At 37.7% G+C, this 72089-nt stretch overlaps 2 protein-coding genes across 3 annotated transcripts; one reads left to right on the forward strand and one right to left on the reverse strand.

The window, feature by feature from the left end:
- Positions 1-27315: 27315 nt before the first annotated feature.
- On the forward strand, positions 27316-35445 carry LOC140961551 (uncharacterized). Of its 2 annotated transcripts, XM_073420146.1 has the most exons (9): positions 27316-28927; positions 29690-29722; positions 30423-30555; positions 30717-30799; positions 31220-31455; positions 32140-32226; positions 32898-32997; positions 33308-33500; positions 33658-35445. In XM_073420146.1, exons 1-9 carry the CDS (start codon positions 27734-27736, stop codon positions 34935-34937), a joined length of 3339 nt encoding a protein of 1112 aa, XP_073276247.1. In that variant the 5' UTR covers positions 27316-27733; the 3' UTR covers positions 34938-35445. The 2 variants fall into 2 exon arrangements, with proteins under 2 accessions (XP_073276247.1, XP_073276246.1); XM_073420145.1 differs by having other exon boundaries at positions 27316-29722.
- Positions 35446-37086: 1641 nt separating this feature from the next.
- Positions 37087-42186, reverse strand: LOC140961128 (tRNA-specific adenosine deaminase TAD3-like). The gene is made up of 5 exons (XM_073419423.1): positions 42074-42186; positions 41903-41998; positions 38252-38701; positions 37958-38070; positions 37087-37537 (listed from the first exon to the last, which is right to left on the reverse strand). The coding sequence occupies exons 2-5, from the start codon at positions 41939-41941 to the stop codon at positions 37384-37386; spliced, it is 756 nt and encodes a 251-aa protein (XP_073275524.1). The 5' UTR covers positions 41942-41998; positions 42074-42186; the 3' UTR covers positions 37087-37383.
- Between the last annotated feature and the right edge of the window lie 29903 nt (positions 42187-72089).

Consider the following 72089-nt stretch of genomic DNA (forward strand, 5'->3'; position numbering starts at 1 on the left):
GTCTCCCATTTCTGCACATTTCCTGCCTGACTTCTAATCCACCCTTCAAATCTTCCTTTCCTTCTCCAGAAACTCAGCGAGTTGTCCCCATATTGTCGTTTTCACCCGAACCAAATGCAATCTCTCTGGTCCCACCACCCTTGATAAAACAGTACTTCAGTGTTCCTGGCCAAGGATACCACCTATAGGCTTTATACTGTTTATCACATCACCATGCAATGCATCCTCAATCGAATATAGAGATCCGTGGATGGTTCGTTGTTAAAAAAACTAGATAACATGATTCTGGTAAGGTGTTCGTACAAGCCAGTCTCTGTTTTTTAATTTAAGCCTTTTCTCACTCGAAAATCTTTGATGCCATAAATGTAAAGTTTTTTTAAAAAAATAAAACCTTGAACTCGATATTTAAAAAAAAAAACCCAAATAAGTAAATAATTCATAGAAGATTTCTAATTGCTAGAAAATAGTCTTCTCCTTGAGTCTATGTGCAGATGTAATTAAATGATGACTCAAATAATTTATTTTATAGGTTCAATTTTTTTCTTAATTAATGATAACTGTTGGGTGCAATAATCGTTTCTGCGGAAGAACGATTGAATCGTGGTGGTTGAGCTGCTGTGCAGTTTATAAGATTTGAGTTGTACTATTATCACTAGCTATAGTTTTTGGTAAAGCGACAAACGCTTGGTCCTATAATTGGTATCATAACCAAAGTTACGGTTCGATTCCCATTGACTGCAAGGAGTGCAATTATTGGGAGGGAGATTGTTGGATGCAATAATTGTCATTGTTGGAAGAGCGAAACCATGTTGCTTGAGCTGTTGTGCGATTAAAAGATATGAATTGCACCATTACCACCAGCTATAATTTTTAGTAAAACGGCAAACGCTTGGTTCTACAATAACAAAATATAAATAAATTTTTATTTAATTTTTTTAATGTCAAAGTGTGCACACTATTTCTCTGTCCATTAAATATTATCTATTACTCTTAATCAACGAAGAATCATTTAGACTAGAGCATAGATATTTACGCTTCAAAATATGATAAATGCACTCCATTTTCATTCCCTCTTCAACGGACGATAATACCTTAATACATTTCATAAAATATAAGAAGATATGTACTGCTCTCAAAGTTAACCTATTTATTTTGTTGCATTTTGCTCCCAAAATATATATCTTATAAAATTTATGTAATATCATTTTATTAAAAACACATGAGTAGGTTATCCAAAGTCCAACCGAAGTTTGTGAACCAAAGTAGAATCAGTAGAGCACAAGTAGCGAATTCCTAATGTAAAACACAACTGAAAGTAAATAACACAGTGATTGTTTATGCAAGTTCGAAGGATAAATCTTTTTTACGTCTCCACTTCTTATGTTTCTAGAAGATATCTGCTAAAAGACTTTGGTTTTTACAATTTTAGTAAACACCTACTTCAATAGGACTTAAGCATTCTCTATTGAAACTCTTAGCAACAAATTTTCTTAACAAATAAAGATTATAGAAAGACTATTTTTGTCAATTATAAACTCACACAAAATACAAGATAAAATTTGAAACACTTGTCATTGATTGTTCAGCACAAATGATCTCTGATATAGATTGGATATATCTTTATATATGAGCTTGAAATATTTCAACAAAGCTTTGAATCCCAGATAGAATAGATAACATGTTGTAGAAATGTCAAAAGTGAGCTTGTTGAATATTAAGATGGCCTTTTATAGATAATCTGCAACGTTCGGATTTGAACGACAATAATTTAGTCGTACTAAGACCATAATATAAATAATGATGGATGCTACGTATCATTCGTCTTATTCCAAAAATAGTATGCAATAATAAATTGCCTGAAACACTGATATCCAATGACCATAAAGTTTTTTGTTTGTATACTCTTATGTTTGTACCAATTAAGGAAACAAATATGATATAATAGGGCCGAAAAAACAGATTAGTAGTCATTCGTAAATCAGTAGCAGCTGTCTTTTTGAATTTGGTAGACCTTAACAGATTTTCTAAAAAAAGTGCGATGGGTCTGCTGAAATACGGCTACTGAAATTGTTTGCTTGCTGAATTTGAAAGCTTCCAAATTTATGACTTAGGAATATTATCAAAACTTATAAATACTTGACATTTTTTGTGGTGATGCCAAAATTAAGCACAAAAGATAAATGCATAGAACTTTATAACTTAATAGAAATCAAATAGATCAGTACAATTAAATCGGAAAGAATTTATGCATTTGATTTTCTAGGTTTTTTCCTTTTTTTGGCATCAGCTTCCTTGGAAGGATAGACTCTGTTTCAGGCAAAGCTGCTTCTGCTCTCGCAAATCATTCCTGCATAGCCTGGATTCGAGCAGCTGTAGCTTCTGCAGTCTCGTTTGGATGAATAAATACAGGATCAGGATCAACAGAAGGGCTAACATCAATATCAATCATTGCAAATTCGATGTTAGGTCGGGAAACAACCAATGTCGTGTGTTGGGCATCCTCATCCATAACAGTATCAATGGCGGGCAATTTCTCAGAAGCAAGAAGGGGAGAAGAGATTGTAAAAACTGGCGCATCAACCATCTCCAGTATAGGTTCTTCTAAAATAATTAGAACCTCAAAATGAGAATAAGTCTAGAGTTGAGTCTCTAGAGGAGATGGTGGAGCTGATACTCGATCTTCAATAGCATGATCCTGCGAAGGATCAACCATCAGAACATTAACAGATAAGGCCACTTGGGTGGTCGAATTGACAACGTCATTCACGGTGGATAATGCTAGATCTTTGGCATAGACGAGAACTATTGAGGTTGAGCACTGCAATTCCAGGTGAAGGTGCAGGAGTACTGGGTGGTATCTCTTGGCGGTGAGTTTGCAACTTCCTCTACTGACTTAACTTGAATGTGCGTTGGAGCTTGTGCCTTGGAAGCAGCTTTGGCAGCAAACTTTGTTGTTTATGGATTCAAATTTGATAGGAGAAACAAGAAGAAAACAAAGAAAATGGCTTTGTAGAGGTAAGTGTTGAACACTTTCTCCTTAAGAAGAATTTGCTTCTCACAATGTGCTAGAGGTTTGTGGCAATATTTTCCCAAGATACAACTACAACTCTTGAATAATGAGCACTCAAATATTCAAGTTCTAGCACAAAGAAATGAATGAACTCTCTCTTGTTGAAGAAGGAAGAAGAACAATATGCAAATGAGTATGTTATGTGTTATATGTTTTTGAATTTCAATAAATCAATATTTAATGTTTTTCATATGAAAAGACATGATTTTCATTCCATTTCCATTTTGTTTTATCGGTTGTGTCCGTTTTGGCCATGGAACACATCTTGGCTTCATACATGTTTCATCGAGGCGGCTCATCCTCACACGTACATAGGTGATCTCCTTGTAAAAGGGTATCCTACTTACCCCGCTTTTGCAAGCTACGGAATCATTAAAAGTACTATACTTATCCTCACTACCTTTGTAGGCAACTTCACTCATCGTCTTAGAAATGAGGAGTGATTCCTCAAGTTCTCATAATTTAGTTGTCCAATTGAACCAAGATCTTGGGATCTCCAATCAACAAGGTTGGGTTGCCACTATGAAAACTTTATTTGGTAGGTTTTAAACACATTCCTTTTGACAGACAATACATTTTATCTCTATTTAATGCTTTTGTAAGCGGATCTTCTAAGTTATCCTTTGATTTAATATAATCAACGGATATAACTCTATTAGAGATCAACTGTCGCACAGTATTATGTCTTCGACGAATGTGTCGAGACTTGCCATTGTACATACTGTTTTGTGCCCTTGCAATTGCCGACTGACGTCGCAATGTATCAAGATAGCTGGCACTGGACTTGTCCAACATGGAATGTCCTCTAGAAAGTTGCGAAGCCATTCAGCTTCTTCTACAACTTTATCTAGTGCTATGAATTCCGATTCCGTAGTAGATCTAGTAATGCAAGTTTGTTTCGATGACCTCCAAGAGACTGCTCCTCCACCAATGCTAAATACATAGCCGCTGGTGGATTTGGAGTCCTTGGTGTCAGAACTCCAATTTGCATCACAGTATCCTTCAAGTATTGCAGGATACCTTGTGTAATTTAGTCCATATTCTGAGGTATGCTTTAAATATCTAAGCACCCTTGTCAACGCCTTCCAGTGTGCATCACTAGGATTACTTGTAAACCGACTTAACTTGTTAACCGCACAAGCGATGTCATGTCTAGTATTGTTAGTGATGTACATAAGATTTCCAATAATTCTGGAGTATTCCAGTTGAGAAAATGGTTCTCCACGATTCTTCGCCAAATGGACATTCACGTCTAAAGGCGTTTTTACTGGGGTAGAGTCGTAAGCGTTAAAATTCTTCAATACTTTTTCTACATAATGAGACTGAGACTATCGCTTATGGAATTCTAAAGATTTTAATCTCCAGAATTGCATCAGCAATACCCATATCTTTCATATCAAAATATTTTGTCAACATTTTTTTTGTACCCTTAATCAACTCTTTGTTATTCCCCATTATTAGTAGTCATCCACATATAAACATACTATCACATAAGATTCTCGAGTGCCTTTAATGTAAACACATTTGTCACACTCATTAATCTTAAATCCATTTGACAATACTACCTTGTCAAATTTTTCGTGCCACTGCTTGGGCGCTTTTTTAAGTCCGTATAGTGACTTAATTAAACGACGGACCTTTCTTTCTTGTCCTTTAACAATGAAGCCTTCAGGTTGCTCCATATATATTTCTTCTTCAAGTTCACCATTTAAAAATGCCGTTTTGACATCCATTTGATGTATCTCAAGGTTATGCAAAGCTGCAATGGCAATGAGCACACGAATGTATGTTATTCTTGAAACTGGTGAATACGTGTCGAAGAAATCATGACCTTCTCTTTGTCTATAGCCTTTGGCCACAAGCCTGGCTTTGTATGTTTCAATACTTCCATCAATTCTAGTTTTCTTTTTCAATATCCATTTGCATCCTAATTGCTTGGTACCTGGTAGAAGATCCACTAGTTCCCAAGTATGGTTTTGCAGAATAGAATCCATTTCAACGTTGATGGCTTCTTTCCAATAAGAAGCTTCATGGCTAGCCAGAGCATCTTGTATGTCCTTTGGTTCATTCTCCAACATAAAATTATGAAAGTTTGGACCAAAGGACTTCGAGATTCTAGCCCTTTTGCTTCTTCTTGGCTCTTGCTCCTTTGAAGAGCCTTCCAATGGTATAGCATTTTCATTTAAAGTTGGGTCATGTGTAGGTACTTGACCTGCATGCTTCGTCTCAAGTTTTCGTTTGCTAGAACAATTTTCTTTCCTTTCTTTACAAGGAAATATATTTTCAAAAAATACTGCATTTCTTGACTCAATTTTCATGCCCGTATTCATTTCTGCATTTTCAGATTTGTGCACTATAAACCTATAGACACTACTATTATGCGCATATCCGATGAATATGCAGTCGACCATCTTTGGTCCAATTCGCTCTTGTTTGGGCTTTGGTATTTCAACCTTAGCTAGACACCCCCACACTTTGAGGTACTTGTAGGAAGGCTTATGACCTTTCCACAATTCGTGAGGTGACTTGTCATTTTTCTTGTGGGGTATCTTGTTCAGGATGTGATTAGCCGATAGTATTGCTTCTCCCCACAAGTTTTGGGGTAGTCCTGAATTTATTAACATAGCATTCATCATATCTTTCAGAGTTCGATTCTTTCTTTCGGCAATGCCATTCGATATTGGTGAATAAGGAGCAGTCGTTTCATGAATTATACCCACAAATGTGCAGAATTCATCACTCCGTATTCGCCCCCTCTATCGCTTCGAACCCTCTTTATTTGTTTGCCTAGTTGATTCTCAACTTCGGTCTTATAACCTTTGAATGCTTCAAGAGCTTCATATTTCAACCTCAAAAGATATACGTAGCAGTACCTTGTATTATCATCAATGAATGTCACGTAATATCTTTTTCCTCCTCTAGTTTGTACAAACTTTAAATCACCAAGATCGGTGTGTATTAGTTCTAGAGGAGTTGTGCATCTTTCAATCGAGTGGTAAGGCGCTTTGGTCATTTTTGCTTCAACACATATCTCGCATTTATGTGTTGGATCGACGTTGTGTTTAGGCAATAATTCCAGTTTTTTACGTGTTCTAAACGAACATGTCATAGATGAGAACACTCAAGCAAGTAAATAGAATTTTTGTCTTTATTACTTTCAACAACATTTTGGCCTATAGCCATTACATTCAACTTGAAAAGGTTCTCATCGAGATATCTTTTTCCAATAAAATGACCATTCTTGGTCAATACAACCTTGTTAGACTCAAATACTAGTCTAAACTCGTGTTTGACCAACAGAGACCCTGACACGAGGTTCTTTCTTATGTCCCGTACATGAAGTACATCAACAAGAGTTACTTCCAAACCCGATGTCATCTTCAGTACTACATTTTCGGTGCCCACCATCTCAGATGTAGCGGAGTTCCCCATGTATAGTTTTCTCCTGATTGATGAAGTGTATGTGGAGAACATCCCCTTGTTGGAACATATGTGTCGAGTTGCTCCAGTATTAACCCACCACTCGTTGGGGTTTTCCACAAAATTTGCTTCCAAAATAACTGCAGATAAATCAAGTTCAGAAAAATCAAATGGTACCGACCTTTCTTGAACTACGTTGGATTGAGGATTTCCCTTCTTTGGCTTCCTACAATCCTTAGCCATGTGATTCGGTTTTCCGCAGTTATAACAAGTGCCTTTGAACTTCTTCTTATTTGGTGGTTGTTGGCCTTGTTGTTGTTGCTTCTCAAACTTCCTTTTCTTCCTTTTATAACTCGATCCAACAATGTTCACCCTTGATGCCATTTTACTTGCCTTAGGCCTCAGTGCTCTTGTTGTCCTTTTCTATCCTCAATCTCACAATGAGATCCTCCAATCTCATCTCCTTTCTTTTATGCTTCAAATAATTCTTGAAATCCTTCCACAACGGAGGGAGTTTCTCGATCAAAGCAGCGACTTGGAAAGACTCGCTTAGACTCATTCTTTCCGCATGAATCTCGTGCAAGAGAAGTTGTAGTTCTTGCACTTGACTCATCACGGATTTTGTGTCCACCATCTTTTAGTCCAAAAATCTCCCAACAATAAACTTCTTCAAACCCGCATCCTCTGCCATGTATTTTTTATCAAGCATATCCCAAAGTTCCTTGGCGGTCTTGACTTGACAATGCATTGTACAATGTGTATTGTCAAGTCCATTGAGGATGTAGTTCGTGCATAGGAAATCACTTTGGTTCCATGCATCCAAAGCGGCCCTCATGTTGGTGTCTGTTTTGTCTTCAGCAACGGTGCGATGATCCTCCTTCAAGAACCTTGACAAACTCAAGGTTGTGAGATAGAAGAACATCTTTTGTTGCCATCTTTTGAAATCCGCACCGGAAAACTTTTTCGATTTCTCTCATGGTGCAACGGTTGCATGTGGTGTTGTAGATGATGATGCCATTGAGATTCTTCTCGCAAATGATTAAAAATCCAACAAATTTTTCTTAAGATTGTTGTTTATGGATTCAAATGTGATAGGAGAAACAAGAAGAAAACAAAGAAAATGGCTTTGTAGATGCAAGTGTTGAACACTTTCTCCTTAAGAAGAATTTGCCCCTCACAATGTGCTAGAGGTTTGTGGCAATCTTCTCTCAAGATACAACTACAACTCTTGAATAATGAGCACTCAACTATTCAAGTTCTATCACAAGGAAATGAATGAACTCTCTCTTGTTGAAGAAGAAAGAAGAACAATATGCAAATGAGTATGTTATGTGTTATATATTTTTGATTTTCAATAAATCAATATTTAATGTTTTTCATGTGAAAAGACATGATCTTTCATTCATAGTGGTGTCCCTTGGCCATTGTAACTGACCACAATATCAAAAAATGCCAAGGAAATGAAAAAATACCAGAAAAATCCGAAGGGACACGAAAAACCACGAAGGGACGCGTGCATGCGCCCCTCCGCGCGCACTGCCGAGTGCTCTCTGCAGGCACGTGCGCTCTCGGCAGGCGCGCAGACCCGCGCGCAGACCCGCGCGCTTGCGCGCAGATCCACGTGCAGGGGCGCACCTGCTACTGTTCACGTCTGATTTTTTTTTTTCGTTTCCGTCTCTTACATGTTCCGACTACTCGTTTGAAGCTCTTTCAACATTCGATGAACTTGTTTCGAGTTTAATTCAAAACCACCGAACTTAATATTCGTTCATTAGGCTTCGTTCTTCGTTTCAACTTTTTCCAATCAAATACATTGATTAATTTGCTTAATTTTCATTCATTAAGCATCAAAATTATCCAACAAACTTGAGTTACATTACAGAGATGCCCATCACCAGAGTTGAATGTTGCTAAGTTGTTGGTTAACTACAGCATCATGATAAGCAACAGGACTTTGGTGATCGTAATTTGTCATTAATGCATTGAGGGCTTCACCGAGCTTTGAAACTTTTAGCTTGAACAAAATGTAAGCTCTTCTGATCATTGTCGTGGCCACAATTTTAAGCCTTGCCAAGTAAAGACCTTGGCCTTCAGCATTACTGATTTTCAAAGTTACTTTTTGTTCTTCTCAAACGTAGCAAACCAAGTGACGGTTCGCATCTTCATCTATTCATTAAAATTCAATCTCCTGATCAGAAAATGCGTCGATTTTTTCCATGTGCAAATCTATTTGTGGCTGCACAAATGATTTCGGAGATTCATCTTCATCAATTGGTTCAACCACCATTTATTTTTCCATTTCCAGTAGCATCAGAGCGAAGCAACCAAGATCGGGTAGTTTCTTGCAAAGGGTATATGATGATAACTCTTTTTAGTCTAGGAATAAGGAGATTGTGTGAGGAAGAACCGGCTCTAGAGGAAACATCATTTAGATGTTGTGCTGCAATGAGTTGTGCTGGTTGAGATTCAATATACATAAACACTTAACCAATTGGGACAACATCAGTAGGGGATGAAGAGACTTGTGATTTAGAATAAATATCAGCAACAAAAATAGTCTTCTTGGGAGCCTTGACCTTAATGGTTCTTGGTTTCTTCTTGGTTGTCAGTGTAATCGGCATAGCAGCAGAGCCCTCAAAAGTTTTCTTCTCAAAATCACTATGTAGAATCAGTTTGCTCTTGGGCTTTTTCTTTGTAAAAGTCGCTTGGGATACACCAAGCTCTTTCTTTACTATGGCACTTGGAATAGCAGAAACTTTGGAACAAAGTTCCAAAACATTTGTATCATCTAACACTTTCGTCTTGCTCAAGTCTTGAGCAACAGAGACAAAAACTCCCAAAACAACAAATAATTTGCTAAGATGAACAACAAAATCAGTAGAGCGCTTCCCAATCATGTCCACAAGAACATTGAACACCATAGAAGACCAATTAACCTTAACACCCGCAATGATAACAGCCATCACCAATTTTTTTTCTTAGAAATGGCATCACACAATCTAGCTTTGACCAGCAGTGCCTCTGAAATAAGATCCATCAGCACTAGGAATTCTGTCTTCATCTCTTTCTTTTGCTTGAAACTGAGATGGCATTGTCAGTAGTAGGGAACTTACGTTTCATCCGAGAAATAACGGACTGAAGCAATTGCAAACAGTAGCTTCCAAGGTCTTGAACATGGATACCATGGAAGCATCTTCGATGAAATACACATATTCAAAGTTCATTGGGTAAGCGTTCATCTTGTAGGCGGTCATTTATGATGTTACAATATTTAATCGAAGTACAAGTATTCGAGAATGCAAAAATTGCAGAGAGAATCCTAAAGGAAAGAATGCGAAAGGATTGATGAGAAATGTGGTAAAAATGAGGCGATGAAAGAGTATGTGAACAACCATATGAGACAAAATTTGGTGCCACACCTCAACATGTTAGTGTTATTTTCAAATTTTTAAAAAATAACTGACTATATATAATAAGGAATTTTGAATTTTAAAAGTTCAAGAGTTTAAAAAAATTGTATTAAATTGTCTTTGAAAGGTTAATAAATAGAAAAAAAATCATATTAATTACAATATGTGATAATGCTTATATTGGAACTTTTCAAGTTCGCAATCTTGATTTTGATGTTAACAAAACTTGTTAATTTGTGTTACTAATAATCTACCTTAGTGTGCAGAAGCTAGGATCAGTCACGAGCTGTTTACATCGCAAACTGAACACCTAACTGATCGCACAAATTGAATCAGTCTAACTGTTACGTCAATTGAGCTGTCCAGTTGATTGTCCAGTTGATAGGTGGTTCAGCAGGAGAACCTCAGTAGCCTGGCCAGCCGAAGGAGTGTTCAATTGATGAAGAAACCCAACTAATCAATTCAACTGAACGAGAGTGAAATCAGTTCAGCTGACCAGTCCGAAGCATCAGTCAGAATCTTTTAGTTGTAGATGAAGACAAACTCTTTCAGTGGATTCCAGCTATGCGTGAAGGTACAAAGCCTTTGTCCAGTCAAAAGACAATAACGGACGTTGCATCAGAGCATTAAAGACAAAACGTTTCAGAAGGGAAGTCGAAAAGTCGAGACACAAAGTCCAAGAAACGAATTCAAGATGCAACGGATACAATAAATGAGTCTCACTGTACGATCAGTTTTTCCCGCCTATATAAAGAGAAGATCAGTGAAGACTCAACAACAACAAGATACAGAGAGAAAAAGCTTAAACGAAAAAAAGAGAGAAAAGAAAGGGCATGCACATTGCAAATCACCTTTCAGAAGCAATCAGCCCAGAGAGACACTTCAACGTGTTATCAGCTTAGTATAGAAGCTTTTATCCCTCAGTGTGTGAAAACATCCTTGTTCAGTTCTCACACATAAACACTCTCAACCACTCAAATACCGTCTTGCACAAAGACGTTAAACTTTTGAATATAGTCTTTGACACATAGACGTTAAAGAAGTGTTGGCTGGAAGGTGCTGCATTCAGTCGTAGCTAGGAGTTCAGTTTAGGCAGTAGTGTAAGTCCTAACTAAGTGGGTTTGTACAAAAATTTGTATAAATCAAAGTCTTCTAGTGGATCTTACCTGTGGTAGTAGAAGGGGTGACGTAGAAGCAATTGAATTCTCCGAACATCCATAAACATATCTTGTGTATTTAACTGACTAACAGCTGTTTTCAAATTGTTTTGATCAGTTAGAGTATCCGTCAGTTCAGTTGTCACCATAACTGAACTGATTAATGCAAAAACTAATCTATCTTTTTTCAGTTTTTCAGTTTACATAAGTTGAAATATTTTCTAATAATAGTCTTCTTCACGAAGGATTACTTCGAATTTCTTCCACTTGCTTTTAAACCAAACTCGATTTAATTCATCGGTGTTAACATTCTTAGAACACGAGCTATTGCAGCTCATTGGAGAATACAGTGTGTGTTCGAAATACCTTCGAAGGCACTAGCACACTCAATCCTCCAGCTTACTAAATAAAGAGTTGCTGAAATCAGCAAAGGTCTTAATTTATTAAAACTCTTATGTTTTTTATCAGTGTAATCAGTGGAACGATGTTTCAGCAAAACTGTGCTGAAATACACAAATGTGAAATCCCCTAAAAGCATGCATTTAAAAAATAATCAAGATAAATCAATTAATCTTTCTTCCTGACGTGATATTTGATTAAGTGATGTTTGATATTTATATGTTTGGTTATTGAGCGTAACACTGGATTATATGCGGCAACTATAGTGCTTGTGTTGTCAAAAAATATAGGTGATTCAGAAGCATGGATTCCTTAATTTCGTAGTTGCTGCTGAATCCAGATAAACTGTTAAATGCAACTTCTAGCAGCCAAATATTCAGTCTTGGTTGTTGATGTTGCAATGCAAGTCTATTTCTTATTGAACCAGGATATTAGTTTAGAGTAGGTCTCTTGTGAGACGGTCTCACGAATCTTTATCTATGAAACGGGTCAAACCTACCGATATTCACAATAAAAAGTAATACTTTTAGCATAAAAAGTAATATTTTTCATGGATGACCCAAATAAGAGATCCGTCTCACAAAATACGACCCGTGAGACCGTCTCTGTAGAACCCGTAAATTTGACTACGTATAAGTCATGCATAATTCTTAGTATTTAAATTAAAATGATTTTTATTGCATGAATATTTAAATTCTTTTCTTTAAATTTAATTATTTTATGCAGTAGTTTAATTACTACCTTTTCAGTTAAATAAGTGAGACCGGACCGGAGTTGGAGTAAAGAGATAAATTTTAATATTAAGAAAATATTCTTAGAATTTATTTAAGATAAATAATAAGTCATTTTAAAATAAAAGAAGGTTTATGGATTTATTTAATTAACTTGAGATAAGTATCAAATAAATTCTTTATGTCCAATAATTTAATTAATAGCATAAATTAAAATATGTGACCAATTGAGATAAGTTAATCTAGACTTATTTTAATTAAGAAATTATTATTTAACATGATAGTAAATTTACCTTTAAGATTTAAATATTTAGCCATGCATGCAAAATAATTACTAAACTAAACCAATTAATTAATTCACTAAAATACTTAATGGGTAGATAAAACTTTAAGACTGCGTTTGGTTTGTAGGATAAAATAAACTAATGATTAGTAAGTAAATGATGAAGAAAATGATTGTCGTAGAAATGTAATATATGATGTTATGTTTGATAAGATTTTTAAGTGTAGGATAATTTTGAATTTTTTGATGAAAGGACGAAATTGCCCTTTCTTTTTTTTTTCTTTCACTCCGGTGGCGGCGGCGACGTCGGTGCGGTCCGCAGTCAGTGACGTCGACGACTGCCGGCTGCCGGCCGCCGGCCGGAAGTTATCGGTCGGCGGCGACGGTCGGTGGTCCGGCGTAGACTGGTTCTCAGTGGCTGCCGGCGGCTATCGGCCGGAGGCGGAGGCGGCGGTCGTCGGCCGGCGGTTGAGGCGGCGGTCGGTGGTCGGTGGCGGCGGTCGTGGCGGGAAGTGGTGGTGAGTGTGGATATAGGAGAAGCGTAAAATTGGAAAAAAAATAGGAAGGATTAAAAGTTGGATAAATAATCCCAGGGGGTGAGGAGATATTATTTTAACCCACCTAATATAACCTAATCATTCATAAGAGGTATTGACTTGGTTAAATAATCACGCGTACCAAACGAGTGATAAGGTGGGTTAAAAAAAATAAACCCACCTTATCACCCCGACCAAACACCCCCTAAAAGATTTAAAATACAATATTTAAGAAATATTTTCCCTCCCCTTTATCCAAATTTTCGGCCACCCCATTTTCAAAGGATTTAGTTTTGATTTACAACTCAACTTTGATTCCTTTCCATATCCATTTCATGGTAGATAATCTCTTAATTTTAAATCCTCACTTAATTAGTAAGTAAGCAATTTCCTACCCTACTTTATCTAATAAAATCGGCCACTCCTTTATTTTTAAAAGATTTTTATTAGTTGGACAATGCAATTCTTTATTATCTTCCCCTTAATCTTTTCTAGATAGATATCCTCCCAACTCTTAAATCACCAACAAATAATTTATTTAAGCAATTTTCCCTCCATCTAATAACAAGAAAAATCGGCCACCTCATTGAAGATTTGATATGGATTGACAACTCACCACCTTGATTCAATTATTTTATCTTTTTCTTGATATGATAATCCCTTCTTTTAATCACCAAATAAATAAACAAATAAGCAATATTTCCACCACATTTGAATTCAAAAAAAAAAAAATCGGCCCCTTGATATCATTCCCCAATCAAATCAAATCATCCCACCATATCATATCATTCCTACCTAGCAAGCAACAAGGATAGAAAGATTTTTAAGTGCCATTCAAACTCTCCAATTAATTAGTAGACTTCCCTCATTTCCCTAGCCATTTCTCTCTCACCATTTTCGAAAAATTCAGAGCAAATTTCAGAGAGAAAAATCGTGTAAGGCTATAGAGAGAACAAGAAAGAAAAACAAGAAGAAAAGAAACTCCGTCTACTCCGCGCCGTGTCGTCGTAATCGATTTGTTTTCATTTCAAACAAATCTATGGCATGTTTATATCTTTCTTTGACTCTTCAATCAAGTCATATACATGTTTTTAAACCATATTTGTTCATGATTTTTAAGAGCAAAACCGAAATATTGTAGCAACTACACAACAAAATTCTGCACAGATTTTTCTACTTCCTTCATGCTTCACGGTTGGTAGTGCTTTTGTGGTTTCAGGAGGTTGGCTAGTTCCAGGGGCTTGAGGCTGTATATAGACATGTACTAGGACATGTTAGGGTCTTGAAAGAACGTTGGTTCCAGCCCCACGCACGCTGGAAATTCAGTTGGACAGCAACTCACTCATGATGCCATATGGTGCATCGATTTTTCTTGTTACTTGCTGTCAAGGGAGAGTTCTTGATCTTGGCTGCCCTAGGGGCCTATAGCCATGGTTTAGAACACTCCCCTATCATGTCTAAGACGTGACCAAGTTGCCCTTTTGAGGCTTGGTCCATGGCGGAATCGGTTTTTAAAACAAAAAGAAAGAACAGCCCCTCCCCTTCGACCCCTTTAAAAATTCTGCATGTGTCTTTCAAGTTTGGCGGCATGGTGTGGATCTTGGTTGGCCTCCGGCCCTTAGCCACGGTTCATACCATACCCCTAGATGTCTAGATCGTGCCATGGTCAATCAAATGGCCACTGGAACGACACGAGACAGCAAACGAAGCAAAACACCACACGCGCACGCAAGGGTGCTCTCGGTTGGGACTTTTCAGTTTGCTGCTGGTGTGATGGGAATTGTGGCTGGCCTAGGGCCCTTAGCCATGGTTCAAATCATTTCTTGGGATGTTGGTAAGAGCCTCCGGTTGGTGGTTCAAGCCCCAATGGCCGGTAGTCTCGAAAACGACACAAGAAAAGCGAAGGCACTGCTGCTGTAATTTTGACAGCAAGCGTGCTGTTGTTCACAGGCGTGTTTCGAGTTCTCGGTTGGCTTTTAGCCTATGGACTTGGACTGGACAGTTCCTCATCAAGTTAGGAAGGTCATGTTTTTGGCCGTTTGTGATTCGGAACATTTTAAAGGTCGTACGAGAATTTACGGTGCGATGTGCCAAATTGACTCTCGAAAGAGCGTTTCAGGTTTTGGCCTCCATTCACCAACATTTCGGCCCTCACTATTTTAGGAGCATTATTTCATCATTTTAAGTGTATTTTAATCATGAATAAATGATGGCTCGGTGTTGGTTCGGGTTGGCACGGAGTCAAAATTAAATACGAAGTCGTTGGGCATAATTGTCTCGTTTTCGGATTCAATTACAAAGTTTGGTCAAGAAAATCATTTGCATATATTTCATGTTAAATTTAGGTCGCATCGAGCCTGAGAACGATCCAATCCATGTGGTAAAATAATACAGGATATTTAATTGCCATTTAATTATATTACGTGCATAAAAATATAAAATATTCATTTTTTTGAGATTTATGTGATATTGCTTGTGGCCATTTCACTATCATTGGAGCATTGTATTATCCGGTCGCCAGTTACCGGTTAGTTCAGTTCAGTTTTACCCAGTATACGGTGGCATTAGTCTGATCAGACAAACATTACTTCACCCGGTCGGCAGTTACCGTTCCGGTCGCCAGTTACCGTTCAGCCAGTTCAGTTAAGTGCAGGGGCCACTTGCGTAGAACATAATCTCAACAGAAAATTTATGACATGTTATTTTATGACATGGCTCGATTGAGCAAGCATTTCACTTATGATTTTTAGTCAGTTGTGCACGTATTATAATTGCTCATGACAAGTTATTTTCACATTATGCCTCATGACATGATATTTTTATTCCCATGCAACTTTATTGTATTATTTACTCGTTATTTACGATATATGCATGCTGAGTCTTTAGACTCACTAGACTTGATTGTTGTAGGTACTGATGATGTCGGGATAGAGGGCGGGGACCAGTGAGCGAGCTCGAGTCGGCAGTAGAGGAACCCGAGGAACTCATTTACAGCACTTGCCATTTTTATGTTCAAACATTTTTATCAGTTATTGGATTACTTTACTTGTTATTTTGTGAGAAATAATTTCTTCCGCTGCTATTTTTAAACATTAAACTTGATTTATCAGATTATTTGGTGAATGAGGCATTTTAATTATTTTAAAAAAAAAATTTTTAATTTTTCCGCAAATTTTCAAACACGAATTTTCGGGAGCATTATAGCGGGTATCAGAGTAATGATTCTGTAAAGGGCTGCACTACTACTGACCTCGAGAAGCTCACGAAGTCACGTCTTCGGTCTGTAAGTTTTACATTCATGCATTTTATTTAAAGCCGGAATTATTTTAACTGCATGTTCTCATGAAGTATTTTTACGTTCAGATTTTAAAAGGTCAGTATTTATTTACATTTAAATAAATTATGGAATTATGCATGTTGGTTACGTATGGGTTATATATGGAACAGTATGCCTCCTAGACGCCAAGTTGGACGCCCGAGAAGTGATGATGAGCCTCGTCATGAGGACAGGGAGGAGCAGAGACAGGAGGGGAACGGACCTCCACCCCCTCCACCAAATATGAATGCCCAGATGCTAGCTGGTATGACTCAGTTTTTCGCACAGTTTGCGGGGAACAATGCTGTGGCGACCAGGCCGACGGGGCCTGAGGCTGTCTACGAGAGATTCATGAAGATACGTCCTAAGGAGTTTTCAGGGATGACGGACCCCGTGATTGCCGAGGACTGGATCAAGTCCCTCGAGGTTATCTACGAGTTCATGGAGCTTGGAGATGCAGACAGAGTCCGATGTGCCACCTACTTATTCGAAGGAGATGCCCGCTTATGGTGGGAAGGAGCATCAGTAGCCCTGAACTTGGCTACGCTGAGTTGGGCGCGCTTCACGGAGGTATTCTACTCCACATATTTTACTGAGGAAGTGCGCACCAGGTTGACCACTGAGTTCATGAGCCTAAGATATGTAGACCTGAGTGTTACGGAGTTCATCCGTAAGTTTGAGAGGGGTTGTCATTTTGTACCTCTGATCGTGAATGATGCTAAAGCTAAGTTGATGTATTTCCTGGTGGGTTTACGGCCGATCTTGCGTCGTGATGTTAGGGTATCTGACCCTACTACTTGTGAGGTCACTGTCTCCGGAGCTCTAGCCGCAGAGCAGGATCAGCGTGATATCGAGAGAGATCGTCAAGGCAAGCGCCCAGTCCAGGTACCACACCGCCCTCCTCCTCAGCAGCATCAGCAGCAGAACAAGAGGCCTTTTCATGGGCCGCCTAGAAACAGAGGCCAGCAGCAGCGGGGACGCCCAGCCCCGAGGACTGTTGAGCACCCAGTTTGTCCTAAATGCTCACGCCGCCATCTTGGAGCATGTATGTTTGGCTCAGGGAAGTGTTATAAGTGTGGTAGTCCAGACCACTTACTTCTGCAGTTCCCTCAGAGGAATCTGCCTACCCAAGGCAGAGTTTTCACTCTCCATGCTACGGAGACGAACCCAGAAACCATGCTTATGACAGGTACCTTAACGCTTTGAGTTATATTTGAAATTCGATGTTTTGGGGATCTAGGTTAATATTTTTGAACTTAGAATTGCGATAGGATTGCATGCTCTACTCAGTATTATTTTCGAGAATTAGGGTAGAAGAACTCTGGCCTTTGCATGTCTATAAGTTTAGTTCTTGTAACTATTGGGTTCAACTTAGAGTTCCGATCTTTCAGGGAGAATTTTTATATCTGGTTCCGCTACGAAGGCCTTGATAGATTCAGGGGCCACCCACTCATTTATTTCGGAGGTCTTTGCTAATTTCCTCAAGGTCCAGACCGTTGGGCTAGATGTAGCCTATTCAGTAGTATTGCCTTCTGGTGAGGAGATGACAGCTACCAATGTGATCCGAGACATAGATCTTGAGCTCCATAGCAACCTCGTTTATGCGGATCTGATCATGTTGCCGATGCCAGAGTTTGACATCATACTAGGGATGGATTGGCTATTGCGGAACAGAGTTTTGATTGACTTCCAGCGGAGATCTGTTCTAGTCCGACCGCCTGGAATGACGCAGTTCTTATTCAAGCTGGACAGGTACTTTCCCTTACCGCGCATTATTCCTTATGTACAGGCTAGGAAGCTCATGCATAGAGGGTGTCGGGCATTTTTAGAAACTTTTATATCTGTCCCCGAGGAACCCAGTCAGTCAGCCGTAGATGTTCCGATCGTTAGAGACTTCTTAGACGTTTTTCCTGAGGATGTCTCTGGTATGCCACCCGAGAGAAAGGTGGAGTTTGCTATCGAGCTTATGCCAGGTACGACTCCGATCTCCAAAGCACCGTACCGACTAGCGCTGATAGAGATGGCAGAACTTAAGAAGCAGATTCAGGAACTTCTTGACAAGGAGTTCATTCGCCCGAGCTTTTCACCATGGGGCGCGCCAGTCTTGTTTGTGAAGAAGAAGGATGGCTCTATGAGACTTTGCATCGATTACCGGGAGTTGAACAGGGTTACAGTGAAGAATAAATACCCACTTCCGAGGATCGAAGACCTATTCTATCAGTTGCAGGGAGCTTCGGTATTCTCCAAGATTGATCTGCGGTCAGGTTATCACCAGTTGAGGGTGAGAGATGCTGATGTTTCCAAGACTGCTTTCAGGACTCGTTATGGCCACTACGAGTTCCTTGTGATGCCGTTTGGTTTGACGAATGCGCCAGCGATCTTCATGGATCTCATGAATTGCGTATTTCAGCCGTACCTTGATCAGTTTGTGATAGTATTCATAGACGACATTCTCTTCTACTCGAAGAATCAGGAGGATCACGGCAGACATCTGACCACAGTGTTGCAGACCTTGCAGAAGCACAAATTATTCGCAAAGTTCAGTAAATGCGAATTTTGGTTGGAGAAGGTGGCGTTCTTAGGCTACATTGTTTCTAGCAGTGGTATTGAGGTAGACCCAGTGAAAGTTGCCACAGTCAGAGATTGGGTTGTGCCGCAGAATACATCAGAGATCCGCAATTTTCTTGGGCTAGCAGGATATTATCGGAAGTTCATTAAGGGATTCTCCTCTATTGCCGTTCCACTCACATCATTGACCAAGAAGAATGATAAATTTGTGTGGAGCGAGGAGTGTCAGAAGAGCTTCGATACTTTGAAGCAAGCTCTTACCTCATCACCAGTTTTGGTCATGCCATCAGGGCCCGGTGAGTTTGTTCTATATACCGATGCTTCAAAGCTCGGTCTTGGCGCAATATTGATGCAGCATGGGAAGGTGATAGCATAAGCTTCTCGACAGTTGAAGACTCATGAGAAGAATTACCCTACCCATGATCTAGAGTTGGCAGCAGTTGTATTTGCTTTGAAGATTTGGAGGCATTATTTGTATGGAGAGAAGTGTCAGATCTTTACCGACCATAAGAGCCTCAAGTACTTCTTTATGCAGAAAGAGCTGAATATGCGTCAGAGGCGTTGCTTGGAGCTTGTGAAAGACTATGATTGTGACATTAGCTACCACCCATGTAAAGCTAATGTAGTTGCGGATGCACTGAGCAGGAAAGTTGCAGTGATGGCCCATTTGACGATTCAGAGACCTCTTCAGTCTGAGATGCAGAGATTTGATCTAGAGACATATCCTCGAGGTAGAGTTCCCCGTCTATCCACCTTGACGATCCAATCTTCCCTCATTGACCGTATTCGCAGTGGTTAGCCAGCAGATGAGCAGTTGGCAAAGTGGAAGCAGCGAGATGAGGCCAAGGGCAGTGTCTTGTATACAGTTAGTGACGGCATTGTCAGATATCGAGACAGGATATGGGTTCCTAGCAGTGATTCTATCCGAGCAGATATTCTATCAGAGGCCCATATGTCGCCGTACTCGATTCATCCAGGGAGTACGAAGATGTACAAAGACCTGCAGTTATTGTACTGGTGGCCAGGAATGAAGAAGGATATCAAACGTTTTGTATCCGAGTGTCTGACTTGTCAGTTAGTGAAGGCAGAGCATCAGAGACCAGCAGGTTTGCTCAAGCCTCTTCCTATTCCTGAGTGGAAGTGAGAGAATGTTACCATGGACTTCGTGACCGGTTTACCGAAGTCAGTCAGAGGATCAAATGCTATCTGGGTGATTGTTGATCGTCTTACCAAATCAGCGCACTTCTTGCCTATTAAGACGACTTTCACCATGGTTCAGTATGCAGAGTTGTATATCCGGGAGATAGTCCGACTTCATGGTATTCCAGTTTCTATCGTGTCTGACAGAGACCCCAGATTCACTTCCTCATTTTGGAAGAGTTTGCATTCGATGATAGGTACGAAGTTTCTGTTCAGCACAGCTTTCCACCCTCAGACAGATGGGCAGTCAGAACGAGTCATTCAGATTTTGGAGGATCTTCTCCGTGCTTGTGTTATCGATTTCTCCGGGAGTTGGGAGTCGAACTTGCCATTAGTGGAGTTCATCTATAACAACAGCTTTCAGTCGTCTATAGGAATGGCTCCGTATGAAGCATTGTATGGTCGCAAGTGTAGATCTCTTGTTCATTGGGATGAGGTAAGAGAGAGAGCCGAGTTGGGTCCAGAGATTATTCAGCAGACTGTCGATATAGTAGCCCAGATCCGTGATAGGATGAGGACTGCTCAGAGTCGACAGAAGAGTTATGCGGACCAGCGGAGGAGAGATTTAGAGTTCGCCGTGGGCGACCATGTCTTTGTGAAAGTGGCACCTATGAAGGGTGTCATGCGATTTGGGAAGAAAGAGAAGCTCAGTCCGATATTCATTGGACCATTTGAGATCCTCGACAGGGTTGAGACGCTAGCTTATCGTGTTGCTCTTCCGTCGAATCTGGCCGGAGTACACAATGTGTTCCACGTCTCCATGCTGAGGAAGTATATGGCAAATCCTTCGCATGTCTTGAATTTTTAGTCGTTGCAGCTTACTCCGAACCTGTCTTATGAAGAGAGACCAGTGCAGATCCTAGACAGACAAGAGAAGAAACTTCGGAACAAGCTGGTTAAGCGAGTTAAAGTCAAGTGGCTTAACCATTCAGAGGAGGAAGTTACGTGGGATTCTGAGCCAGAGATGAGGAGCCAGTACCCAGCGTTATTCGGTGAGTTTTAATTTCGAGGACGAAATTTCTTTTAAGGGGGGAATGATTGTAGAACCCGTAAATTTGACTACGTATAAGTCATGCATAATTCCTAGTATTTAAATTAAAATGATTTTTATTGCATGAGTATTTAAATTCTTTTCTTTAAATTTAATTATTTTACGCATTAGTTTAATTACTACCTTTTCAGTTAAATAAGTGAGGCCGGACCGGAGTTGGAGTAAAAAGATAAATTTTAATATTAAGAAAATATTCTTAGAATTTATTTAAGATAAATAATAAGTCATTTTAAAATAAAAGAAGGTTTAGGGATTTATTTAATTAACTTGAGATAAGTAGCAAATAAATTCTTTATGTCCAATAATTTAATTAATTGCCTAAATTAAAATATGTGACCAATTGAGATAAGTTAATCTAGACTTATTTTAATTAAGAAATTATAATTTAACATGATAGTAAATTTACCTTTAAGATTTAAATATTTAGCCATGCATGCAAAATAATTACTAAACTAAACCAATTAATTAATTCACTAAAATACTTAATGGGTAGATAAAACTTTAAAAGATTTAAAATACAATATTTAAGAAATATTTTCCTTCCCCTTTATCCAAATTTTCGGCCACCCCATTTCCAAAGGATTTAGTTTTGATTTACAACTCAACTTTGATTCCTTTCCATATCCATTCATGGTAGATAATCTCTTGATTTTAAATCCTCATTTAATTAATAATTAAGCAATTTCCTACCCTATTTTATCTAATAAAATCGGTCCCTCCTTTATTTTTAAAAGATTTTTATTAGTTGGACAACGCAATTCTTTATTATCTTCCCCTTAATCTTTTCTAGGTAGATATCCTCCCAACTCTTAAATCACCAACAAATAATTTATTTAAGCAATTTTCCCTCCATCTAATAACAAGAAAAATCGGCCACCTCATTGAAGATTTGATATGGATTGACAACTCATCACCTTGATTCAATTCTTTTATCTTTTTCTTGATATGATACTCTCTTCTTTTAATCACCAAATAAATAAACAAATAAGCAATATTTCCACCACATTTGAATTCAAAAAAAAAATCGGCCCCTTGATAACATTCCCCAATCAAATCAAATCATCCCACCATATCATATCATTCCTACCTAGCAAGCAACAAGGATAGAAAGATTTTTAATTGTCATTCAAACTCTCCAATTAATTAGTAGACTTCCCTCATTTCCCTAGCCATTTCTCCCTCACCATTTTCGAAAAATTCAGAGCAAATTTCAAAGAGAAAAATCGTGTAAGGCTAGGGAGAGAACAAGAAAGAAAAACAAGAAGAAAAGAAACTTCGTCTCCTCCTCGCCGTGTCATCGTAATCGATTTGTTTTCATTTCAAACAAATCTATGGCATGTTTATATCTTTCTTTGACTCTTCAATCAAGTCATATACATGTTTTTAAACCATATTTGTTCATGATTTTTAAGAGCAAAACCGAAATATTGTAGCAACTACACAACAAAATTCTGCACAGATTTTTCTACTTCCTTTATGCTTCACGGTTGGTAGTGCTTTTGTGGTTTCAAGAGGTTGGCTCGTTCCAGGGGCTTGAGACTGCATATAGACATGTACTAGGACATGTTAAGGTCATGAAAGAACGTTTGTTCCAGTCCCACGCACGCTGGAAATTCAGTTGGACAGCAACTCACTCATGATGCCATATGGTGCATCGATTTTTCTTGTTACTTGCTGTCAAGGGAGAGTTCTTGATCTTGGCTGCCCTAGGGGCCTATAGCCATGGTTAGAACACTCCCCTATCATGTCTAAGACGTGACCAAGTCGTCCCTTTGAGGCTTGGTCCAAGTCGGAATCGGTTTTTAAAACAAAAAGAAAGAACAGCCCCTCCCCTTCGACCCTTTTAAAAATTCTGCACGTGTCTTTCGAGTTTGGCGGCATGGTGTGAATCTTGGTTGGCCTACGGCCCTTAGCCACGGTTCATACCATACCCCTATATGTCTAGATTGTGCCATGGTCAATCAAATGGCCACTGGAACGACACGAGACAGCAAACGAGGCAAAACACCACACGCGCACGCAAGGGTGCTCTCGGTTGGGACTTTTCGGATTGTTGCTGGTGTGATGCGAATTGTGGCTGGCCTAGGGCCCTTAGCCATGGTTCAAATCATTCCTTGGGATGTTGGTAAGAGCCTCCGGTCGGTGGTTCAAGCCCCAATGGCCGGTAGTCTCGAAAACGACACAAGAAGAGCGAAGGCACTGCTGCTGTGATTTTGCCAGCAAGCGTGCTGTTGTTCACAGGCGTGTTTCGAGTTCTTGGTTGGCTTTTAGCCTATGGCCTTGGACTGGACAGTGCCTCATCAAGTTAGGAAGGTTATGTTTTTGGCCGTTTGTGGTTCGGATCATTTTAAAGGTCGTACGAGAGTTTACGGTGCGATGTGCCAAACTGACTCTCGAAAGAGCGTTTCAGGTTTTGGTCTCCATTCACCAACATTTCGGCCCTCACTATTTTAGGAGCATTATTTCATCATTTTAAGTGTATTTTAATCATGAATAAATGATGGTTCGGTGTTGGTTCGGGTTGGCACAGAGTCAAAATTAAATACGAAGTCGTTGGGCTTAATTGTCTCGTTTTCGGATTCAATTACAAAGTTTGGTCAAGAAAATCATATGCATATATTTCATGTTAAATTTAGGTCGCAGCGAGCCTGGGAACGATCCAATCCATGTGGTAAAATAATACAGGATATTTAATTATGCCATTTAATTTTATTACGTGCATAAAAATATAAAATATTCCTTTTTTTGAGATTTATGTGATATTGCTTGTGGCCATTTCACTATCATGGGAGCATTGTATTATCCAGTCGCCAGTTACCGGTCAGTTCAGTTCAGTTTCACCCAGTATACTGTGGCATTAGTCTGATCAGACAAACATTACTTCACCCGGTCGCCAGTTACCGGTCAGTCAGTTCAGTTCAGTGCAGAGGCCACTTGCGTAGAACATAATCTCAACAGAAAATTTATGACATGTTATTTTATGACAGAGCTCGATTGAGCAAGCATTTCACTTATAATTTTTAGTCAGTTGTGCACGTATTATAATTGCTCATGACAAGTTATTTTCACATTATGCCTCATGACATGATATTTTTATTCCCATGCAACTTTATTGTATTATTTACTCGTTATTTACGATATATGCATGCTGAGTCTTTAGACTCACTAGACTTGATTGTTGTAGGTACTGATGATGTCGGGATCGAGGGCGGGGACCAGTGAGCCAGCTCGAGTCGGCAGTAGTGGAACCCGAGGACCTCATTTACAGCACTTGCCATTTTTATGCTCAAACATTTTTATCAGTTGTTGGATTACTTTACTTGTTATTTTGTGAGCAATAATTTCTTCCGCTGCTATTTTTAAACATTAAACTTGATTTATCAGATTATTTGGTGAATGAGGCATTTTAATTATTTTAAAAAGAAAATTTTTAATTTTTACGCAAATTTTCAAACACGAATTTTCGGGAGCATTATAGTCTCACACAAGTTTTTGCTATTAGTTTATCACCGAGAAATTGGACACCTAAGATAATCAGCATCCGAATACCCAAACAAGTTAAATGTGAAATCTTTTGGATACCACAATTTGACATTTTGAGTTCATTTAATATATTTCAGGATATGTTTAACAACACGATAATGATATTGATTAGGATCAGCTTGAAATCTTGCGCAAATCAAGTTGTGAGCGTTGTTCGACACATATGATATTTGATGTAGATCAGATACATTTTTATGCGTGTACTTGAATGTTTTCAACGAAGCTTTGAATATCAGATAAAATAGATAACATGTCGTAAAAGTGTCGAGAGAGAGCTTGTGGAATCTGAAGATGACCTTTTATAGATGATCTACAATGTTCGGATTTAAACGACTATAATTCAGCCGTACTAAGACTATAACAAATAATACTGGATGTCACATATCATTCGTCTGATTCTGAAAAATAATATTCAACTATAAACGCACTGAAAACACTGACATCCAACATCCAGAATGTTTTTTGTTTACACACTTTGAACATTCTTGGATATTTAGATTTGTTGATAATATAACTTCACCAGTTAAGAAACAAATATGATATAACATGACTAACAAAACAGATCAGCAGTCATTGGTGAATCAATAGCATTTGTCTTTCTGAATTAGGTAGACAATAACAAATCTTTTGAAAAAGGTGTGATGGATCTGCTGAAATGCAGACTACTAGAATTGGTTATTTGTTGAATTTTAAAGCTTTCAAATTCATGACTTAGACATATCACAAAGACTTATAAGTAATTAAAATAGTTTTGTTAGAAAATCTAATTATAATTATCAAATATATAATTACAACTAAAAATCATATACACACACTATCCAAGTCATTGTAAACTGTGCAAATATGAATTTTTGATCTTATATTAATTAAATTAAATTCTCGAAGTTTTTAATTGCTTTTTCTATGTTATTTCTTTTCTATCGTCATCAATAGTAAAATCCACTAAGCGAATTGATATCGGCACTATTTTTTTAATGATATTATAAATACGTACATATTTAATATTAAAACTTCATTAAAAATATGTACAATATTATTATTTTTAATGGTTGGTATATTATTTTCCAATTAATTGTAAACGAATAGAAGCAAAGACAATTAATTAAGGGCAATATTGTCCAGTAAAAAGGGATAAACTTGAAATGAAGTCTATTTATATTTTTTGGAGTGCAAATATCATTATCTTTTAGATTAATTGGTATGAATAGTGAAACTTTTTATGTTTTATCCTATGTTTTTGGAACTCGATCGGACCGAATTATTGACCTGATTAGTCCGGATATGTGTTAAAACCCAGAAAAGCGATTGAATCATTTAAAACCATAGAGAACCAGTAAAACCAGAAAATCAGTATGTTATTACTAATTTACTGGGTCTTTAATTTCATTAAAAAAATTCAATTTCACCGATATTTTAAAATTTTATGTGTAATTCGAAATTTGGAATGTTATGTTTATGTGGATACTTGTTGTATTTTCAGTTTCAAAATTTACTATAAATAATAAATTTATTGCTATTTTATTTTATATTATTTACAATATAAAATAAATATAATATTATTTTTTATTAATCCGGTTTGACCAACCAATGGAATCGGTTGAACCATTTTTCAAGGATTAACAAATTCGATTATCAGTCTAGTTATAAAATCATTAGTTTTTACATAAAATGACCTTATTATTTTTAAACTTTCTCTTTTTTAACATATTTTAAAAGAGTAAAAATTATTAATTTTTTAAAATTTATTTAAAATAATACATGAATTATAAGTTTATTTTATTTCTTTCTATAAAAATATTTTAGTAATAATTTTTGAAATATAGTTTATATTGTAAAATATGAAATAAAGTATATAAATTTATATTGTATTCATTATTTTACACACACAACTTTCCCAGACTTTATAATCCGACACAAATCAAAAGAAAATTATATTTTTGTTATCATATGTATTTGTTTCTTTTTGTTTTGGTCTTCTATGTTATCGAATTTCAGTTTCAATGATGTATCTTTTGATTTTTGCCAAGTTTATTTTTTTTAACAAAAAATGCTGATGTGACACTTCAGCATCACGTCATAAAAAATGACTAAAATTGACTCAAAAAACATAAAAGACCAAAATCGTGCAAACATACTTGACCAAATATGCAATTTTTTCTTACAAAAATTAATCTATATTTTTTAACATCTTACTATATAATTAAAGTTGAGACTCCTAAATTGATTAACTGTTAATTAATCTAGTGAAACATTATTTAAAATTATAATAATACATTTATTATTTAACTTTATTGATATAATGTTTTAACTTTTCTAAATAATATTTATTTTAAATATTTCAATCTTATTTTTATCTATGTTTTTTTTATTTTTAAATCACCCCTAATAAAATTTATGAAAAAATCATCAATTTAAAAATAAAAAAATCGTGTTTAGATAATAATTTCATCATATAAACACACAAATGTATGTATAAAGTGTTCATCTTATATTTAGCATTTTAGTTTAATTAAAAAATTTAAAAAAAACTACTCAATATATATATATATATATATATATATTTTTTTTTTTGAAATTGGATTTATTCAATATTTTTAAAGTTTGTTTGTATGAATGTATTCATATTGGCACCAGCACCCACCCCCAAAAGCACTCTTGAATCCTTTTTTTGAGTAATAAATAAATAAAATACATACATATGTATACACGCAAGAAGCCCTTTCCCAGAAATCTCCCCTCTTGGTGAAGAATTGCGTCTCCAGATAACGAATCCTTTGCTGTTTCATCTTCGATTCGACGGTGACAACAAGGATTTCCGTTGAGGCAATTTTTTTTAATTTAAAAAAGACTCTTTACGGCCAGATTTACCCACTTTGAAATTATATTTGGTGGGCTTTACGCGTTGATTCAGATCTGTTGATGTTAGACTACAGGATTGAGGATTCATGTTTGAGAATGAATTTTCTTGTTAACTAAGAGTGCTATGGGATTGAATTTCATGTGAAATTAATTGGGATTTAAGGGTTTCTTATGTAGCTTGTGAACGAAGATGGATGAGTGTGTGAGATCAGGAGTCATAAAGAAGAAAAGTTCATCAGGGTGTTTAATTATCAAAAAGAAAGATGGAAGTAAGAATTCTGGGGCTTCGGAGGGTTTTAGTAGTGGTAAGGAAAAGAAGAGGCCTAGATTGGCTGCGAGTTACTCGGGTTCAAGTGATGAGGACGAGTCATTGGAGTTCATGAAAAGGAAAGTTATAGACAAAAGGATTAGCGGTGGTTCAATGGGGTATGGTGGGATAGAGATTACCGGTCAGAAGAAAAATAATCGGCTGGATTTATTTGAATTCGATGAATACGATGAGTTTGATGGGGAGAAGATGAGGAATGATCATTATTCAGAGAATAGGTTCAAGATGGTTGCACACAGTGGCAGTGGGAATTTTAAGAAATTCGGGGTTGGACCATCAAATAGAAATGAGGGGATCGAGAAACGGAAGCATGGACAGTATTTTGATGGTTCTAGTGCTGGAAGGAGTAAGGGACGTGTAGGTGATCAAGGTCTTCAACTGGAGGATGATGAGACTCACATGCCCATCTCATTGCTCAAGTTGAAGTATCAGGAGACCGCTAATGAGCCAGTTAGGTTTCAGGGAAAGAATGGGGTTTTGAAGGTTATGGTAAATAAGAAGAAAAAGATAGATTTGACTTCTCATCATAAGAGTTATGATCATAGGACAGTTGAAGAAAGAAAGGGCTACAGGTCTGAAAATGCTGTCAAGAAGGATGAATTGGTGAGGTTGCCATTGTATTCTGATCCAAAGCTGCCTGAAAAACAAGGTTTATTTGAAAATAGTAGAAGTGCTAAGAAAGACAAAAAGGGAGCAATATTTAAAAGGGCAAAACCATCTGTGACTGAAGGCAGCAAGGCTAGAGATTTAGCAATCGATGGGACTGATACGACATTAAAGCTGGCACCACCAGGTTCACAAGCTAGTAGCTCAAAGAAAGGAGGTTCAAAAAAGGAGGAAGAAAGGTTTTCCTCTCCTGTTAAGGTCACTCCAGTGAGAGGCAAAGAAGCAAAAGGAGAGAAATCTAAGCGAGGTGGAAGCACAGAAAAGCAAATGCTGCGTGAGAAAATAAGGAAAATGTTAGTTGACGCCGGTTGGATTATAGATTATAGACCAAGACGGAACAGAGATTACTTAGATGCTGTGTATATCAGTCCTAGTGGAACAGCTTATTGGTCAATTATTAAGGCATATGATGCATTTCGGAAACAGTTAGAGGAAGATGGTGATAAAAGTAAGGTGGATGTTGGTTCTCCCTCATTTACTCCGCTCTCTGAAGATTTACTGAATAAACTTACTAGACAAACTAAAAAGAGGATAAAGGAAGAAATGAAAAAGAAGAGAAAAGTAGACCAAGAAAGTGGGGACGATCTAAGTGACGAATCTCTCAAACGAAAGCCCAGAAAAATACGAAGTGAACAATCCTCCCTTATTTTCGGCTCCAGTGTCGTACAGGGAAGAACAAGCAAAATAATAGGGAGATGCACCCTTCTCGCCCGTGGTTCTGATAAAGGGGAAAGTTCTTATTCTGATGGATATGTACCATACAAGGGAAAAAGAACTGTATTGTCCTGGCTGATTGACTCTGGTGCTGCAAAATTAAGTGAAAAAGTACAGTATATGAATCGCAGACGGAATCGTGTAATGTTAGAAGGTTGGATCACAAAAGATGGGATCCACTGTGGTTGCTGCAGCAAAATTCTCACAGTTTCAAAGTTTGAGTTGCATGCTGGCAGCAAGCTACGCCAACCATTCCAAAATATAATTTTGGAGTCTGGAGTCTCTCTTTTACAGTGCCAAATAGATGCCTGGAACAAGCAGGAGGATTCTGTGCGTCAGGATTTCTACAGCATAGATGTTGATGGTGGTGATCCGGACGATGACACCTGTAGTATTTGCGGTGATGGAGGTGATTTGATCTGTTGTGATAGTTGTCCATCAACTTTCCACCAAGTCTGTTTAGAAATACAGGTACTTATATGGCTTAAGTGATTTTTATTTGCTTTTATAATGGAACACAAAATTGTTGTTCGTGTTTATTAGTGTCAAATTGAAACTAATGATGAGGCATTTATTGATTCTCTTGTATTTTGCGAATTAATATATATTTATAAATAAATAAACCTATGGCATGATTCTTCATAGCTGTTTGTGCAATTTAATATTTTCTTTGTATGTACCACTTTACTATATGCTATGCACATGAATACCCTGAATATTTGAAATGCCGGCCCACCCACAGAACGAACTTGTAAGGGTGACCGCGTCTGGTGCTAGTAGCATAACTAAACTGTAAATTAACATAATTCTGCTCCTAAATGTTTCATATAAGATGCTGCCGTTCCTCTTAGGAAGAAGAGAGGCTTTGCTTCTGAATTTTTTCCATCGATAACCTCGCAGAATATTTGTTTTGAAACGGATCTTTTCTTCACCTCTATATTATCATCCGGTTCTCTCTTCATCGTTAAATCTCTTTCTGTTAAGGAGAGTCTAGGAAATGATACTGTGTGTGTCAGATGAAAGAATATTGAAACTGGTAATACTATTTTAGTGACACATGATTTGTTAGATTACATTATTTCATGCTTAGTTTGGCGTTTTTTATATTAGTAGCATGCCACTTTTCTTTTTCTTTCTTTTTGACATTCTCACATCTTTTCTATATTTGCAGATTCTTCCTTCAGGTGATTGGCACTGCCCAAATTGTACGTGCAAATATTGTGGGGATACAAGGGGAAATGTTACTCTGGATAGTGATAAAGCTACTGATGAACCTATCAAATGCAGCTTCTGTGAGAAGAAATGTATATTTTTAGTGTGTTATTCTTCACCCACTGCTTCATCTCTCATTACTATCCTTTTCTGTCTCTTATTTGTTTTCATATGTTTCGTATTTCTTCTCTCTGCCCCGTCTTTGTCATGTTTTGTTTATAACGTATTTGAGTGTGAATCCTATGTTTTGCAGATCATAGATCATGCAGGGAGAAAGTGTTTGCTGCTTCTTTGAGTTCTAACAATGCATCTATTTGTGGACCTAATTGCCAAGAGGTAATAACAGTGAAGTTTCAGTTTACCGTTCTGCTTACATACTCGATTTCAGTTTTTGCTTCTGTGCTTTCGTAAGCTTGCTGCCTCTTAACTGGTCGACGGGTCGTTGCCTAGGAAGTTGGTTTTTCTACAATTTTGCGAAGTTGCTGTTTTAGCTCTCTAATCTCTATTTTCTGCGGAAAGTTTGACTTCTGTAAATCACTAAATTGATATAATTCAGCCCTCATATTGATTTCTCTATGCTTGTTTTACACAAGATGATAAAAGTTTTACTGCATTGGATAATATATAAATGTTAAAAAAATTGTCATTTAGTTTATTGATCCCTTATTCAATTATATCAGCAGTGTTACTGTCCTTTGCTATTAGAATTTATTGTACTTCTTGAGAGAGTACGTCTTTCTCATTTTGTTGGTGCAGATCTATGATCACTTACAGAAATTGCTTGGAGTCAAACATGAACTGGAAGCAGGATTCTCATGGTCTCTTATTCAAAGAATGGACGTATCTGATACATCGCATCGTAATTTTCCTCAAAGGGTGGAATGCAACTCTAAGCTAGCGGTTGCATTATCTGTGATGAATGAGTGTTTTTTACCAATCTTTGATCGGAGGAGTGGGATTAATATGATGCACAATGTTGTATATAACTGTGGGTAAGCAGTTAATTACCAAGCTAAAGCTTATTTTTGGGTAATGTGATTCCAGGTCAGGGTCTGTTGTCTTTATTTATATTTACACTTTAATCTTAGATCTCTCTGGTTGCTTAAAATTGTGTTTTTTCTAAAGTGAGTTTATATCTTCTTGTGTGTTTCCAATATTTGATAGGTGGTTCTAAATTCCTTATGTATTCGCTAGTTTTGAAGTGAAAATTTATTTGCTTAGCTACCATTCCTGCTGAAAGTATTTTGAAGCTTACAATGTAAGCAAAACTTGTGCTTTTGTGGAATTACCGTTTCCTAGCACAACATGCGTGAGCATTTTTGCTCACCACTAAAACGTTTTTATATGAAATTTTCCTTAATGGACCTACTCATTTTTTATCTTCATTTATTTGTTTTGTTTCTTATGTAATTTAGTAGTTCGTATATCTGTTACACACTTTTGCCTCATTCCGTGTTTTTACTTGTTTATGTGTTTGCTTGTTTTTATTTTCTTCACTATTCTGTTCTCTCTATCCATCTTTTTCTTGCTTTCTAATGCGCGACACAAACTACACACATATTCTGTTCTCTCTGTCTCATATCCTTGTGACACAAACTCAAACCCTATACCTTTTTAGAACAAATGATGGGAAGTCTGCAACTGCTGGTACTGAACGTTTGTCTCTAATCTTGTAGATCAAATTTCAATCGGTTGAATTATCGTGGCTTTTATACAGCAATTCTGGAAAGGGGCGATGAATTAATTTCTGCAGCATCAATCAGGTAATAGAATTTGAAATTGAAGTTGTAGCTGGTGAAGCAATAGTCTGATATGGAGCAACTAATTAATTTTGGGAGAATATTTTACTGTCACAAGTTCTGAGAATAACATTTTCATCATCTAGCATTTGGTGACTACCGAATTGAGTGCCCGCTTCTAAATAATCAGACTTTCAAACTGAGAAGGAAATCAACTGTTGTAAATCCATAATGGAAGTTGGATTGCCATCATTTCTGTATTTTAACGTGTATATATTGTGCATTGAACTATAATCTCACTAAGTGTTATCTTTACTAGCATTTATGCTTTTATATTCACCTTTGCAATGTCTAATACTCGAGATCAAATTCCCCTCAACCATGGGATGTTTCAAGGGATTACAATAATTTTTTCATTTGCCTGTTGATTTCTTTTCTGTAACCTGTAAAACTGCAGTTTAGTTTTTAGTCCCATTTTTGTTGTTTGTCTGTTTGTTTGAAATCTTACGAGTATGATGGTTGTTTATGGCCAAATGTAAGTCGTAAAATTGCAATTCTGTATTTTAGCCCTATTTTTGTTTGATTATTTGGAGTATTACTTGTATGATTTTGTTGTTTATGGTGGTCTGCTTCATAAATTGGATTAACCACCAATGAAAGCAAATCTAATTGTTTTTTTTATGTTTCCTGGTTAGGATCCATGGAACCCGTTTAGCTGAGATGCCATTTATTGGGACACGCGAGATCTATAGGCGTCAAGGGATGTGCCGACGGCTTTTGTCTGCTATTGAGACAGTAAGAATTTGACATGCTATTTTTATATGTTATTGATGACCGTAAGAGTTCGACACGCTAGTACAATTTGACCTTATCAAATATTCGTACTTTATACATTTTTTGTAAACCAGCGGAATGCTTATACATCACATGAGACTTCCTGGTCATGATAATCTATGAGTTCTTGAAAATAATCATCTTGGAAATTTAAAATATACCTTGTCATGAACGGTAGCCTGCTTACTCCTTTTGGATCTTCTTGACAGAAAAGTGCACCCTGCCCCAGTCCCTTTTTTAGTGACTTAACATCCAGTTTTTATGATTTTAGGCACTTGTCTCTCTCGGAGTTGAGAAGTTGATTATTCCTGCCATATCAGAGCATATGAACACCTGGATGACAGTTTTTTCCTTCCATCTACTTGAAGATACACTCAAGAAGGAAATAAAGTCTATGAACATGTTGGTGTTTCCAGGGACAGATATGCTGCAGAAGCAGTTAATAAAGAAAGAGATTTCTGAAGGTGAACAATTACTTGCTAAATGATAATAATTGTATTTGATCTTGCACATTATTTTCAAACATAGGAAACTTGAACTTTTAAAGTTTCCTAGGAATTTGTTCTTTTCTAATTAATCCATTTATGTTATCTTTTTCCTTTCCCCTTTTTTTAATGGTAGGCGTGACAGGTCCTGAATTGAATAAGAATCGAATTCAGCATCCTGTTTTGTTGGAAAATCCTCTTGCTGATTCATCATTGGAGGACTCTGAAAGGGCGGAGGATGATTCTGGAGCATGCCACGAGACCAATCTTGATGAAAATGTTGGTGCACTGGATTCTGATTCTCCAGCATCAGCCTTTCCTTGCAGCGATCCTGCATCAACTAGTGCGCCTGATGCTCTTTGTGAACCTGATAAGAGGCTTGCCTGCAAAGGAACTACTGTGACCTTGTCTGACTCTGAGATATCAAAGGGGCAAATAGAATCCTCAACTGGCTTGAAGTGTAACATCTCTTGCTCAGAAAATCCTTCTACCCCTGTGGATAATGCCAACTCTTCTATCAATGATTCTTTAGATGAATCTCTAGACAAAGCTGAGGTTAACGGAAATCTGAAACCTATCAATTCTAGCGGCGAAGAAGTTGCGGAAGTTGAGGATAGTGTCGATTCCTCGGTGAAGATTTCTGAGGATTCCTTCCCTGAAACCATAGTGACGGATTGCTCTATTAAATCTTTGCCTGCTGCGAAAGTTGAGGATAGTGTTGATTCCTCGGTGAAGATTTCTGAGGATGCCGCCCCTGGAACCATAGTGACAGATTGTTTTGTTAAATCTTTGCCTGCTTCAACCTTGGAACCTTCAATAAAGAATACTACAGTTAATGCCAACGGGGAATCAAATTCTGCCTCAGCAGTTGTAAATCATGATCCCTCAGTTCAGTCTGACGCATGCTTGAATCAACCGACCCTGCCTATCATGAAAAATGTCCCTAATTTATTTATAGAAGCTTCAACTGGTGCTATTGCTGCCACTAATGCTAAAATTGATGTGATCAGAGGTGTTGTGGATTCCTCAACAATCACTGATACCAGTGATGATAAAATTAATGATCTTTCACCTGCTTGCACCAAAGAGGACAAAGAGAACGTGAGAGTGAGTGGTGTTCGAATTGCTTCTGCTGAAGAAATTAATGAGAATCAAAATCCCGCCCCAAATTCTACAGTTCTTGATAGTGGAGAAAGTGAGGTAAAAAACAATATGGTTTCAGGTATAGCTCAGAAGGAAGTTGCTACTTGTTCTGAAACTGATAAATCGAATGGCGAAATTGAAAGTCCTCATGCTGTCAATGTGGAAGTTTTCTGTCCCATTACTTCGCACGAACATTTGGCTCTGAATACAGCAACCACCGAGAATATGCCCGAATCCAGTGGAATCTCAGATAGCAACCATTTGCAACCTTGAACGGTTTGTGTTTTGCTATGATTGTAAATTGTCTAGTGGTTGACTAATGTTTATTCTGAAGATATAATGCAGCGTGCAAAGAGAGACAGACGGGGTTTCCTGCTATCTAGAGCTATCAGACACCAGTACTTGATATGTATCGACTTTCTCTGTTCTCTGAGGTCTGGTGCGTACAATTTTACGTTCTTTGATATTCCAACAGGTTGTCTGCCCGCTGGATGACCAAACTGTATCAAATAAGATACAAAAAAAGCCTGAATATTAGCATCCTTATGGACTGAGTTAAGAAAAACAACGGATGTAGGTAGGAATTTGTGTTGCTTTTTTATGGCGTATGCGACTAAATAATATTTTTGGGATATTTGATTTTAATCTTTTGTTCCAATTGATAGTCTAACTGCAAATACTGTCTGTAGAAGCAGGTAATTTTTGGATGTGTTTTAATCTGCTTGATCCTCTAGTGGTCAGCTTTCTTTAGTGAAGAAATCTCTCTACTCGGTTATATTTATCACTGACAAGAAAAAATCTAACTACCATAGATGCAACCACGAAAGACGACCATGAGAACGTCGTTACACTCCGGTTCGAGCACTAGGGTGCAAAGGACCTGTGTGTAATACTAGTAAACATACATATTTTAGCCGTGGATGGACCCGTGCTAGAGGCAAAACGAGTTCATGTGATATGGACGGTCAAATTGACCAACAATAATGGTTGATATAGTTGTCCAGCAGAGAAAAAAATGGCACAAATACAAAACTGAACATACACCAAAAAAAAAAAAAAAATAAAGGAGCAGTGCTAATGTGACAATTTATCTGGTGTTTGATTCGAGATATACAACAATTGGGGTTAAAAATAATAGTGTTTTCCCGAGACTTCAATACACTTGTGTTTCATTTATTCATGTTTTCTTATAAACTTTCTATAAATTTATTGAGTGAGTGATACAAATTGCAGAACATTTAACTCTATTCCCGCAAGTAATTTGATCGTAGTATCAGAATTTTTGTCAGGTAAATGCATATTAATGAACTTCTAAATTTTTTGAACAAAATTTGTCAAATGACGTGTATTAAGATCAAGCGTTTACCACTAGGTCAAAAACTATATTTGTTAGTTAATGTACAATTTTATTTTCTTATACTCGTGACTTTGACTATATCTGTTAGTCAATGCACAATTTTATTTCATTATACTCGTGACAGCGTAGAATGCACCCATTTGAGTGCTAATGGTCGGGTGTTCGGTTCATGAGTTCGGAGATATGCGTGTCTATCTATCGGTGCTGTCTTATATCCCTTAAAGATCAATCTTACTTTCCCTACCGCTAATGCAACATTCCTTCCAAAAAGTATATAAATATGCTTCTTGAGAGACTTGAACACATGGCATCTCTTCGATACCAATTGTTAGGATTAAACGTTTACCACCAGATCAAAAGTAATAGCAATTAGTCAAGGCACAACTTTATTTCTTTATACTCGTGGCAAGACAGAGTGCGCCTACTTGAGTGTTAATGAGTTGGGTTGTTAGGCTCATGAGTTCGAAGAGGCGTGTGTGTATCTCTATCTGCTGGTGCTGTCTCATTTCCCTTAAAGATCTATTTTACTTTTTGTCTATCGTCGATCATGTCCTCAACAGAGACACTATTACATGTTATGATCTGACTCTACTTTTTTGAGACCCACTTAATCAATGAGATCAAACGACACAATATCAACAGCTTAACACACCTGAACTTCTAATTTATTCTTATTTAAACTTAATTCAAATCAGTTCGGCAAACAGGGATCACTATTGAATTTTTAAATTATTTCACTAAGCACCTATTAATTTTTATTTTAAAAGGTGCGACCAAAATTAGATTGTTATTATAGCTTTTTTTAATAGCATTGTACATAATTTTTTATTACGATAAAACTCACCATCATTATTTTTTGATATACGATGGATAAACTTCTAAACTAATGCAGTAGGTTCCAAACCACATCAGGAAAATAAATCGTACTAGACAATTCTTGTGCAACGGACTTACATCAAAAAATGTTGACAAAGAGAATCGAACTTTTGGTGGTCAAAGGTTCCTTACTCCAATTGACACGATCTTCGTGAACACATTGTACATAATTTTTAATAGATGTAAACGTCGATGAAAAATAACTCTATTCGGGCCAATTTCAAAACTATACGCAATTCAAGTAATTTTACATCAGAATGAGGCAACAACCCCTGCATGGTCCTCCTTTTTACTCCCAAATAACCCCAACAACCAATGCGATACACTTTGAACCAAGAAATCTTAATTTTCGAAATATAAATTATACATTTTGATGTCCTGGGATCAATTATATAATATCTTCTAAAACTATAATATTACTTGAGTAGAAGTAGATTGATGTAGTGGAGATTTTGTTAATGCCGCATCTGTATCGTCTTTAAGGATCTATTCAGGTAGCAAGACTCTGGAAACCTCATAGTGGTGATTCGAGCTTTTCTCCCCTTGCAACCTGTGTACGCTGCCCAGAGCACCCTCCTTTGGATTCGGGAACGCATAAAATACACGTTTGATTCTTTGACGGACAACGGCCATCGCGCACCTAAATCACAGAGTCAAGGAGATGATTATGTCACTCGAAGGAATGTAAATTTGAGATGTAGTTCATGACCGAGGTAAGATTTCCGGGAAATACATGGGAAAATATGTTAGTTAAACTCCCTTTTATAGTGCTTGTAGATTGAAATGATAAAATTTATTGTTTTACGATATGTAAGCGTGCAATTTTCATAAAAAATTTGCATTGCAGGCCTGCATTCATGAATTTGGTAGGATCTTGCGACACTCATTTTGAACCCTGGATGATCATTGAAAACGATCCTACCTAGGATCCTAACACCCTGACAACTTTATTTAACACTCGTTAAAGCTCCATTTGCAAGCACTCAAGACATGAGGAGGGAGAGAGGAGGGAGAGAGGAGGTGCATACACGGTGCCAGTAATCTAGATAAAGTAACTTACATGATGCATGGTTCCCACACAAAATATATGTCATAGCCGGTGCATAAATAAGGTCTCGTCGCATCACAATGAAACCCATCGGCGTGCTCATTCATGTCCACCTCATCCTTAACCTGAATGATATATTGTAGCACAATCATATTCAACAAATTAGATGGAAAGATTCTACACACAAGCGTATTGAAGTTACTACAGTTAAGCTTTCAGGACAATAAAGATCAGCTCACATTACAGACAGACTGTCAAATGCCACAAAGCTAATGCTTGTCACCAATGAGAAATTCAGGATCTTACATGTGTATTCGTCTTCGATCTTTTCAAAGGAGACCCTATCGGAGAACACACCTCATGATCCTTGCTACTGAAATATGCAGAATGTCCATTTAAAGGAAAAAGATGCACATCCCTTGCAGCAGCTTTCTCAATTGCCACAAGGGCAGCATGATGTAAAGGGTGACAAGAATCAGAACTTGAATGAAATTGGGGCTCAATCCAAACCATAGGATTTAAACAAGAAACATTGTCATATTTTAGGTTTAATTCATCATATGAGCATTTGACAAGAAATAATGGATCATTTTTTATTTCAGCGGTCTCATGCATGGTAGCTACTTCAAGCTGTTCTGCAGTGCTGGTTTTCTTGCTAGTGAAGTTTAAAGCAGCATTGCGAGATTGGACCTGGTCACATGCGGAAGCAATAACCTGGCAAGTTGAAGGATCCACTATAACAGCAGCATTGACAACCTGCCAAAAAGAGTTGGCTGATAAATAAAATAATAACAAACACAAATTGCAGCAATCAATAAAAAAAATAAAAACAAATATTAACAAAAAACCAATGGAGAAATGGTGATGCACATACAGAGTTGCACCTAAATAAAGATCAACTGAGTTTAGCTAAGAAAAATTTAACATTCTGAGTAGTAGTCTTAAAAGTGAAACCGCAGCAACTCAAGGTAAGTTAGAACATGAAGTACGTAAAAGAGTAATTTTGAGCCGCAGAAACTCACAATGAAATTACTTGAAGGTTAAAGGTAAGACAAGAGTCTTCGTCACATAGTACAAAATCTATCGGACTGATATTAGTGTAACGTCCAAAAATCAGCCCACGTAAACCACATGCATGCAAATTAGTTAAATTGCTTAAATTCTTTATTTAATTGATTTTAAATGCTTAAATGATACATAGTATATGATTGAAGGTCTAAGTGCATGATTTCATGAAAATTAAAGATTTTATCCGAACATTCGATAATAGGCTAGGGAAAAGAGACCTGAGACGACCAAGATAAAAATATTTTTGTTAAATGTTTTTGAGGCTTGATAAAATGATTAAATATGATTAAAATTTTCTAAAAATGTTGGAGCCCAAATTATTCTACGAGACGAGCTCGATTTTATCCGGGAAGCCGTTTTGGTCAAACGAAGGACTTTTAAATGCTCAAAATTATTATTTTTTAAAACAAATTTTGTAAACTTTTATTTTTCAATTAAATAGGTCTTAATGAGCCTAATTTACCTAAGATTAGTGGGCCTAATTACTCCTAAACTAAAAAGCCTAAAACCCTAAGCCATTAACACCCAAATTTCGAAAATTATAAAATAGAAAACTAGGGTTCTTGAGAGGCATACCAGCCGCACACCTTCACACAAAACACACACAAGATTTCGAATATTTGAGAGCAAGAATTCAAGGATTTTCGTCGTCCGTTCGTCCCTCTTCGCAACCCACACCAACGATCGAATATTCGAGCGTTTTAAATGCAAAGGCACACTACTAAACCTTCTTTTGCACCATTCAAATCGTATTATGAATGTTTTATGTATTTTAGCATGAAAAATATTTGAATACAAATCGTTTAACATTTGGATGATTTTTTTCATAGTTTTGATGATTTTACGATTTATTTGAGAACTTTATGAATTCTAAGGGATATGCTGCCAATATAAGACGTTAAAGGGCTAGGAAAAGAGTCGTTAGGGGATTACACGAAAGCCGGAACCGGGCTGGCTAAGGAAGGAGGGTGAACCTAGGGTTGCTAGGGTTTCCTTGGGACATAAGGACTCGGCTAAGAGGGAGGCTGCACCAGGGGTCGACCAGGCATGGTCACGGTCATGTGCTGGCTGCGTGTAAGGGCTAGAACGAGTCTTAGCACGGCTGGAATCTTGGACGTGCATGGAAGAGGAGCCGCGGCCAACTTGGGGAACTAGGGTTGTGCACGTGTTTCAGAAGGAGAGGGGTGCGGCTCGGTTAGGGCTGTCCAGCAGGGTTTAGTAGAGTCCTAGTTGGGTTCCTAGGGGGCTAAGATAAGTTGGCTCGAAGATAGGATGCCGCGATCAAAGAGTTTACACGCATGGGTGCGCGCGGCTTGGCTTAGGGCTGGGGGCTGATGTGCTAGTCTAGGCTAGGTCAGGAAGGGTCCAAGAGGGTCTGGTCAGGGTTAGGTCCAGGGTGGCTCGAAGGTGGTTCGAGAAAGTGGGAAGAAACGTGACTAGTTTAAGATTAGGGCTCGGGTGAGGCTTAGGAAATAGGAAGGGTTCGAACCATGGTTCACGGGTATGGTTCATGGCTCACGAGGGTAGTTTAGGTATTAAAAGCTTATGTTTAAAATTTGGGAAGAAAATATTAAGTTTGGAATTTATTCGGGATTAAAACGCTTCACGGTCTAGTTATTAAGTCAATAAATCAAAAAGTTCGGATTTACGTCTATGTAAAATATTAGAAGTCAATTTTAAGCTTATATGATGATATGTGATAGGCTCGAGTCAATAAAAGTAAGAAAAGTCAAAATTGGTAATTTTTTAGTCCAAGGGTAAAATGATCATTTTATGTCCCTGGTAGTACGAAAGGTCTGATAGTGTCCCGAAGAATCATAATACAAGAAAAATGATATTTTAAAATGTTTATGATGAAAATATGAAATTTTATGATATATGCTAAAGCCGTACGATCTTTCCTGGAAAAATGCTATTTTACGAATTTTTAAGGACACGATATTTTATGAATAAAAAGGAAAGAAAATATTTTAAAGGATGTGAATTGACTGTGACAAATATGATATGATATGATTGGGAATATTATGAGAGAAAAAGCCCCAGAGGGAGCCCGTTTATGGGAGAAGGGCCCAGAGAGAGCCCGACGATCGTATTTCCACTTACGACGAGGCCTAGTGCCCGTCCCCATGCGCAATGGTGAGCTAAGACTGATTAGTCGACCACATGATGATACGATTACAGCTAGTCACTTTCAAGGATCAAACTTCACTCAAAAATGGCATACGATGATGGAAAGCTTTACAGTTTAATGATTTATGATTTATTTATGCTTACAAATTTATGCTAGCTATTTTAAATAAAAGTATGATTTTTATGCATGTGCACATATAGATATTATTTATTAATCATGGTTAGAACGTGCTGGGTCATTAGATTCACTAAGTTTGGATGGTTGCAGGTGAGGATGAGATTGAGGAAGGCGCTGACGCTTGAGTGGATCGAGTTCGGTAGTACACTCCCGAGGGACATTTATTTTTCTGCACTTATTAGTATTTATTATTTAAAGTTTTTACGAAAAGATTTTGAGGATTTTCTATTTAGAATTTCATGCTTTATTTTGAAGTTTAATTTTGGATTATTTTTAGATGTTGACGTATGATATCATTGCACACTACAACAAAAATGGCTTTTCGCAGCGCGCAAATTCGCTTTATTTTGAAGTTTAATTTTTGGATCGATTTTGGTGGTTGACGATTTATGGATTTTTATGCATTTAGGATTTTGAAATGTTGAGTTATTTTGGAATGGATGTTTCAAATTTCAAAAAAAAAAAAATTAGTAAGATTTTAAAGTTAAAAAGTAGTAGACGTTTTAATTAGACACTCTGAGAGCAGCCCAAGCAGAAAGCTTATTTAAGGATGCAGCATGCAAAAAGAAAATATTACTCACTCCAACACCAGATTTTGCCAAAGAAACTGCAAACTTCATGAAGTTGAAGAATGTGATCGAATCATCTTCACTAAATCCAGTTATGCCATCAATATTGCTGCAATTAGAAATGGGTGATAAGAAAATGAAAATTAGATTAGGTTGCCTCGAAACGTCATCACCACGAACTTAGTAGGTAGGTGGATGGAAGGAAGTTGGCCACAACTTGCATTGCTCCTCCCATTCTTCTTTGGTTAATGCAGCATATTTGCATACCTAAATCATATTACATAGAGTAACTTAATCATGGCACCAATTCTCTCTCCATTTACACAAATCAAAATCGATCGACGGACGGCCGAAGGCGGGATAAGAATCAAAATAAAGTCACAAACGCAGTTGCAAAGAGTAAAGACGAACCGAAATAAGCCACAAACACAGTTATTACGTCTAAAGAGTAAGTTCTCGGCCTTTATGGGTTTATATTTCTCGCTGAATTGTTTAACATAGCAAGATTGATTCAAAAATTTTATTTTACTTTTTTTTAAGGAAAATTGAAATCTATGGTTTCTTTCAATAAATTCAATTTCGTATATTAATTCTAGGATGGGTTCTATTTGGGAAGTTGGTTGCTTGTTATGATTCGTAAGTACAATATTTTTTTAGTTTGTGTTGGTGCTGTAGTTAGTATGATCAATTATGATGAGGCGTTGGATATCAGAAGGGTATTGTTCTAATATTTTCGATTGAAATTGTTTATCCTTATCGATCAAGTATGCACTGTAGCAAGATCATTTGATGTCTTCCATTTCAAAAATTCATTTTTTTCCCACTTGAAATTGGCTTAGTTTTCCTCTTTTAAGAAAAACAGTAATTGGCTGTTAATTTTTTGTGACAAAAGGTGCATAATTTTCTTTTTCTTTTTTTTTTTGTTTCCCCTGATCCCATGACATGAGTACAGCTGATTTATTTTACTTACGTGATTATATAAGTATAGACTTTCTAGTTTCACTAATTATTCTATGTTTCGGTCACAGATTTCTTTGACGTGATATTTCGCGATTCTAGTTGTGATATCACCATGATTTCGGTTCATTTTTAGACGAACTAATACTCGTTGTCACCATCTCAATTTCTGGACATAAAGTTTGAATCTGGTTCGAGTTTTAGAATGTTTGTGCAACGTCAGAAAAGGAGACGAGCAAACTGCTGAATTTGAGGAAATCGAGTGATGAAGCACGTCATTATGTCTAAAAGAGTAAGATCTCATTTTCCTCAGCCATATACAATTTTTACGGCATTTGTGCCACTGTAAGTTTATTGTTGGTTAGAGAATAAAAAGAACAACCAGTTGAAATTGAAGAAATCATTGTCTTTTGTTGAAAGAAGAAGGCTGAATGGAATTGATTTTTTATTGCTAGGTTTGATTTTTAGGGCATTTTTGCTATTGCAGTTCTTTTATTGATTTATCTTTTATATCAATACTGTTTGCACAATATTTGATTTGCGGGCGTGCCAGGTGCGAAGTTGCACCAACTTGTGTAAAAAACAATAAAATCTAACTTCTAAAAATTAAAACGACGTGAATTCTAAATTCGACCGTCAGTTCTAGTCTCCTAAAACAAATGCAATGCCAAAATAAAAAAACTATTGGAAATTGATGCAAATAAACCCCTGACATGATTTTGAATTCATCAAAACTTGAAAAATATAATAACTAGTTGCTGAAATCTAAAAACGAGAACACGTAGAGTGCTAAAAATATACTGGAAAAAACTTGAAGACTATTGCTTGAAGATTGGAAATTTAGCAGAGAGCTTTTTGCAGATTTTGTCTGTGTAGAGAGTTGTGTGTCTGGAGTTTGTAACTGATGTCCTTTTTTTCTTCTCAGCGCCTATACGGTTTCTCTCCACTCCCCCATGAACCCATGATCTTTCCCACTACTCTCTCACGATCTGTTCCTATCTTCCCACGATCTTTTCCATCATCAGCGCTTTGTGGTTGGTTGGTCTTGATAAAAATTAAGCCGCTTATTTGACGGGCCATAATTTAATTGGGCTTCCATAATTAATTATTTTTAGCCCAAACAATTGCCCCCTGCAAGCATTGGCCCATTAGGCCAAAATGCTTGTATGTAAACCGGTTCCAACTTGTTTGTTTGGAGTGGCCCGTAAGCATTTATCTGTGAAGTGATTTTGTAATTTTGGGCTTCTTTGTTGGTTTTTTCACTATCCTTTGGACTTTGATTTCGTAATTTTGCGCTTGTGCCAAGCCCAATTCTTTGTTGGTTTTTTCACTATCCTTTGGACTTCCCTCCCACAGATTCAAACGCAAGACTCATGGCTCTCTTTCTTCTTCTCCTTCGCGTTCAAATTCTGCAGCCCGCTCTCTTCTCTTCTTCCCCGCCTCTTCGTCAGATCTCTCTCTGCTGCTAGTGTGGACGCACGCTGCTTCGCTAACCCCACTCTTCAACCGCGGCGATTCTCAAGTTCTTTTGCTCTTTCCTTCGGACGCTCGCTTGCCCTTTTCCACTGTCATTTCCTCCACGCCGTTGTCGCCCGAACTCCTTGTATGGCTCGAGAACCTGCTCCAACGCCTCCATTTGAATCGAGCGCGGCGGACGCTGTTTCTTCCCAAGTGTACATTCCTGCCCTTGCCGCTAGTTTCAGCCCGTTTTCCTCCGCTTCCGGGTTATCCATGGGTGTCCACTCGAGTTTTGGCCAACCTTCTACTGCTATGCTATGGGTAATCCCTTCTTTCTTCTTGAATTGCACTCCGTATTTCTTGGCTCTTTGTTTATCTGATAATTTTCTTATTACCCCGGTTGGAGTTGCATTCCATTCTTCTTGCTTTCCATGATTAATTTTGAGATATGCGAAGTTTTGAGGTGTGCAGGGGATTAATGAAGGGTCTTGTATTGCCTTGACTCTTTTCTGAGAATTGTAGGATATATGGTTGTGCTTATTTGGACAGTATGTTTGAGTTGTCCTCTTTTACTCAGTTGCGTGGTATTCTTGGGGGAGTTACGGGTCTGAGGAATGCTTGGCCACATATTAGCCTTTGTTCTGTAGGTGCGGTAGAGTGGCCATTGTTTGGCCCTGTAGTATACATCAGTAGCAATTGGTTTTCTGAATATTTCTTGCGTGCATGCAGTGGTCTTTGACCCCAAGCAATCTACTGATTCTGATTCTATATTGGCTGCTATTCCCATGTATCTTCTTTTGCTGGTTCATTCTTTTCGTGTACATTGGCATGTTTATTCTTAGCAGGTAGCATGGATTGGCCATGAGTTGGCCTCAGTTTTCTGGTGTATTGGACACCTAAGCCTTGGTGTCATTTGAGGCTTTTTGAAACACAGGTAAGACTTAACCCTTACGTGGTCTTATGTGCTCTTATGTGCTGCATCCACTCAAGACGATTCCCTCGCCCCAAACATCATGCATTGCACTTCAGTCGGATCCCTTTCTCGCATACACGTATATGCATTTGCACTTCAGTCGGACCCCTTTCCCGCATACACGTATATGCATTTGCACTTCAGTCGGGCCCCTTTACCGCATACACGTTTACTTACTGTTCTTGCATGCGGTGACTCCGCTTTTGATTTGTTGACTGCTGGTTTGGTGTTGTGGTTGTTGGGTGATGAATGTGGAATGAAGGTGGGTTTGTATGTGATGTTGTGTATTGGATGTTGGGAAGAATTTTCTATTCGTTCTTAATCCACTTAACCCAACTCATTTCAATAGCTTCAATCAAAATCATATGTTGGCTTAAAACTCCCCACTCGAGATTATTTCGTCTCTTTATTCTCTATCGAAACACAATTGATCCAATATGATAAAAGTGGCCTACTAGCCAACTTTAATTGATCTTTCTCAGTTTTTGCATCATAACCAACAAATATTTACATTAGTGGCCCGTACGTAAAACAAAATTTTACAACATGAAGCTAAAAACCGTACAAAAATGGCTGGATAGCCAATTTCTATATCAAAGTCCACTTCTGGGTCCTCTTGGGGTTCGCATAACGCCCTTGTTCTCTTCTGTTCTTAATTATTACTCGTTGTTCTGTTCGGTGAGCCCAACTCCCCGCCCGATATGTTTCTTTCTTGCCCCATTCTAAGTGGCCTGAAGGCCTACTTCATGGGCCTGTCACTGCACACACAAACAACCAATTTATAATGGCGGTACAGTCTATTTCACCATGATTTCTCGTACTATAAAAACATTAGAAATATCGACCGAATTCATATATAATAAGTGGTCATAAAGCTGACTCCCTAGTGAAACAAATGGCCTTCAAAATAATGAAAGTGGCTTATTGTCCCACTTTCTCCGATCAACCTTATTGTTGAATCATAAACAACAGATATTTATTTCAGTGGCCTTAAGGCCTACATCACATGACATCTTGAAATAAAGAACTAAACCTATACAAAAGTGGCTCCGAAGGCTAACTCCCCGCTGGATATCAGCCTTCGTGTTTGCTTCACTCGCTAGCTTTTTCTATTTCTTCCCTCATACTTGGAAAATACGGCTTGAGATACTTGCCATTTATGCATCTTTTGTGTGGATGGCCATCTAAACTTGATAACCAATATGCATTTCCGTCTAACACCTTATGTACTTTGAATGGTCCCTCCCAATTGGGAGACCATTTGCCCATCTCTCTATCCTTTGTTCCTAAAGGCAGTATAGTCTTCCATACTATCTCCCCTTCATTGAAGCTTTTCTTATTAACTCTTTTGCTGTAGATTCTCGCAACTTTCTGTTTCTGTAACAACAGAGCATTGTATGCTTGGATTCTCAGTTCATCCAGTTCTTCTAATTCCATAATCATTGCTTCATTGTAATGTTCAAGGGAAAGTTTATTTTGCCTTGCCACGGGGCATTGATGGCACCATAATATCCAATGGGAGCACTGCATCGTGGCCGAAGGTAAGGGAAAAAGGGCTCACTCCAGTGGCAGTCCTCTTGGATGTTCTATATGCCCACAAAGTTTCTGATAATAGCCGTGGCCACTCCCTGGGATTATCTTCCATCATTTTCTGTAGAATCTTTATCAGAACTTTGTTCGATGCTTCAGCCTGTCCGTTGGATTGTGGATAATGAGGGGACGAGTTTATCAACTTGATTCCATAGTCTGCTGCAAATTCTCTCATATCTGAGCCCGTGAACATAGTTCCCTGATCCGTGGTTAGTGTCTCTGGAATTCCAAATCTATGGATAATATTCTCTTTCACAAAGTTAATGACGTCCTCTTGTTCCGCTTTCTTCAAAGGCATTGCTTCTACCCATTGGGTGAAAAAATATGTGGCCACAAGGATGAACGAGTGGCCTTTGGATGATGCTGGGTAGATTTTCCCTATTAAGTCCATGGCCCAGCCCTTGAACGGCCATGGTTTGACAACTCTGTGGAGCTCATCCGCCGGAATTCTTTGGATGTTCCCGTGTCTCTGACATGGCTGGCATCCCTTAGCATATTTGATGCAATCTTTCAGGATAAATGGCCAATAGTAGCCATATCTCCTTATCAACCATCTCATCTTTACTCCAGATTGATGCGCCCCACATACTCCCTCATGAACTTGCTTCATGATCTCCAATGCCTCTGGGAAACCTATGCATCTGAGTAGCAGACCATCTAAACCTTTCCTGTACAGATCTCCCTCAACTAAGACGTAATTAAGAGCCCTCATTTTCAAACCATGTGGAATATCTCTCCTGGTTGATTCTAGCACATGTTTCATGTCGTCCCTCCAGTCACCAGCTAAGTTTATATCCAAGTTGAGCGTGTCTACCTGAATCCCTCTTTGCTGAATTGAAGGGTGGTTTTTCTTCTGAATCAACACTAGTCTGTGTGTAAGTTCTGGAGACATCTTCAATCCCGAAGCAACCTATGCCAATTCGTCTGCCTCCAAATTTTCTTGTCTTGGGACGTGTACTAACGACACTTCTTTGAAATCATCTAGAAGTTGTGATGCCGCTGTATAGTATGGATCCAATGACAAACTCGTGCATTTGAACTCCCCTGATAGCTGTTTGAGTACCAGCTGAGAATCCCATGATATTAACAATTCTTTCGCCCCTAAATCTTTCAGAATTTCCAATCCAATGACCAATGCTTTGTATTCCGCCTGATTGTTGGTGCATGGAAAATCCAAATTAAAAGATAAAGCGGTTTTCACACCTCTTGGGGAGGTGATCACAATACCAGCTCCGGCTGCTGTTTCTGTACTCGATCCATCGAACTTCAACTCCCATGGTCAAAATTCCACTCCACAGACTGGAAAACCAACCTGCTCTCCACTAGGCTCATCAAGTGAAGGATGATCAGCTAAAAAATCGGCTATAGCTTGGCCTTTTACGGATTTTTGGGGGTAATAGGTCAATGTAAACTCGGCCAATGCTAAAGACCATTTGCCAATCCGTCCAGAGAGAATGAGTCTATTAAGCATATATTTAATCAAATCGGTTTTAGTCACCACAAAAATCTTGATTGAATCAAATAATATCTTAACTTAGTACATGCATAATACAGTGTTAAGCATAGCTTCTCAATCACATAGCATTTTACCTCTACTGGAGTAAGGGATCTACTCAAATAATAGATAGCTTGCTCATTTCCTTCATGATTATTTTGAACTAGCAGACACCCAATTGATTCATGAGCAGCAGAGATATACAGTTTAAGGGGCATTCTATACCTGGGAGGCATAAGAACAGGTGGATTGGATAAGTATCTCTTGATCACATCATAAGAACTCCCTGCTGTCTTTGAGCTTCAACAATTGTGAGAACTCTTTTGTTTTCCCTGCAAGATTAGAGATAAAACGCCTCAAATAATTTACTTGCCCAAGAAAACGTTGTAACTCTTTCTTGTTTTTGGGTGGGTTTTCTTCCATAATAGCTTTGGCTTTGTTTTTATCCACTTCAACTCCACTCTGATGAACAAGAAATCCCAAAAAGTTTCCCGCTTTCACACCAAAGGCACATTTCGATGGATTTAACTTTAACTCATGTTGTCTCATTCTTTGGAAGCTTTTCCTCAAGTGTTCAATGTGATCAGCAGCTTGTTTGGATTTCACAACAATATCGTCTATATGCACTTCAATATGATGTCCTATCATATCATGAAAGTTCGAGTTCATAGCCCTTTGATACGTGACTCCTGCGTTTTTTAGCCCGAATGGCATGACAAGCCACTCAAACGTACCAACAGCTCCTGGGCACCTGAATGCTGTTTTGTGAGTGTCTGTTTCTGCTATTTTGATCTGATTGTAGCCCGAGAATCCATCCATGAAAGATAACAACTCATGTCTAGCCACTGAATCAATCAACATATCAGGTATCGGCATCACATATACATCTTTAGGAGTTGCACGGTTCAAGTCTCGGAAGTCGATGCATATTCTGACCTTGTCTTTCTTTTTCATGACTGGCACAATGTTTGAAAGCCATTCAATATATCTGATCGATTTTATAAACTTGGCCTTTAACAATTTCTCAACTTCTTCTTTTAGTTTCAACTCGACTTCTTTTGACATGCGATGAGATGGCTGTTGAAATGGTTTAGAATCTTCTTTGAGTGGAAGTCGGTGTTCGATCAATTTTCGGTCCAACCCTAGCATGTCATCATAACTCCATGCAAAACAGTCTTTTTATTCTTTCAGCACATTGATCAAATCTTGCTTCAACTGCTCTTCCAGTAACTTACTCACATAAACCACTTTTGGATTCTCAAGCTCCCCCAAGTTTATTTCTTCCAACGGGTCTTGTACTTCGTGTTGGCCATCTTCCATTTGAGATGGCGCCATCAACAATTCATCAACTTGGAGTTCATTCTCTTCGTATTCTTCTTCTTGGACAACCTCAGTTCCATAGGTGCCCCATGCTTCCTCTTCTTCCAGTTTGTCCAGTACTTGCTGCACATGCGCCTTCCATATAGAGGTTGCAACTACCTCTTTTCCTTTTTGGTTCATTTCAATCATCAACCTCCTCAATCAGCGGTTGAATCATCGGCCTAGGCGGCACGATAACAGTAGGCTTGAGGACTCTTTCCAACACCGAGCTTGGAGTTGGTGTTTTCATGTACAGTCGGCTTTTTTTCTTGTTATTGCTACGAATTTTGATTGGCCCAAAATCCCCGTTGTAATATCTAGCCTCCACTGCACTTGTACTTGTTTGAAACGGCTGCCCATCTGCCTCTACAACCTCCACGTCATCGCCTTTCCAAAATAGCAACAGTTGGTGCATTGAAGATGGGATGGACTGGTTTGCATGGATCCAATCTCTGCCCAACAACGCTTGGAAGTTGGCGGAGGAGTTTACCACAAAAAATGCACATAAAGACGACATGCTCCCCACAGTAACATCAGCGGGGAATACCCCAATGTTCTTGGTGGTTTCCCCTGTAAATGCAGCAACCGAAACTTCCGAAGGAATCAAGTCTTCTTCAGTTTTGCCCAGAATTTTTAACATTCTTACTGGAAGAACATTCACAGCTGAACCATTATCAATCAACACCCTAGACACTTGCTTCCCATTCAAGTGGACTTTGATGTACAACGGCCTTATGTGCTTGGTCATGGCCGGTGTAGGATTCTCAAGTATCACTTGTTTAGGTTGATTTGGGTGATCTTCCTTTATAATCACTCTTGAACTCCCTTCAGGGAGTTTGTCTGAATGCTATTTCTTTTGCACTGATTCCTGGGGCATCAACTCCCCGTCCTCTTCTTCTATCATCTTAAATCTCTCAGATAGTATCACCACTCTTGTGGCACAATCCACAGTGATGTGAAACTCTCCCACGCGAAAATTGATTGTTTTTCCTCTTTGATCATCCTCTTCACTTAACAGATCATCATCATCATCGTCTACGAACTTATCCTCAGTAGCCGATCTTCCAAACTTGGACTTACTCCCCACCTGATCTCCCATTACTGGACTGTCAATTGTGGGTTCTTTTCTCAATTTAGCTAACTCTTCTCTCCTTGCAATAGCTCTTTCTCTCAACAGCAGTCTCTTCTAAGTCCTAGTCAGTGGCCTAGGGAATTTTTTGTGCTGGGCCACTCTCCAGGACTCACTGAACTCCGCTCTAGCTGGAAGGACGTACCTGGGCCTTGGTATCATGCTCTCAATCATTTTTCCTTTTGAGATTTCATATGCATGCCGCTCTCTGCCTTGATCAGCTGATATTTTCCTGGTTTCCACCCTTCGTGACTCAAATTCATATGCATTTCTCATGTCCGAATACCTTTGACGCTGATTGCGAGATGACTCCCCTCTAAACCATTGACTCTTCACCACTGGTCTTTCAAGGAAATGTTAATTCCTCGGCCTAGAGGCCGCAGATTCGCCAACATTTCTGGTTACACGCTGCTGAACTGTTCTTAGTCGATCGGTATTATACCTTCCAGTGGCTTCATACAACTGACCCTTAGGGATCTAGCATTTCTTGATTATTCGGTCTTTCACTGCAAAGGATCAGCTTCTTTTCTCATTGAGAAGATCTCTCAAATCTGTCACATTCACATTGACCAAAGCTACTGGGGGAAAAAGATCATTATCCACCGCCATAGACTCCTGTTTGTTAGGGAACTTCACGACTCCCTTGTTAATCCTGTCTTGCAAAATGTTCTTGAACGCCCAACAAGATTTGGTAGCATGATTGTAGGAGTTGTGGTACTTACAATATTCTCGACCTTTCAGCTCTTCTGTGGGTGGCATCCGGTGATCAGGTGGAAAGGTGATGAATTTTTCTTTTACCAAGAAATCAAAAACTTCCTCGGTCTTTGACACATCAAATGTATACTGCATGTCTTTGGGGAGTTGGGAGCTGTTCTTCTTTTCAAGTTCTGCTGGCTTCCTTGTTAGCAAGGGAACTGTGCAAGAACCAGCTGATCGAATTTCCGCTAATGACACATCTTCCACCTCCTGATAATAAGACCCCATAGCAGTTTTCTTCTTGTATGACTCTTCCCGCAATAGTTTTTCGTATTTAGCCACTTTGGCAGCTAGTTCAAAGAAATCCCTGAACTTCATACCTTGGAATTTCTTTCTTAATTCAAAATCCAGCCCATTTTGTGCCATCTTCACGAATTCGGTCTCCGGTAAGAACATCTTGCACCTATTCTTCATATTTTTGAATATGTTGATAAAAGATTCTACAGATTCTCCTTTCTTTTGAGTGACTCTGGATAAATCGGCAATACACACTTCTGGTTCTGTTATATAAAATTGGATGTGAAATTGTCTTTCCATGTCTTGCCAAATCATCACCGAATTTCTGGGGAGCGAAGCATGCCCAGCAAATGCAGTCCCTGTGAGAGAATTTGGGAATAGCCGCAACTTCAAATTGTTGAAGTTCTCCAAGTTGACCAATTCCCGCACTGGATGGTAGACCTGGCTATGTGTTCGATGCTGGACTGGCCGTCCTCCCCAGAGAATAGGCTGAAATCATGAACTCTATAACCCTTTGGATATGGGTTATTCACGTCTATGTATTCTGGATAGGGCTTGTGGAATTCTGGGCGGCCTATCTGTCTCAAAGCCGGCCCATACAGCTCTTGAACAGTTTCCCTCACCATCTCTGGATCAATCCCGTGGATGTTCCGAGCTGGGAGTTGGTGATGGTAGTAATTTGCCTCCCGAGCTTGAAACCCTGCATTTAAAGCAATATTACCTCCTGGGAAACTTCCATCCGCTCCCTGACAATCTATGTGTGACATATCCTCATAAGCTCCTGGTTGATACAGAGGATTTGTCACGCTGTACGCCTGAGTAACAGGTTGCTTCGAGCTCCCCACTCCATGAGCACGTGGATATGGCTGAGCCCTCCCTCCTGAGGTTTCTTCTCTCTTGTGAGGTGGTGTATACCTTCGTTCTGGCTGATTCGGGAGAGTGAACTCCGGGCGGCGAGGATCACCAGCCCTTGAGTTTCCAAGTCCCTGGTCGAATTCATGAACTTGGTTGCTTCCTTGACCAGTCTCTTTGACAGTGGTATTTTGCTCTCCTTGAAGAGACTGACTTGGTTTAATAAAAATGGTCTTCAAACAGTCGGTCATCGCCTTAGACAATGCCAGTGAGATTTCCTCGATCTTTATAGCAATCAGTTCTTCCATCACCTTGTTTGAGACTTGATCGTACGTAGTAGGAATATGCAGATCCACTTCTTCAGCCTGTGGTTCAACAGTAGGTTGCTCTGTCTGTGGAACCTGAGTTCCCTCTTGATTAGCCAGAGACTCCCCACTCTCCTGATTGACGTTTTCTTTTCTCCTTGGCGGCATAGTGTGTCCCACTTGGCGTGCCAAAAATATGTTTGCACAATATTTGATTTGCGGGCGTGCCAAGTGCGAAGTTGCACCAACTTGTGTAAAAAACAATAAAATCTAATTTCTAAAAATTCAAACGACGTGAATTCTAAATTCGACCTTCAGTTCTAGTCTCCTAAAACAAATGCAATGCCAAAATAAAGAAAACTATTGGAAATTGATGCAAATAAACCCCTGACATGATTTTGAATTTACAAAACTGTAGGAATTCATCAAAACTTGAAAAATATAATAACTGGTTGCTGAAATCTAAAAACGAGAACACGTAGAGTGCTAAAAATATACTGGAAAAAACTTGAAGACTATTGCTTGAAGATTGGAAATTTAGCAGAGAGCTTTTTGCAGATTTTGTCTGTGTAGAGAGTTGTGTGTCTCGAGTTTGTAACTGATGTCCCTTTTTTCTTCCCAGCGCCTATACGGTTTCTCTCCACTCCCCCATGAACCCATGATCTTTCCCACTACTCTCTCACGATCTGTTCCTATCTTCCCACGATCTTTTCCATCATCAGCGCTTTGTGGTTGGTTTGTCTTGATAGAAATTAGGCCGCTCATTTGACTGGCCGTAATTTAATTGGGCTTGTAATTAAATTGGGCTTTCATAATTAATTATTTTTAGCCCAAACAAATACATTTTGGGTAACATGGTTTTTTATGGTGAAATAATACTTGAATTTGATGGCATGGAATTTCTAGATGGTTAAAAAGTGTATATCTCAACTTTGAATGTTTAGCTAATTGATTTGAGTGTTAGTGTACTGATTTATGAGTTGATTCATGAAATTCTTTGATTTCCAGAATTGTGTGCTCTTTGTCAAGTGTATCTGAGAAATAGTCTGAAGATTGATCACATGTTGAAAAGATAAACGAAGAAACCTCTTCAAGAAGGTGTACACATTCTAGCGGCATATTATTGGAACATTGTTGCTTTGATGATGCATGAGAAAGATGTGCACATGTTTGGATGTAGGAGTGTCTTGTTCACAGGGTGGAATAATGTTTCTTTNTTTTTTTTTTTTTTTTTTTTTTTTTTTTTTTTTTTTTTGTGTGTGTGTTTTACTATGTAAAAAAGATGTGCACAATTTGCATGATTACTGTATATTGTACAATTGGTGGAACAACGTTGCTTTGATGATCATTGTTTCATGTATTTCTTTACTGCTCTTATGTTGTTTTTCCTATCATGTGTTTTGTAGACATTGACTTTTGTTTATTGTTGGCTAATAGTTGATTTTTGTGTGTGGTTATAATGTGTAATAGGATCATATAAAAAATCAACCTGAAAATGAGTGTGAAAAAGGATTAATTGAGCTTCTTCTTTTTTTTTTTTTTTTTTTTCAAAATGTGGTACATGCATAAAAATAATAATTAATTTTGGCAGAAAATACGAGCTCAACAAAATACATATTTATTCAAACAAGACTTTTATTTATCTAATTTATAAACAAATATAGTAAGTACTAGTGTATAGAAATGCGAAACTTTTTATCTTGTGAATTCCACTAATATAAATTAATCAAGATTCCAGTATTATATGTCTTAAATTAGGTACAAATCATAGAAATTTAAGTTTGAAATTTGGAAGCCTTGAGATGGTATTGTACCAATCTCACATATATTTAATTAATAAAGAAGTGGAAAACTAAGTTCTTACAAATATTTGTGTCTACCAATTAAATGTCACATGTAGGATAATTGATACAAAATATGATAATTGTGGTATAAATTATCAATATTCGGATATTATATGCCTTAAATGTTGTACAAATCATGGAAATTCAAGTACGAAATTCAAGTCGATGGTGGTTCTCATCAAAATATATGCTCAAGTTTTTCCATTATGTGCCATATTTCACATGAAATGCACTGAAATTGCGTTAGATTATCCCCAAATTATCGCATGTCTTTGCAATAATAATATTGATAGTCTTGTAATTCTGGATATTTGAGAATTCATCCTTCTTTTAGAGACACCAGTCATTTTGATGCAAACACATATGCATACATATTGAGTAAGAGGTAGGAAAAATCTTAAAACCATTGTTTTATCTATTAAACAAAAAATGCTACATAAATTATTATTGACACAAATTATGTTAATTCAGGCATAATATATAGCAAATTCAGTATAATTCGTCCATAATTAAGTACATAACTTGGATATTTGAGCATAAATTCTGAGGAGTACCGAAGTCGTCTGGATTCAAACTCTCATGAACACTTAATGGGTGAGATGTAGGAAAACAACTTCTTACAATGATTATATTTATCAAATAAAATTCACTACCTACATTATTATTGACAAAAAGTATGCTAATCCAAGCATAATATATCACATCAGCATTATTATTTGTACGAACTTGGATAAATAACTTGGATATTTGAGCATAAATCTGGAGTCACGATTATGTCATCTCTATCCAAACTCATGTGAATACTTAATGAATAAGAGGTAAGTGAACAACTTCTTAACATGATTTTTATCTATCAAACAGAGGGCACTGCTTATATTATTATCGGCACAAAATTGTCTAATATGTGTATAATATATCACAATTACACTATAATATGTCCGGAATTGGTCACATAACTTGTATATTTGAGCATAAAATTTTGAGAAGCACCGAAATCGTCTCGATCCAAACTCATATGCATAGTAAGAAGTTGTTTTCTTACCTCTCACTCAGTGAGTACGCATATAAGTTTATACCAAGACTTCGTTGTGCTCCTCAACATTTATGCTCAAATATCCAAATTATGTACCCAATGTTGGGCATTTTATACAGAAATTGCAATATATTATGCTCGAATTAGCATAGTTTGTGCCAATAATAATTTATATAGTGCATTTTTTTATGACATTTGATAATTACATTATATTTCTTGTTATTTGTACTTCATTTGGGAATATATTTGACATTTTTTTACACATGAAATGGATGTGGATAACACAAAATGAAGTGTAAATATCAACTCCTTTTTTATGCATAAAAATAATGGCAAGAAATCTTTTCCTAACTCTTACTTACAAGTACCACTACAAGAAAAAAGGCCTACGACAACGGTTTTTCCCCGTTGTTGTAGGCCTTTTAAAACCGTTGTTAGAAACCCTGTGGTTAAAGGGTGTGCTCAAAGACAATGGTGAAAAACCGTAGTCGTAGACGTCTAAAGATGACGGTGAAAAACCGTTGTCGTAGGTATACAAAACCGTTGTTAAAGGTCATGTGGTTAAAGAATTCGCTAAAAGATAACGGTTCTGGAGTGTTGTTGTAGTTACAATTTGCGACGGTTTTTAAACAAACGTCGCAAATAAATTTGCGACGGAAATCATCGTTATCCGTTGCTAAAATTAGCGACGGTCGTAATAAAAATAGTCGCTAAATAGCAACGGTTTTATACACCGTCGCTAAATTTAGCGACGGTATTAATTCAATTTCGTCGCTAATATTAGCGACGGTCTTTTATACTTTCCGTCGCTATTTTTGTCAGTAAAATAAAAAAAAATTTCAGTCGAAAATATTATATTCTATATTTTAAAAATTTATTAAACTTAAAAAAAAAACGAAACTAAAATTGTGTAAGGGAGAAAAATTTTAAGTGTTGTGAAGTGGTAAAAATTTATTAATCTTAAAAGAGAAAAACGAAATGAAAGTTGTGTAAGTGAGAAAAATTTTAAGTGTTGTGAAGTGGTAGGGTAGAAAATGTACTGAGGGTTATAGACAGTTTGCGACGGTTTTGATTAAACCTTCGCAATTAGCGACAGTTATTTTTTCAACTGTCGCCGATTTAAAATTAGCGACGCTTTTATAAGAACTGTCGCTTTATTTAGCGACAGTTAAATATAAACCGTCGCTAATTATAGATCGGCGACGGTTTAATAAAACCGTCGCTAAATTTAGCGACGGTTATACAAACACCGTCGCTATATCTACATCGGCGACAGTTTTACTTAAAACCGTCGCAAATTTTAGCGACGGGTATACATAAACTGTCGCAATATTAAAATTAGCGACGGTATAGTATAACCGTCGCTAAAGTTAGCGACAGATTTTACTTAGGCCGTCGGAAAATCTAATATTGACAACAAAATTTGTAGAAAAACCAGTTGAAAGACAACAGTTTTTTACAAACCGTTGTCGTAGCTTGAAGAAAAACGCTTATACGACAAAAGTTTAAAAACCGTTGTCGTAGTCCAAAAAAAAAACCGCTCATAGACAACGGTTTTTAAAAAACGTTGTCGTAGGCAAAAACAACGCTCATAGACAACGGTTTTTAAAAACCGTTGTCGTAGATATATCAAAGACAACGGTTTTAAAGAAACTGTTGTATTTGAGCGGATTTTTTTAGGCTACGACAACGGTTTTTGTTAAATCCGTTGTTAAAAGTAAAAAGACAACGGTTTTTGTTAAAACCGTTGACTTTGATGTGTTGTTAAATAGGATTTTTGTTGTAGTGTACGTATATGAGTTTGCATCAAGATGACATTCGTGTCTCTAAGAATTTGTGCTCAGATATCCAAGTTATCTATCGAATTTAAAATATTTATACCGGAATTGTGATTATGATATTTTATAGAAAGCTTTTTAAGAGACTCGATCTATATATATGGGTTTGGATCCACACACCTACAATGTTCCTCATAAATTATACTCAAAATTTCAAGTTATGTACCAAATTCAATGTATTTTACACTAGAATTGCGATATATTATGTTGGAATTGTCATATTTTGTTCCAATAATATAATGTTGCTAGTGTCATTACTTGATACATAAAATTGTGTTAAGAACTTGTTTTTTTTTTAAAACTTAAATCGGTTAATTATATATATGAGTTTAGATCTACTATGCCATGTTCCTTATACTTTATACTCAAATTGCCAATTTATTTACCGAATTCAAAATACTTTATAGATAAAATTCATCGTAAGAAGTGTTTTTCTTATTTCTTACTCATTAAATAAGCATATGAGTTTGGATCAATACGACTTCGGTGCCCATAAAAATTTATGCTAGAATATACAGGTTATATATGTACCCAAATTCGGACATATTATACCAAAGTTACGAATTATTATGTTCGAATTAGCATAATTTGTGTCAATAGTAATTCTACAAAAAAAAAACACGACTAGCGACGGTTTTAACCGTCGCCTAAAGGGTTAGGCGACGGTTGTAGCGACAGTTTGATGACGGACTTCAATATAAACGTCGCCAAAGGCGACGGCCATAATACCCGTCGCCTCATATGGCGACGGGTTGGTTCGAGCCGTCGTAATATTAGCAACGGTTTGAAATAACCCGTCGCTGAAATAGCGACGGGTATGATAAACTGTCGCTACAATAGCGACGGGTTATTATAAACCGTCGCTTAGTTTTGTAAGCGACGGTTGTATTAAAAACCGTCGCTACTTTAGCGACGGTTCTTCTAAACCCGTCGCTATAATTGCGACGGTTTTTCCTACAACCGTCGTGATCTCATCTTTTTTTTGTATTATAATATAGGTAATGTTTTGTTTTAAATAAATAAAAACACGATAAGAAGTAGTTTACTCATTAAATATGCATATGAGTTTTGATCTAAACTTCGGTGCTCGTAATAATTTATAATAAAATATCCAATTTATGTACCTAATTTAGGACAAATTATTAAGCTGAAATTTCAATATATTACGTCCAAAATAGTATATTTTATGTCAATAATAATGTAATAACATTCATGGCATGGAATTCTCATTAAATAAGCATATGAGTTTGGATCAAGATGACTTCGCTGCCCCTAAGAATATATGATCAAATATACGGGTTATGTACCCAAATCCGGATATATTATACCGAATTTACGAATTATTATGTTCGAATTAGAATATTTTGAGTCAATAATAATTTTAGTAATATCTTTTGTTTTAATAAATAAAAACATGTAAGACAGAGTTTACTTATTAAATATGCATATGTGTTTGGATCAAGACTTCGATGCTGAAATTGCAAAATATTATGCCCGAAGCGCAATTAGCACCGCGTATGTATCACGACGAACTCGGTGTCCTTGAGAATTTATGCCTTAATATCCAGGTTATGCACTATATTTTGGGCATATTATGCTGCATTTACAATATATTATACCCGAATAAGCATATTTTGTAACAATACTAATGTCTGTAGTGTATTTTATTTTATTGATAAAAATCATGGCAAGAAGTTGTTTTCCGACTTCTTACTCAGCTCATTAAATAGGCATATGAGTCTAATCAAAACGAATTTAGTGTCCCTAAAATTTTATGCTCAAATATCAACGTTATAGGCCACATTTGGACATGTTATATTGAATTTATGATATATTATTCTCACATTAACATATTTTGTGTCAATGATAATTGTTGGTCCCACTTGCGATCATTTGAGATAATAAAATCTGAAAATAAAGAATAAACTGGACACCGAGATTTACGTGGAAAACCTCTAAAAATTATTAGGATAAAACCACGGACGAGATGAAAAGAATTTCCACTATAATATTTTGTGGTGTACAACTCACTCACTGTGTTTCCAAAGAGAACACACTCTCTTAATACAGGAGAACAAAACACCTCACAAATATTATAAAACTAAGCACTCAAATGCTATAAGATGAGAGAAAACTCGAAGAAGGGATAATTTCAGAATGAAGGGAAGAGCTCTATTTATAGAGCCTCTGTCAGTGTGAAAACGCGTATAAAAACGCTTTTTCTCCTCTTCAAATTCTCGTGAAATTTCCATACACGTCTTCTTATTTATTCCCACGTGACTTTGCCTTTTCCTCATTCATTGAAATATTTAATGCATTCTCTTACCGACATTTCTCCCACTTGGAGATTTGATTGAGAATCAAACACATCTCCACACATCCTTTCAATCTTGCCATTCCCTGCTGCTTACGTTTCTGCTAGGCCACTCGAAGATCTACACCACTCAAACTTATCAGTGTTCACTGGCTTGGTCAGAAAATCAGCTATGTTATCTTTCATATGGATCTTCTGCATATTCACGCTTCCTTCCTCTACTACTTCCCGCACAAAGTGAAATTGGACTCCAGTGTGTTTAGTCCTGGAATGAAAAGCTGGATTCCTTGCAATGTGCAAGGCACTCTGACTGTCACAAAACAAAGGGACATTCTTTTGTTTGTGTCCGATCTCCTCCAATAACCTTTTAATCCATATTGCCTCCTTGCAAGCTTGAGTAGCTGCCATATATTCTGCCTCCGTTGTAGATAACGCCACAACTATCTGCAGTTTTGAAGCCCAGCTTACTGCTCCTCCTACAAGTGTAAACACATAACCAGTAGTAGATTTCCTCTTATCAGGATCACCTGCATAATCTGAATCGACATAGCCCTTGAGTGTAAAATCTGATCCTCCATAACATAATGCGGCATTCGAGGTACCCTTAATGTATCTAAGGATCCTCTTGACAGTGCTCCAATGCTCTCGTCCAGGATTCGCCATATACCGACTAACTGCTCCCACTTCTTGAGCAATGTCCGGTCTTGTACAGATCATGGCGAACATCAAACTCCCCACTGCTGATGCATATGGTACTCGAGACATCTCCATCCTCTCTGCTTCACTGCTAGGACACATCTCGGAGGATAACTTGAAGTTAACTGGAAGAGGGGTCGATATTGGCTTGCTATCTTGCATGTTGAAGCGTTGCAAGACTTTCTTCAAATAATTTTTCTGGGAAAGCCAAATCTTTATGTTACTTCTGTCTCGGTGAACTTGCATCCCTAGAATCTTGTTTGCCGGTCCCAAGTCCTTCATATCAAATTCCCTAGCCAACTGTGCCTTCAATTCTTGGACCTGATCTTTGTTGGGGACTGCTACCAACATGTCGTCTACATACAACAGCAAAATGATATAATCATCACCAGACCTCTTGAAATACGTACAAGGGTCTGCACTCAGTCTGTTGTATCCAAGACTCATGATATAGGAATCAAATCTCTTGTACCAACACCTTGGCGCCTGTTTGAGACCGTACAGAGATTTGTTCAACCTGCAAACCAAGTTCTCTTTGCCTTTTTCCGCAAAACCTTCTGGCTGGAGATATAGATTTCTTCTTCAAGATATCCATGAAGAAACGCCGTTTTCATATCTAGCTGTTCTAGATGTAGGTCAAACACCGCACACAATGCCAACACTACTCTAACTGTTGTAAACCGAACCACAGGAGAAAATATCTCATTGAAATCAATGCCTTCTTTCTGAGCATACCCTTTTACCACCAATCTAGCACAATACCTCTCCACTTGGTTATTGCCATCACGCTTGATCTTATAGACCCATCTGTTTCCAATGGCTTTCCTTCCTTGTGGTAGTGTAACAAGATCCCAAGTTTTATTCTTGTCTAATGCCTTTAACTCTTCTTGCATTGCTATCATCCACAAGGATACATCCGAGCTTTGAGTAGCCTCGGGGAAACTCGATGGCTCACCATCCTCTGATAAATAGACAATATGCAATATTACTTTCAGTGACATAATCTGAAAGCCAACTTGGTGGTCTTCTGTCTCGAGTTGACTGCCTCACATTAGAAACTTCAGACTCAACATGTTCTTGTTCTTCGTTCTCTGGTACTGCTTCACAAGAATTTTGACTTTCATCCGTCCTATTTTCCACCTGAAATATCGTAGTTTCTGAATTCAGTGTGCCTTTGTCTCCTTTTATTTTATCTTCCTCGAAGATCACATCCCTGCTGATGACAAGCTTGTGAACAGTAGGATCCCACAAGCGAAACCCCTTTACTCGATCAGCATAACCCAAGAAGATACATTTTCTGGATTTCGACTCCAGCTTCGATCTTTCTTGCTCATTGTACAGAACGTACACAGGACTTCTAAATGTATGCAAATGAGAATAATCTGTCGGATTCCCAGACCACATCTCCATCGGAGTCTTCAGATCAATCGCCACTGAAAGAGAACGATTGATAATATAACAAGCGAAGTATCTCGCTCCTCCTAGGGATACAACCGGTGCTTGCCAAACATCCGAATGAATCAGTTCCAATATGCTTTTGCTCCTGGCAGTAGAAGTGCCAAACTTTAATCTGTGTTGTTTACTGGTAACACAATGCTCACAAAAGGGTAGTAACACTTTTGTAAGTTTCGGCAACAGCTTCCGTTCTGAGAGAATTTTCAACCCCCGTTCTGACATATGCCCGAGCTTTCTATGCCATAACACTGTTAATTCTTCTCCTGAACAATTTGATGCAAAAGCTAGTTCTGCCTCTTTGTGTGTTTCTCCCAAAAGTACATACAGATTTGCAGCAACCTTTTCCGCTTTCATAACCACAAGCGCGTCTTTCACAATTTTCATGATCTCATTCTCGATACGAGTTTTGCACCCGATGTCATCCAATTGCCCCAAGGACAAAAGATTTTTCGTCAGTCCTTTCACATGTCGTACCTCCTGTATGGTGCGAATGGTGCCATCAAACATTTTAATTTTGATAGTACCGACCCCAGCGATTTCCAAGGCATGCTCATTTCCCATGAATACAGATCCTCCTGAGACTGGTTCATAATGATCAAACCATTCTCTCCGAGACGTCATGTGCCACGTCGCTCCTGAATCCATAATCCATGTGTCACATAATTTGTGCCTGCCTTCTGCAACAGTTGCTGCTTCGCTGAATAATATTTTACCACTGTCTTAAGTACTGGCCACATTTCCTTGAGAACTTTTATCGATACTCGTACACTCTTTCTTGAAGTGCCCTTTACCGCCACGTTTAAAGCAGTAAATATTTTTCTTCTTACTTCTCGACTTTGATCTACCTCGTCTTTGGCTCCCACTGGAGTCACGGTCCATAAATCTTCCTCTTATCATCGGTAAAGCCTCTGCCTGCTTCGAGGTTACCAACCTGTCTTCCTTATTCTTGCGCCGACTTTCTTCTCCGAGAACCGCAGTTAAGACATCATCGAATCTTAGAAAGCCCATAAGAATATTGTTGGTTATGTTGATGATAAGTTGATCATATGAATCTGGTAGACTTTGAAGTAAAAGCTCCACACGTTCATTTTCCCCTATTTTATGCCCCATGGAAATGAGTTGGGCAAATAGAGTATTCAGTGTGTTGATATGGTCGGTCATCGATGAAGATTCCGCCATCCGAAGAGTATAAAGCCTTCTCTTTATGAAAATCATGTTGTGTAGGGACTTGACCTCGTACATCTTTGTCAGAGTATCCCAGATAACTTTGACTGTTTTTATCTCAGAGATACTTGAGAAAACTTCGTCTGCTATAGCCAAGTGTAGATTGGCAACAGCGTTATCATTCATCTCATTCCACTTTCCATCATTTGTAATCTCCACGGGTCTATCTCCAATAGCCGCCATGCAATTCTCCTTTCTTAAAACTGCTTGTATCTTTATTTTCCACAGCATAAAATTGCTTCCGTTGAACTTTGCTATCTCGTACCTTCCAGCCATTATGTCTACAACAATTTGGTAGACTGGACAAAATAATCCCGCCTTAATAAAAAAATCTCAAAAAATATTTTCTGATGTGGAAGATCAGTCTAGGCTGCAACCACAGTGCATACTCAGAATTTTAAGAAATTTTAAACCAGGCTCTGATACCACTTGTTGGTCCCACTTACGGTAATTTGAGATAATAAAACCCGAAAATAAAGAATAAACTGGACACCGAGATTTACGTGGAAAACCCCTAAAAATTATTAGGGTAAAAACCACGGGTAAGACGAAAAGAATTTCCACTATAATATTTTGTGGTGTACAACTCACTCACTGTGTTTCCAAAGAGAACACACTCTCTTAATACTGGGGAACAATACACCTCACAAATATTATAGAACTAAGCACTCAAATGCTATAAGATGAGAGAAAACTCGAAGAAGGGATAATTTCAGAATGAAGGGAGGAGCTCTACTTATAGAGCATCTGTCAGTGTGAAAACGCGTATAAAAATGCGTTTTCTCCTCTTCAAATTCCCGTGAAATTTCCATACACGTCTTATCATTTATTCCCACGTGACTTTGCCTTTTCCTCATTCATTGAAATATTTAATGCATTCTCTTACCGACAATAATAATGTAGTGTCTTTTGTTTCATAGATAGAATTCATGATAAGAAGTTGTTTTACTATTTTGTACTCATTAAATAAACAAATGAATTTGGATCAAGACGAATTTGTTTCCCATAAGAATTTATGCTAAATTTACAAGTTATATACCCAAATTCGGACATGTTATACAAAATTGACAAATTATTATGTTCGAATTAGCATATTTTGTGCCATTAATAATGTAGGTAGTGTTTTTTTTTTAATAAATAAAAACATTGTAAGAAGTAGTATAATGAGTAAGAAGTAGAAAAATTGCTTCTTACCTAAAATCTATCTATAAAACAAAAGATACTACCTATATTATTATTGACATAAAATATGCTTATTCGAACACAATTTATTGTAAATGCAGTATGATATGTTTGAAATTTGGCACATAACCTGGATAATTGAGTATAAATTGTTAGGGGCACTGAAGTCATCTTGGTCAAAACTCATATGCATATTTAATCGGTAAAAAGTAAGAAAATAATTTTTTTCATGATTCTTACCATGATTTTTATGTATGAAACAAAAAACACCATTATTATTGCCATAAAATATGCTAATTTGGGCATGATATATCATAAATTAGGTATAATATGCCTGAAAATATGATTTCCATAACACAATAATCTACACAAAGGAAGACGTTTCTCAATACAAACTCAAACATCACTCAATCATATGATTTCCATAACATCTTTGATTTCTTACACGATTCGAAGGTCACCAAAACAGTGAAAAACCAAATCTTCCTTCTCTTTTCCCACTCAAACAAAGGTTAATTAGCTTGAAATGATGCTTAAGAATAATCTTGAAGGCCACCAAAAAAAAAAAAAAACTCACAGAGATTCAAACAAAAAAATATCATAGAAGTTCAGCTTCACAAAGAGTTATTCTCGAGAATCAAGTACCCTATTTCAGTGCATGACAAATAAGAAAGTATTAATCTTGAACCACACCACCCAAATTCAACGCACAATAAATAAGAAAGTATTAAGATTATTTTTTCCGCCTCAAACTGGGTATGACAAAAACAAAGCAATAAACAAATGAATCAAAATTCAAGCTGCATAATCCCAACCAACAATTTAACAATCAACACCAATCCAGAAACTGAGCAAAACCCAAATATTAGGAAAATCATTCGACAATATAATCAAAAAGAAAGAGAGAACAACAAAAACATGGAGATCAACAAATAATTGCAAATAATATGAAAATCAACTAATACATACACTTAAAACAAACGATAAATAAAAAAATAGCAGCAATTTAACGAAGAAAAAACTTGCAGGAAATTTTTTGGCGTTCTTCGATTTTTCCGTCCGATGGGTTTTTTTTGCATATGATGGAAGAGTGAGTGGAGAAGAATATCAAGAAGAAGAATTGAGGTACAAATCATTTAATGACAAGGGCAAATGTGTAAAAACTTCAATTAGAGATTGAATAAAAAGATTTAATGTGTGTCAGGGAGTGAAAACATAGTTTCTCTGACACATGGACTGAACATTAAAATTTGTTTTCTTATAGGGATTTATTATCAATTTCCCTTGATAGGATCATTTTTTTACGGGTTCTTTTATAATTAATTTTAAAAATAAAAATTTATTTCAAAATAAATTAAAAAAAAAAATTTGCAGCAATTATTGTAATCCATACTTACGAAGCACGGATGCTCCAACGTGGAGCATGATCCGTGCTTCGTAAGCACGGATCCTGCGCCACGTCGGAGTGTCCGTGCTTCGTAAGAACGAACGCTCCTACGTGGCGCAGCGTCCGTGCTTACGTGCAGTGTCCGTGTCCATTCCTCCCACCCTTATCTTCCATCAATCTCTATCTCTTCTTTTTTCATTCTCCTCAAGCACGGACGCTGCAACGTGGAGCGTCCGTGTACATTCTTCCCACCCTTATCCTCCATCCATCCCTATCTCTTCTTTTTTCATTCTCCTCTCCTTCTTTCCCCTTCTTTTACCTTTTCATTTTCATTTCTGCATCTTAGTATATCGCAATTTCTCCCTTCCTCACCGAACAATTTTAGAGTTCGTTGCTTACTGTAGAACGAAGTTTAGAAGATCGACAACGTATTTCAAATGATAGATAATCGAGGTCCAGAATATCCCAGTGTTTTCTATTTACAATCGACACATATGTCATCAACAGTTTCTTCCTTAACCGTTGATGATATTTTCAAAATGAAGAGGTCAGAAAATTTGATTTGGAAGTTATACACTGATAATTACATACATAATCGTGTACTTGCATATTTAAATAATATAGGTTTCTATGGAGTTTTAGAATGTGGTTCACAAGTTTTTGATAATCATTTGATTACTGCTCTTGTTGAACGTTGGCGACGCAAAACACACACGTTTCATTTTACATGTGGTGAAGCAGCTATCACGTTACAAGATGTTTCAATCATTTGGGGTCTAACAATTGATGGTGAAGCGGTCATTGGAATAGATGTGTCACATAAAGTTGAGCAATGGCAACACATCTGTTTGGATTTGTTGGGAGTTGTGCCATCATCAAAACATTTGAAAGGTGGTCACTTGTCTATAACTGCACTACACGATCATTGCATGTCTAACCTTGTTAATGATGATACTTCAGAAGTAGATGTTGTGAAATATACTCGATGTATAGCGTTAATGATTATTGGAGGAATAATGTTCCCTGACTATCCTTGGGCTAGCTGGTTATTACCGTCGGTTTATAGCGAGATTTTATAAGATAGCATTGCCTTTGACTGCTTTAACTCGAAAGAATGTGAAATTTGTATGGAATGAAGCATGTGATCACAGTTTCCAAGAGTTAAAGACAAAATTGACCTTAGCACCGGTCCTTGCTATTCCAGAAGGATTAGGAGATTTTGTAGTATACAGTGATACTTCAAAACAAGGTTTAGGAGCAGTCTTGATGCAACACGAAAAGGTCATTGCTTATGCCTCAAGACAATTGAAAGAATATGAAAAGAACTATCCCACACATGATTTAGAATTGGCAGCAGTGGTATTTGTGTTGAAAATATGGCGCCATTATCTGTATGGTGAACGGTGTGAAATATACACGGACCACAAGAGTTTGAAATATTTATTCACGCAAAAAGAACTGAATATGCGACAACGACGTTGGCTGGAATTAGTGAAAGATTATGATTGTGTTATTAATTATCATCCAGGTAAAGCCGATATTGTTGCAGATGCGTTAAGTCAAAAATCAAGTTCTATATCCACAATGAAAGTACAAGAACAAATTTTATGGGATTTACAGAACTTGAAGATTGATGTTATGCCAAAGGGCACTGCAATCCAGTTATCATCCCTCATGGTTCGACCAACACTAGCAGATAGGATTAAAGTCGAACAAATTGCAGATAATGAATTACAGCAATTGAGACAGCGAGATGAAGATAAAGGACATTCAAACATTGAATTGAATGGAGAAGGAATATGGACATATCAAAGGAGACTATGTGTGCCAAAACAAGGAACGATCAGAACCGACATTCTTATTGATGCTCATGCTACTCCCTATTCGATCCATCCAGGAGGCACGAAAATGTACAATGATTTGAAACCATTATTTTGATGGCCAGGTATGAAAAAAGACATTGCTCAATTTGTTGCACAATGTCTAACTTGTCAACAGGTCAAGATTGAACATCAAAGACTAGCAGGGCTCCTGAAACCGCTACCCATTCCTGAGTGGAAATGGGAACATATCACGATGGATTTCATCCTTGGTTTGCCAAGAACACAAAGAAGATTCAATACTATATAAGTTATTGTGGATCGACTTACGAAATCAGCTCACTTTCTTCCGGTGAAGACCACATACACGATGAATCAATATGCTGAAGAATACATCAAGGAGATAGTGAGGCTTCATGGCATCCCAGTGTCCATTGTATCTGATAGAGATCCAAAATTTACTTCTGCATTTTGGAAAAGTTTACATCATGCTATGGGATCTCGATTAGCATTTAGTACAGCATTCCACCCTCAAACTGATGGACAATCAGAACGAGTGAATCAGATCTTAGAAGATATGTTGAGGGCCTGTATTATTGACTTTCCAGGTAGTTGGGACAGTAAACTACCGTTGGTTGAGTTTACATATAACAATAGTTATCAATCAAGCATTGGAATGACATCATATACTGCATTATATGGTAGAAAATGTCGCTCTCCAGTACATTAGGATGAAGTAGGAGAACGAAAGTTATTAGGCCCTGAATTGGTGCAACAGATAGCCGAATTGGTAACCAAGATTAGAGATAGAATGCACACTGCCCAGAGTCGACAGAAAAGTTATGCTGATGTGCGACGTCGTCGATTGGAATTTCAGGTTGGTGACCATGTATTTGTAAAGATATCACCATTGAAGAGCATTTTATGTTTTGGCAGGAAAGGAAAATTGAGTCCAAGATATATCGGTCCATTTGAAATCTTGGAAAGAATAGGAGACAGAGCCTATCGAGTTGTATTACCACCGAGTTTATCAAACGTTCATAATGTTTTTCATGTTTCCTTGCTACGAAAGTATTTAGCCAATCCTTCTCACGTTTTTCATTACGAACCGTTGGAGCTTGCATCGAATCTCTCATATGAAGAACAATCGGTTCAAATCCTCGACAGGAAATCAAAAGTGTTACGAGGCAAGGAGATACCCTTGGTGAAATTGTTATGGCGTAATCATGCAATTGAAGAAGCAACTTGGGAGCGAGAAGACGAGATCCAACAGAGATATCCTGCACTATATGGTATGTCAAATTTCGAGGACGAAATTCTTTGAAGGAGGGGAGAGTTGTAATTCCCGGTTACTCGTACAAATGATTAGTAATACGTTTATGTCATTATAGATAGTTATTTAGCTCATTATGTTTTACATATTGATTGAGGTATCAATATTGAGATTGAACATGACTTTTATTGTAGAACCCGTAACTTAGACTACGTATAAGCCATGCATAATTCTAGTATTTTAAATGATTTTATTTCATGAGTATTTAAATGATTTTTCCTTAAGTTAATTATTTCATGCAGCAGTTTGATTTTTTATCATTTCAGTTATTTCAGTGAGGCCGGACTGGAGTTGGAGTTTAGAGATAAAATTTAAGATTCAAGAAACCTTTCCAGAATTTATTTTAGCTAGCAAGTAAGTTCATTTAAGTTAAAAAGGGAGTTTAAGGAATTATTTAAGTTACTTGAGGTGAGTAGAAAATAAATTCATTTAAGTTCTTAATTAAGGGGTTAGTTCACTAAATTATTTAAAGGATAGGTAAGGCTTTTAAGGGTTATAAATTTAGTAAATAATCAACATTTCCCCTCCATATATTAGTGAATTTTCGGCCCCTTAGTATCTAGACTAGTCATTGCCAACTCATCACCCTTTTGACCCATTCTTTGTTGAGTTAGCATACTAATCTTTTTAATTCTTTATCCACCTTAATTAATTAATTAGTGAGCATTATCCTAGTCTAGAAAACATGAGGATTTCGGCCACCCCATTCTAGAATCACCCAACAAATATTTGATATCAACCAACAATTCAAATTTCAAATAGAGGTAGACTTAGTCTTGATTTTGGTTCCCTATATCTTGCAACCATCTCCCTCACTCCCCTAATCATCATTCTCCACCCCTCATCACCGAAAACCAGAGCCATTCCAGTGTCCAAAAACGTGAGCACCATAGCTAGAGGCAAGAGAGAAATCGAGCTAGCAAGGTAGAATAGAAAGCGCTCCACCTCCTCTGCGCCGGATCGTCTCTTCTTTTCGTTTTTCTTTCAAACGAAACCAGGCATGCATATATTCTTCCTTGACTCTTCAATCAAGTCATACTATCATTATTTTTATGATTTATGATCATCATTTCATGCATGAACCGAAATACATCAAGAAATTTCAGAAAATGCAACATGCAGAATTTTTCGGTTTTCTCTTGTGCTTCACGGGTTGCTTTGTTTTGTGGGTTTCAGGTATTGGTTCGATTCCAGGCTCCCAAGGCGACATCTAGACATGTAATAGGATGTATTAGGATCACTTTGGTCCATTCATTCGAGCCCCACACCCACTGGAAACAAGAAATGACAGCAGCTTCCCATTCTTGCCATATTGAGTTTCGATTTTCTCATGTTGCTGTCAAAGGGAAATGAATCTGATCTTGGCTGCCCTAAGGGCTTATAGCCATGGTTGGATCACTTCCCTAGCATGTCTAAGACGTGACTAAGTCACCCTTTTGGTGGCTCGGTCCATGGTTACTCGGTTTTCAACTAAAACATCAAGAACAGCCCTTACCCCATTTCGGCCCTTCATTTTTACAGCATGTGTCATTTTGGTTTGGTGGATGGTGTGGATCTTGGTTGGCCTATGGCCCTTAGCCACGGTTCATACCATGCCCCTAGATGTCTAGATCGTGCCATGGTCAATCAAATGGCCACTGGAACGACACGAGACAACAAACGAAGTGGTACACCCCACGCACGCAAGGGTGCTTCTCGGGTGAGAGTTTCGGCGAGTTTCTGGTGTGATGCGAATTGTGGCTGGCCTAGGGCCCTTAGCCATGGTTCGAATCATTCCTTGGTATGTTGGTAAGAGGTTCTGGTTGGTGGTTCAAGCCCCAATGGCCATTAGCCTCGCAAACGAAGCAAGGAAACCAAAGCACAGTTGCTGTATTTTTGGACAGCAACTTGCTGTGACGGTTCAGTGGCTCGTTCGAGTTATCGGTTGGCTTTTAGCCCATGGCCTTGGACTGGACAGTGCCTCATCAAGTTAGGAAGGTCATGTTTTTGACCGTTCATGATTCGGATCATTTTTGAGGTCGTACGAGAATTTACGATGCGATGTGCCAAATTGACTCTCGAAAAAGCGTTTCATGTTTTGGCCTCCATTCACCTAGATTTCGGCCCTCACCATTTTAGGAGCATTATTTGATCATTTTAGACGTTTTTAATCATGACTACATGATGGTTCAGTGTTGGTTCGGGTTGGCTCGGAGTCATGATTTAATACGAAGTCGGTAGGCGTAATTGTCACATTTTTGAAGGTTATTGTATAGTATGGTCCCATAAATCTATTGCATATTTTTCATGGCATATTTAGATTGCAGTGAGCCTGGGAGCGATCCAATCCAAGCAGTAAAATGGGTACAGGATATTTAATTCAGTTATTTAATTATATTACGTGCAAAAATACAAATTTTGAGATTTATGCGATATTGCTTGTGGTCACTTTACTATCATGCTTAAGTCCGGTCCCCAGTATCGGCCCGGTCACCAGTTACCGGTCAGTTCAGTTGTTTCACCCAGTACTGTGGCAGTAGTCTGATCAGACGTAAATCCGATCCCCAGTATCGGTCCGGTCACCAGCATCGGTCAGCTCAGTTCAGTTCAGTTCAGGGACCACTTGCGTAGACCATAATCTCACAAAAAATTATTATATGCTATTTCAGTACAGGGCTCCAAGGAGCAAACAGTTTCACTATGATTTTCAGTTCAGCTATGCACGTATTATAATTAATCATGACACGACATTTTACGATATGCCTCATGACATGAAATTTTACTCCCTTACAATTTTACTATATTTACTCGTTATTTACGATATATGCATGTTGAGTCTTTAGACTCACTAGACTTGATTGTTGTAGGTACTGATGATGTCGGGATCGAGGGCGGGGACCAGTGAGCTAGCTCGAGTCCGCAGTAGTGGCACTGGAGGACCTCAGTTTCAGCACTTGCCATTTTGATGCTCAAATATTTTATT

This window comes from Primulina huaijiensis, chromosome 16, assembly GCF_012295235.1.
Source record: "Primulina huaijiensis isolate GDHJ02 chromosome 16, ASM1229523v2, whole genome shotgun sequence".
In the NCBI taxonomy this organism is placed as follows: Eukaryota; Viridiplantae; Streptophyta; class Magnoliopsida; order Lamiales; family Gesneriaceae; genus Primulina; species Primulina huaijiensis.

What these genes read in the sequence shown, in the direction of transcription:
- LOC140961551 (XM_073420145.1), top strand. Translation starts at nt 27,734, where the DNA reads ATGGATGAGTGTGTGAGATCAGGAGTCATAAAGAAGAAAAGTTCATCA. An exon ending in CAGCTTCTGTGAGAAGAAAT is followed by an intron (nt 30,556 to 30,716) that starts GTATATTTTTAG and finishes TATGTTTTGCAG; the next exon opens with ATCATAGATCATGCAGGGAG. An exon ending in TTTTGTCTGCTATTGAGACA is followed by an intron (nt 32,998 to 33,307) that starts GTAAGAATTTGA and finishes TTATGATTTTAG; the next exon opens with GCACTTGTCTCTCTCGGAGT.
- LOC140961128 (XM_073419423.1), bottom strand. Translation starts at nt 41,941, where the DNA reads ATGAAGTTTGCAGTTTCTTTGGCAAAATCTGGTGTTGGA. An exon ending in TGGCAAAATCTGGTGTTGGA is followed by an intron (nt 38,702 to 41,902) that starts GTGAGTAATATT and finishes TCTTTTTGGCAG; the next exon opens with GTTGTCAATGCTGCTGTTAT. An exon ending in GATCGAAGACGAATACACAT is followed by an intron (nt 38,071 to 38,251) that starts GTAAGATCCTGA and finishes TATATCATTCAG; the next exon opens with GTTAAGGATGAGGTGGACAT.